The following is a 71,911-nucleotide window of genomic DNA, read 5'->3' as shown; positions in this document are numbered from 1 at the left end:
GATATGTTGATGTGGGAGAGAGAGAATGAGAGACAGAGAGAGAGGGGGCGGAGAGAGAGAGGGAGAGAGAGAGGGAGAGAGAAACATCAGTTTGAGAGAGTAACAGTGATCAGTTGCCTCTGGTATACGTCCAGCCAGGGATCAAACCAGCAACCTAGGTACATGCCCCAACCAGGGATCGAATCCACAGCCTTTTGGGGTAGAAGACAATGCTCCAATCAACTGTGCCACCTGGCCAGGGCGACACTTTATTTCATTTTGAAGTCAGCAACAGACTGGTGGTTGCCAGGGGCAGGGGATGGGGACAGGGCAAAAGGGTGAATGGGGTCAAAAGTTACAATCTTCCAGCTATGACATAAACAAGTTATGAGGATATAATGTACCGCACTGTGACTATAGTTAATAATACTGGGTCGCATATTCGAGAGTCCTCACCTTGAGAAAAAACATTCTGTAACCACGTACGGTGGTAGATGTTAAGTAGACTTACTGTGGGGATCATTCCCTGTACATACAAATATTGAGTCATTATGTTGTACACTGGAAGCCAATATAATGTCAATTCTATCTCAATGAACAAACAAGTGTTATTAAGTACTTAAGAGAATCCTTACGCATATCTTTGTGGCCCTGCTGAGTCTACATGGGTTGGCCATGGGAAAATGCCTCGTGGCAGGCACCAGAGGAGGAAGACTTCCTTCCTGCTTTGCTCACACGTGAAGCTGTGAACACAACAATATTAAAAGTGCTCCTCTGTGGGGGGAAATCAGTAGCAGGATAACGCATAAACAAATGGTAGCATATTCACAAGTGGAATACTATTCAGCAATGAAAAGGGGTCCATCAGATGGACCCCTGATGACATGATGTCACAGATGAGATTCGAAAACACTCTGCTGAGGGAAAGGGGCTTACGTGAGAGTGCAGACTACGCGGTTCCTGTACACGGCGTTCTGTAGTAGCAGGTGGGCTGGAGTGGGCGAGGGAGGGGTGTGAGGGAACGCGCTGGGGCGATGGGAATGTTCTGTGTCTCCCGATGGGGGTTTGAGTTACACAGGCGTTTGCATTTGTCCAAACTGAGCAGACTTACGCCAAAGATGGGCGCATTTTACTGTATTTAAGTTTCACATCAGATGCAAAAACTAAGGAAATATTGGACCCCAGTTAATGATATGCGTGCCAAAATGTTTAGGAGGAGGTGCTCTGGTGTCCACGGCTTACTCTGAAATGCATCACTAAAACAAAGCAGATTCGTGGATGGGTGAAGGGGTGGAGAGATGGACAGATGTGTGAGGAAAGCAGTTTTAGTGAGACATGCACGGTAGAATCTAGGTAGTGAGCAGACAGCTGTTTGTTGTAAAGTTCTTTCTACCTTGCTATGTGTTTGAAATGTTCACAATGAGCCGGAGGAAATGAGAGTGATGTGATGAAAATAAATAGCAGTCACTCACTGGGTGCCCATGTGATGAGTGCCGTCCGTGCAGTCCCCAGTCCTCACATGGCCCAGTTCTACAGACCAGGAGGTGATGGTCCCGGGAAGCCCAGCTTCTGGGTGGGCCGTGCCTCTGTGCCCCCCTTTCACGCACGCCCTCCAGGGACCGGATCTGCGGGGGCAGGACCGTGGCTCCGGGATCTGGGGTAACACAGGTTTTCGTCTGAAGCTGCTGCCTCACAGCCTTCCTTCTCCGTGCTGGTTTCCCCACCCGTCAACCAACAACATCACAGATATTCACTGAACACCTACTACGTACAGGGAATGCAAAGAAATGTAAAACACAGTCTCTGCCTTCAAGGAGGAATCAGAGGGGCATTGGAGATCTTGCTTCCCGACAATGTTGTCGGTTTGGGTCAGGTGCCGTCTCACAGAAAGCTGGGTCCCAGCAGCGCCCAGTGGTTTGGGGGGGAGATGCAAATGCCAGCCCTGGAGGGGGGCATGTGGGGACAGGAAGGAAGAGGTGGGACTGGGGGAGGAGGGAGGGAGGCAGTTAGTGTCCAGGAGCAGAGACAACACGCAGGGAAATTTCTGACTTTCACTCTGAGAAGCAGTATCCCAGCAGAGGTTTTAAGCACCGGAAGTGTGTGATGAGTTGGTATCTAAGGAAGATGATTTATTTGCAGCCGTGGAAGGAAACCGCAGCACAAATAATTACTAAGGGCACATTATTATAAAACGACGTGGCAGACTCTAGAATACCCCGGACCGGAGGTTTCCAAGCTCCGACATTGGAATATAGGGATCCTGGGAAGGGCCTCAGGGACACCAGCCCGAGGAAGCTGAGGGAGGCAGATTCCACCCCTCTCCTGGCCCCGCCCCATCTGCTGCCTTGCTGCTTTTGCAGGTTCAATGCCGGAGAGTGGCAGATCACAGTTATTTCAAAATGAGAATTCAATAGACCTCAATTGAACGACATCAGTTAATTACAGAAATCAGGGGCCAGACAAATGGTGTCAGGAGGGGCAGTTCGAGGATAAATAACTTGCTGGGTACGGGCCTCCTGCCACTAATGGAGATGACTGCACACGGGCACCTGCCAGGTGCCAGCTCTGACAAAGGCCAAGAGCCTCAGGGAGAGGGCGACGTGGAGGACGGTTGTGCCTCAGCTGCAGGAAATGACTGAAGTGGCCTCGTCCTAGAGCAACACGCATGTGCAATGGACTTTGAACTCCGGCCCGAGGCCCCGACTTGGCGGGTCGGGCTCTGTCCAGACCTGATTCCCTCCCAGGGCCACGCCCACTTGCCCCTGGCAAGCTGGCTCCAAGCAGCTTCAGAGTGGGATGCTCTCTCCCACCCACTCTTTGTTGTTTGGTGCCCTAAACATTCAAGAACTTTTCACTCTGAAACCAGACCAGGTCACAAAACAACAAACTTGGGAAAGTCGCACAGCTGCTGGGGATTCCTGCAGGTACAGGATTTGGGTTGAGTGACTGATAAATTCTGCCCTCCACATCTAATCTCAAATGGTCTCATCATGGGTGTCTTGTCCAGGCCTGACTCTTGCTGCCCTCAAGGCTCGGGAGGCTCAGCCCCACCCTCCCCTTGTCTCTTCCTGAGACTCTTGGCTTTTGTCAGGCCTGGCACCTCACCTGACCCCTGTCACAAGTGACAAGGCTCCCTTTGAGGACTTCCTCGTAGCTGTGTTTCACCCCACTGCTGCGTGCGTGACCCTGCACTATGCCTTCTGGTTACCTAGCACTGCCTGGTACATCCCCCAAAACCTCACGGCTTGAAAAAACAATCACTTATTACTCCCACACTTTCTGTTGGTCAGGAATTTGGGAAGGACTCAGCTGGGCACTTCCGGCCCAGGGTCCCTCATGGGGCTGCAGCCATTTGTCAGCTGGGGCTGGAATCATCAGACGGCTGGGCTCTGGGGACGCACTTCCAACAATGACTAGGACGGCGCGTCATCACTGACTCTCCACAGGGCGCTCCGTTCCTCTCCACGCGATCCTCTCCACGTGCCTGTCGCAGAGCAAGAAATCCAACAGACCGCGCCAGATGCTACGAGGCCTTTTAGGGCTCAGCCTCGGAGGTCATACACTGTGCCTCCTTCCTTATTTTACTGTCACACAGGGCCAGCCCGGATGCAGCGTGGAAGGGGACTACACAAGGATGCAAGGATCGCGGCACGTCGCCGTGGAAGGTGGCCCGCCACATTGCAAAGGGTCAGAGGAGAAGCACCAGGCTCAAGCTCTTAAGCTGTTTACAACTCAGCTGCAGGGAGAGATGTTGCGCACCTGTACCCACGATACAAAGAGGATGAATAATGATGATGGTGATGGTGACGACAACGACGACGAAGAAGAGACACAGTACGTGCCCTGGAATGAAAACTAGGTACTGAGTAAACAGGCAGACTTAGGCTCCGCTCTTTTGAAGCTTGTAATCTAGTGAGAATGACAGGTTCCATATAAATAATTGCACTTGGCATAAAATCCTGTCTCCTTAACCTCACCCTGCCCGTTCTTCTGCATTTCATCTCCTTTCTCACTGAGCTTCAACCACACTGGCCTTGTCTCCATCCCTCCAACAGACTCAGCCCCTACCTGCCTCAGGGCCTGTGCACTTGCTCTTTCCTAGAATGCCCTCCAGGTCTTCCCACCGCTGGCTGGTTTTCACCAGCCAGGTCTCTGCACTTAGCTGTCACCTGATCTTTTCTTGAGCGTTTGTCCTTCACTTCCCCCGACTAGAATGTAAAAAGCTGCAGGAGAGCAGAGACTGTTAAATCCCCGTCCCTGTGTGTCTCCAGGCCTGGACAGTGAGTGATGAATTTGATTGAATGAAACGCCCACTTTCTGACCAGTTTCTAAAACTGTATCAAATCTGCCCCCTAGGATATTGTAAAGGGAAGCTCCAGCCCTGTTGCTTCGCCACCTTGCAGTCCACACCACGGCTGGTGAGTTGCAGGCGTGGTCTGAGATCTCACCTCGCTGACTCTGTGACTCCGAGCAAAGAGCACACGTCTGCTGCTCCCTCCCCAGCTGACTGTGTCACTTGTATTTCTTCCTTGGGGTGGGGGGGGGACTGGTCCTCAATTCCCTCCTGCCTTGGCTTGGCTCCCCAACTTCCCTCTGTCCTCCTAGGGAAGGGCCACGCCGGCCTGTTTGGCTGCACTTGCGTTTTCAGCTTTCCTGGGCTGCAATGTTGAAAACAGTTGCTCGTTAACATCCCAGCTTTCCTGCTTTTCAGGAGAAACAACATGGCAAGCAGAGACCCCACGCATATTTATTTTGAAAATATGTTTTTTAATTCGAAAGCAAATGGACACTGCCAGTCGGCAGGTCATTTCACCTGCTGTGGCGTGTGATTAGTGAGGCCTTTTCTCTCCGGGCGGTGGTGTCAGCTAATGGACTCATGCTCCCCATGTATGTTTATCTTCAGTTAATTAAAATTTTGCCAAGTCTTCCTTCTGGCTCTTGTGCACAGCAAGGCGGAGCCCCGGCTCCTGGCACCGACCGGGGCTGGCAGGCTGGGCGGGGGCGGTCATCCTATTAAATGTCTGTCTAAGAGGGCCATCAGGCCTGTGGGCTGGCACCCCTGAGTCTCGCCCACTGGGAAGCCACAGATCAATGCCAGAGCGGCTCTCCCCGGCAGGTCTGAGTCAGCATCCGCACTGATTTTTCGGAACTGTTATTTGACAATAAATCTGAGCAGAATTCTGGGAGATGTCCCTTGAAAACTGGAATGAATTCCCTGCGCATCTAATCGGAAGGCGATGCTGACCAAATGCAAGTGAAATTGCATCTCGTAAGTGACGAACGGGCCAGTTGCCCGCATTTATTCTGAGGTTAGGGGCCAGGTTAAGACCAGCAAAGTATCCTGCACTTTAGAGGTTTGTTTTGAAAATCTGCCTCCGCCAGGGAGGGGGGAGGAGGTTAAGGACTGAGTTGGAACCGGGGAGTTGCTGCACACATATTCACCTTCCCACCCCCCTCTCCCTTCAGTCACTGTTGGTTGTGTCTCCGCTCCTGAATCGGTTCAACGGGTACCTTTGCTTGACAAGCTTGGAAGCTAGGAAAGAGCCCTCCCTTGTGGGTTGAATTGTGTACCCCAAAAAGGCAAGCCGAAGCCCCAACCCCTGGGGCCTGTGAAGGTGACCTTATTTGGAAACAGGGTCGTTGCCGATGTGATGGATTAAGATGAGGCCACACCGGATGGGGTGGGCCTGACCCAGTGACTGCTGTCCTTGTGAGATGCGACAACAGAGACGCAGACAGGCGGCGACAGGCAAGTGATGCGGAGGCAGAGGCTGGAGTGATGCGCCTACCAGCCAAGGAACACCGAGGCTTGCTGGCAACCCCCGAGCTAGGAGGAGGCGAGGAAGGATCCTCCTGAGAACTTCCAGAGAGAAGCCCTGCTGGCGCTTTCATTTTGGACCTCCAGCCTCCAGAGCTGAGCGGATGAGTTCCTATTGTTTGAAGGCACCCGGTTGCTGGTACTTTGCTATGGCAGCCCTAGGAAACGAGCACACTCCACTCCCGGCCCTTCTGCTGACCCTCTGGACAGGCTCGGCCACCCTGGTTCCTTTCCTCTTGGGGGGCAGGTCATGTACAGTGAAACTCCCAACTTGCAGAAGACTGGAAAAGTAGGAAGTCAGGGTAGGAAGAAAACTTCATCGTAAGTCGAGTCTTGTGTATGATTTTTGAAACACCTCAGTCCCTGCTCTTGCCGACGAGGAGGTCAGTGAACATAACAAGATGGCTCTTTGGTGACGGAGGACACCACTCTGCCTCCAGGGTCACTACTCCAAATTCACGTCCCCCTTGCTGGCATCGCAGGTACAGAGAGATCAGACGTTGCCGTGAGTTTGTACTGACCCCAGCAAACACCCTGGAAATTGAATTGTTATTTTCACATTCCTAACTCTCTAAAAGTTGAATGTGCCCAGAAATATATATGATGAAGTGAAATTGACAGTTCCAGCCAGGTGAGTCTCTCTTCATTAAGATTCTGCAATAGTCTGTTGTCTTCAGACAGCTGTGGGAAGAGATATTGAACCCCAGGGCAGAAAACTGGGACCTGAACCCCAACGCTGCTCATCCTCACCAAGGCCTGGAAGGTAAGTATTATTAACCTCTCACTGACACCTCATTTACACGTGGTAGGGGACTGAGCCCCCATCCCATGCCACCTCCCAAGAGACACACTCAGAAAACCAAAAGGGTGGCTTCCGGCTGGCCTTTGTTTTGCTGAGTGAGGCCCACCAGCTGAGGGTAGAAATGAGCTATTCTGGGCAACCTGGGGAGTTTTAAGTTGTAGAGGTAGAAAGGAGAGAGCAAGAAGGCGATTGGCAGGGAAGATGCCGGTGAGAGGGCAGGTGGGGGAGGAGGCAGGTGTCCCATGGAGAAGCTGATTTATTTTCTATGGTGCGGTGTGTGACCTGCATCTTCTTCCCCATTTCCGCGCCTGACAAGTGGACCCAAACATCCCTGCCTCCCGGGGCTGCTGGACGGATATGAATAAAGGTAAAACATCTGGCCCACCTGGCCTCACCCTTCCTTTCCTCGCTGAAGGAGAGCCTACAGCTTCTCCCATGCTTCTTTAAGAAGGCACTGAAAAGGAAAAGCAAACTCACAAATCTACACACTGTGGAACGATCAGCTTTGACCTAATTCTACTTCAAAGTGTTTGCTTCTCTCTCCTACCTCCCACTACCTCCCACCCAGCTGCCAAGTATAGAGAAACAGGAAAACTTAGGCCCAATGGAAACGTGGAATGTTAAAGCCTTTGAGAAAACAGCTGTTTGCTTGTTCGTGTACCATGTTTTTGCCCCGTCTCGTCTGATGACAAGAGCCTGTGGGGAAGAAGAATCTCCGCACTTTATATAACTGTCTACACAGGGTTCCTCCACCCTCATTTCGTGCCGCCACAACTCTGGGAAAAGCAAAACCGCGTTTCAGAGATGAAACGCTTTGGCAAAGAGGCACGTGGCAGAAATGCGTCGAGAACCCAGCTCCCCTCACCCATCGCCTTGCCTATCGCTGTCTGCAGTCGTTTTTCTCTGTAACCATCCACTCCTGCCTCCATTAGGGTGCATGTGGCTGCAAACAACAGAAAATCCAAGTCTCGCTGGCTGTGGCAGACGGAAACCCAGACGTTGGATGGCTTCAGAATCAGGGGAAGACGGTGGCTCCATGCTCTCTTTCTGCTCCGCCCTTGCTTTTTGCCTCCTCTGTGTGTGTTGACTTCATTTCTAACCTGGCTTGGCTCCTGCCAGAATGATTTATTGCACTCCAAACTCCACATCAACACATCCCATGTGCCAGGGGAGCAGTCTCTTCTTGCGTCTCTCTTGTGAATAAGGAAGAGTCTTTATAAGAAGTCCCCACAAACAACCCCTTGTGCCTCACTTTCTCAAACTGGAACAAATCTTGTGGTTGACATCTGTCATATTTGCGGTCACTCTGGCTCTTTCGAACATTCATCCTTTGTTAGGACAAGTTTGAAATTATAAGTTCCACCTCCCCAAGGCAGAAGCCAGATTTTGCTCTCCCTTTGTCAGGACAGGTTTGAAATGCTAAGTCCTACCTCCCCAAGGTAGAAGACAGACTTTCCCATCACAGACTTGGGGCTTTCACTCAAGGGCTGGTGACGCAAGAACAAAAGCAATGAGCATGCCTCCTCCTCACCCCTCCCTTCCCATCAGTGGCTGCAGTAAAGTCAGTCTCCCGGCACAGAGGCGACTGGGACATAGCCTGCAGCGCCTGCCTCAGAGCTTGGTGGCGGTGGCAGTTTTCTTGTCACCGCTGACCTGTGGAATGGTTTGGGCCAGCTTGACCGGGAGCCTCGCTCCCCAGCTCTCCCGTGATCCTCTGAATAAACTCCTGAAGGTCTGAATCACCCAGAGTCAGCTTCTGGTTTGCACACCCCCATTCCTGAGCACACGGCTGGCCTGTGTACACCTGAGTTCCCAAGCCAAGAGGTGGCAAGAGAGTTAGGGTTACACCAGTCAAGACCAGCCCTGAAGTTCAGGGTGAGGTCAGCTGCCCAGGGGGCCAGGGGGACATGTGGGAAAACCAAATAAAACTCAGGCTGGCCTGCAGGCAAGGGGCAGGATTCCCCACTGTGCGCAGCTGCCTGCACAGCAGGTGGAAGGAGGCTGGTAAGCCCTTCAAGCCACGTACCCAACGTGGACTGGCATGAATCCTGCATCCGTGGCCACCAGCAGGATGCTGCTGCCGCCGCTGCTGCCACCTGGGTCCCTCTGCAGAGATGTTTCCATCTTTCCAGTTAGGAGAGCCTGAGCAGAGTGGTGACGCATTTACCCCAGCCAACAAATAACAGTTGACAGCCAGCCCCATGCAAAGCCCCGTGCCGGGCACCACAGAGGAGAGGAATGTAACTCGGCCTTGCTTGGGCCCCACACAGGGCTCCTGAGCACACAGAGCCGGCAGCCTCGGGCTTCCTCATGCAGGGTCTTCCACAGCAGCGCTGCCGTCCGAAGCGATGGCCTGGATGCGGGCATCAGGAGCTTCATTCCAGCAGTGCACTCAGGGGCCTGCCACTGAGATTTCCATGTGAGGGGTCTGCTAGGTGCAGGCGCTTCCCGTGGTGGCTGGGTCAGTGTCCAGATGAGATGGAGCAGGGAGAGAGGGACCTGCTCCCAGAGTCCGGGACTGGGCAGGATGTGGGGTTAGTGCCTGGAAAGCCAGGAGCCTGCAGGCAGAGAGAGGTGGGCAGAGCAGGAAGCGCTCTGCTTGGGGCTTCAGTCACCTGGGGCTTATTGGCTGGCACTTGGGGTGGGACGGAGCACTCCTCCCTGACACAGCAGGCCCACAGGCTCTTTCCACAGCCCCCGCCCCTCTGTGGACCAGCAATAACAGTGGACGCGAAGGCTTTCTGCATTTTGCTCTCTGCCTTCAGCAATCTTTCCCCTCGAGGGTTTGGCCCTTCCGGCTCTGCTGGAGCACCAGGGTGTGGCCTCTGGTCCACAGCGCCCCTGCACGGAGTGTGCCTCTGGGGCCCAACCCTACGCCTTGTACAGACAGGTCAGGGATGGAGAGCCCGGCTACAGAGTATTGCGGGAGCCCCGGTGGATGACACAATGCTAGGCCCCACAGGACTCCCCACTCTGGGTAGTGCCGACATTTGGGAGCATCCTTTGTGGTGGGGGCTGCCCTGTGCATCGCAGGAGGCTCGGCAGTGTCCCAGGCCTCCACGCACTATGTAACAGAGCACAACTCCCCCATTGTGACAACCAAACACGTCTCCCAGCATTTCCTGTGTCCCCTGGTGGGTAAATCACCCCTTGCTGGGAACAACCGGTGAACCGGCTGCAGGTCTGAACCCTGGCTCTGCCATGCGTGAGCTGTGTGAGCACATGGACTCACACAGGTTATTTAACTGTCCTGTGCCTTGATCTCATCTGTAACATGGGCTCCTGAGATTGTTATGAGAAAGTTAATACATACAAAGAACGGCGGTTAGCCCATAAAAAGTGTTCGATAAGTGATAGCTGTTGTTCTGATCGCAGTAAGGAAACACGGAGCAAGAGGACGGCTGGAAAGACTGCCCCACGGATCCGCCCTGTAGGACAGAGACGAGGGGCTGGACTCAGTCATTCATTTTCTGCCCTGCTTGCTTCTGGGAACTATTTGAGGCAGCTTAAAATAAAAGCACACACACTGTTGAGAAATTTAAAAAAATTTTTACAACACAAGGGTAGATGATGTTAGTATCTAACGGACGCTACAGATCAGTAAGCACACCACTAACATCCCCTAGATTCCTGAAAACAGGATATGACCACATAAGCTAATAGGAGAAAATAACATGGGAAAATGCTCGACATAAAATTTAAATAGCAACCAAAAATCGCCTACTAAAAATGTCAGATTAGCAGGTAAGAGGACAGTGAAACTGATACTATCACATATTGTAGGTAGAATTATGGCCATTTTAAATGGAGTCAGAGATTAATAACCAGTAAAACTGGAGGAAAAACTAGAGAGGGGGAATTAATTTTACCAAGAACTGAAAATTAGATGAAGCGTTCACTTAATCAACACATAGGCCCCTGAGCTCCCTAGCAGCCACTGCAAAAATAAAAACACAGCTCAGAGAACTCACTGTCAGGGCCTCCAGGAGAAAGTTTGTTCCCCAGGCTAAGGGGAGCTTGCATCAGTGAGTCCTAATACAGGGCCTTGGGCAACAGATTTAAACAATGTTCCACCAGCGGTTCTCAGGCAAGGTAATATGTGCCTCAGCTACAATAAAAGGTTATTTAAAATACCACACACAGCCCTGGCTGGTGTGGTTCAGTGGACTGGGCAATGAACTGTGAACCAAAAGGTCACCGGTTTGATTCCCGGTCAGGGCACATGCCTGGGTTGCAGGCCAGGTCCCCGGCTGGGGGCGTGTGAGAGGCAACCAATCGAGATGTTTCTCTCCCTCTCTTTCTCCTTCCCTTTCTCTAAAAATGAATAAACAAAATCTTAAAAATATATATACCACACACATTGACACTTCTACTCTGACCAAGAACGTGCCCTCTCCCCCATACCAAAGAATAAATGCCCATCATTCCAGCAGCAGGCTGGGCCTGGCAGAAGCAGCCTCTGTCCCCCGCCTGCTCGGCTGACTGGCAGGGCTGGGGGCCAGCAGAGGTGCCAGACGCCTAAATGACCCTGATGTCTCTGCCAAATCCACCCCCCCATCCCTCAGTTCTGAAAGGCTGTCTCTCTCAGGGGAAGTAGGGAGTGTGGGATGAAGGAAGTGGAGGGCAGGTGCCCCAGGGCAAAGGGAAACAGGGGAAACAGGGCCTGGTGAAAGCAGCTCCTTGCCCTCTTAACCTCGTGCCTCAGTTTCCTCTTGGGTAGAATGGGGATAATACAGTAAGTCCTCACTTACCGTCATCCACAGGTTCTGTGACTTTAAGCGAAATAGTATAATGAAACCAATTTCGCCACAAGCTAATGCACGTAAAGACGAGGTAAGCTCCTGAAGCGTCTGTCAATGTAATAAGGACATGCTGAACGAGATGAAGCTACTCGAGGACCTGCTGTAGTGACCTCATGAGGTTATTGTGAGGACTGAAAGAGCTCCCATGTGAAGCGCTCTGAAACGCCCGCCACATGGGAGGTGGCAGCTGCCACTCTTGTGGTCATTTTGCCCTCAGCAGTCCTCTGTGTGCGTCCTAGACTCAAGCACCGCATCCCCAGGAGGCGCTCCCAGTGCAAGAGGGTTCTTGCCCTTTAATCGCTGTGTGAGCCTCTGCCCAGAGCCAAGCCAGGGGACCAAGAGTGGTTCCCTATATACTGGAGGAGCCCTAGGCATGGGGTGCCAGTCTCAGCCCTTGCGCAGGGGCCTTGGGCCTTGGGCAAGTCCTTGCTCCGATCTGAGCTTCCATTCATTCTCCTGTGCGATGGAGCGACGGGACTAAATAATTTCTCCGTTGGACTATACATGGGAGTCACTTCAGGACATCCTCACATGCAGAGTCCCAGGCTTGCCAACTGAATCCAAGTCGCTGGAAATGGAGACTGGAAATCTGCATTTCAATGGGCTCCTTAGGGATTCTTGATGTGCAGTAGGTTTGAAAGCACTGACTTGATAAGCTGTTGTAAGGCCCCCTCCCATATTCCCATGTGAAGGTTAATTGCAGACTGGGGAGCAGAAAGGGGCTTGGCCGTGGTCAGTGCCTTGGTGGCCAAGGACACAGGGTCGCTTGCCCCTGGGAGCTCCGGAAGAACCATGCTCATGCCCTTGCTGCCCTGCCAGGCCTTCGCCAGCCCTAGAGGTCGGCAGTGATACTTTCGGTCCAATCACACCCTCTGCCTCAGCAGCCTACCACCCACCCTGTAGGCTTTGTTCTTAGAGCTGCAGAGAAGGGCTGCTCGGTGCCCTTCAGCGTGGCCCTGCGTGAACTTGAGTGCCACTGGAAGGCAGCCCAGTCCTGACAATGCTACCAGTGACCTGGCTCTTGACTTCGGCCCTCTCTTTCCATTCCCATGGCTACTACCCTCATCAGGCCGTTCGTGCCTCTTGTTCGGGCCATGAAACAACTTTCCAGCTAATCTTGTGCCCTCTGGCCTCACAGGTCTTCGGGGCATCATCCGCTGTTTCCTGACCCCAGCTCTGACTGCATTACGTCTCCAGCCCCCAAGCCTCCAGCCTCTCTGTCAAAACTACCTCCTCCGCCTGATTCAAGGCCTCTCAGAGCCCACACCAGCCCACCTTTTTGCTTTCATAGCTTGTTACATTTCTCTTCCATACCCCCATTGGCAAAGAGCCCACCTTGGGCTGTTAACTTTTTTTTTCTTTTAAATTTTAAAAATTGACTTAGGAGAGGGAGAGGGAAAAAGAGAAACATCAGTTCGTTGTTCCACTTAGGTATGTATTCATTGGTTGATTCTTGTATGTGCCCTGACTGGGGATCAAACCCACAACCTTGGCATTATTAGGATAATGCCCTAACCAACTGAGCTACTCAGCCAGGGCTCTACCATTAACTTTCTTGCAGTTTTTGACTGGAGTTTCCCAAACTTGAATACCATAAAACTTCCTCTCCCCACCACTGCCTAGTTTTCATGGCAAAATAGCTGTAACATCTGACGGACACTAAGCGACTCGTGGAACCATGTGAGAAACACCCTCGATGCTCTTCCATCAACCTGCCAATGGCTTGACCATCCTGGGATCTGCCCGGGGCCTGAGCTGCAGCCCAGAGCCACCAGCTACGGCTCCCGAGCCAGCTCTCTTTCCAACTGACCAGGGAACTGGGGACTCCTGCAGAGACAAGGAACCAGAGCGCCACTCTGTCCCCGCCCTATTCCTCTTTGCCTTCCTCCCTGAGCCGGTGCGTTCTCCCCAAGAGGAGAATTGCTCAAGGTCCATCCCATTCAACCATCTTTGTTTCCCAACTGGCAGATAAATCACCTCTTCTCGTTAGCAACTCGCACAGGTAAATACCTACCTCTCCTGGGGCCACTTCCCTTTCCTGCACCTGTGACGGGCCCTGTGGACTGATCACAGCACGTGCTCCTAAGCCCCGGAGGTGACGATGTAGATCCAGAATCCTTCTCAACGCAATTCCCTAGGCAGGTATTATCCATCAATCAGAGCTGGCATGCCAGTTGAGACAGTCCTACTTACCATCAATGACCTAGTTGATTAAGTAGCTAATGTGTTTACTAGAAAAGCTCTGTTGAGTTTCAATTTCCACTCCCTTATGGAACCTTAAACTAGAGTAGTCTCTAGTTACATCCTATCGCCTCCAAGCTTTTCAGGGGGGAGAATCTGGGCTGTGGGCTAGGATCTATTAGAAGTCTCATTTGGCATCAGAATTGGAATAAGACTGCCAAGATCAGGAAAGCTTCTGCTAAGAACTGCCCCAGAGGATTGTCCACTTCCCCCCTCTGTCGCTGACCCAAACCCACAGGTGTAACCGGTGAGCTGGTCTGTCTTAGTCGTGAAGAAGAGCACCTGAGCAGCTCCCAGATGAACGACAAATTACCCTGAGGAAGATGAATCTCTGGGGCAGACAGCAACTGGAGATGCCTTCCATGTCCCCAAGCAGTGGTAGGGGTTTCAACTTGGCCTGAGCCAATGGAACCATGTGCAACGGAGAGACTGGTATCCTCGGTCGGGTAACAGGCCACTCCGGTTTCTTCCCTCCCTTCCTCCTTCTCCAAGCTGATCCCATTTCCTCGGTGATTTTCATGCTAGGTCTTAGGGGACAAGTGAATTCCATAGGGACCTTGACCATACTAACTGCTCCGTAGTAATGTTATCCTCTGTACAGTTATCTTCCTGCCTGCCTGCCTGCCATAAGCATTTATCAAGCACCTACGACGTGCTATGTGGTGAGCACTCCTGCAGAGAGGAAAGAAAGCCCTTGAACTCTGGAGCTGCCAAGGAAGGCTGTGCACTAATCAAAGAGGACGCCACGGCTCTGATCAGCAGGAAAATGCATCTGCAGGTGCTTTCTCTCTTCTTTGGGCCTTAAATGAACTGTAACTGAGTTTGGAGAAAACTAAGAGCCTGGGAGCTAAAATGCAGGCATTTCAGGGAATTCTGCAAAACTGTGAAAGGCCCCCACAGGGTGAACATAAACCAGTTCTCCGTCCAGGATACCAGAAAGAGGGATCAGCAGAACCCTTCCCAGTCTTTCCTAATTGCCAAGGACTGTTTTGTTTTTTATATATATTAATTCTCTAAATCCCCATGAAAATGCTAAGTTAACTAATTGTATTATCAACATTCAAAAGATGAGAAGCAGGGGCACAAAGGGGTTAAATGACTTGCCCACAGCCAGCAGCTAGGAAGTGGTGAAGGTGGGATTTGAACCTGTATAATCTCCTAGCCGAATCCTAAACTACCTGCAACATGTACAACGCAGTGCTCATCATGGACTGGAGTGGGGTGGGGTGAATAATATCTGGGTGTAGTCCCCCCACCAAGGACTTCTATCAGTCAAAGGAGAAGGGTGTCAATAAATGGGAGGCCCAGAGTACCCATCATCCCCCCTCATCGCCCAGCACTGATGCCCCAGCGCCTGACCCAGAGTGGTTTTCAGGTTCCTGAGTGCCAGATGTGCAGACAGATTTGCATGGGTCCCTCTGTGCACTAGAAAACTGTATTTTGACCGGAAAGCCACATGATGTCATTAGTACCCATTGTAGCACTGTAGCATTGTAGCACTGGAAGCCTGAAGCCCTAACTCCTAGACCAGACCTCTGTCCCTTGCTTTTTCACCTGTAAATATGTATTCATTCCATAAACAATTTTGAGCACCTAGTCCTGGCCAAGCACCAAGTTCTAAGCCCAGAAACCACTAAGTGGAATTCCACAGCTGCCCCCAAGGAGCTCCCTGTTTGCTGGTGGAGACGCAGACACAGATGGGGAAGGTGGGCCTCCTGATGCAGTGTCCTAGACGTGCTCCTGAGAGCCAGGGACAGCCCCAGCCTGTCCCCCCTCCCTACCATGCTCCCCCCCCCCCCCCCGGGGATTTATGAGCAGCAAATGAGCTCACACAGAGGAAAGCGCTTTGTAAACAGCAGAGGATGAGGTGGGGAGGAGGTGAGGACTTAAACTCAGGAGCTGGCCTCCAGGTCTGGAGGCCTTGTGCAGGCGGCTGCCCAAGCTCAGCGCCCAGTCTGGGGCTGTGAGCCCGGGCCAGGCCTCCTGGGTGCAAAGACAGAGCCTGAAGCGCTGGCTCACTCTCCTGGCAGGGCAAGCCCAAACCTGCTGCCCTGGCCAAGCGGCTCTGGGCTCTGTCGCCGCAGGAGCCTAAACCTGTGTTCTGTACTTTGGACTAAGTGCTTTTGCAGCCCTGCACCAACCCCTGACCTCTTCTGTGTCCCAGTTTGAAGTGACGAAGGCCAGGTTTTCTCTCCATTGAGAAGCCTGAGTTCCATGAATTCCCTTACATAATGATACACCTCAGGCATCGTGGCAGGCTGCCATTCTTTGTGCTGAAGCGCCACCTTGAGGCCAGTTCTAGCGCAACCGAATGTATAGGGATGTTCTCCAACTTGCCTTGGCAAGTGGAAACACTTGGGAAAAGAGGAGTTCAGAGAACCTAAAGGTAAGAAAATGGCAGAGGACCCCCAACGTCCCTTCACCAACCCTCGTGTTGTCTAGAGGTGAAATGTCTCAGCTTCTCAGGGGGACAGGATTCCTTCATGTCCAGGGACCAGTGTGTGAATGTCACTGTCTCACATACTGAAAACCTGGATCCCACCGGCAAACTTGCCAAGAAAACCGTCCGGTTTGCCGCGAAGCCCAGACCCCAGCCCCCTGCAGCTCGCCTCCCGCCCCAAAGTCAGACCCTGCGGCTGGCTGGGAAAGCGGTTTTCCAGTGGGCACGGCCTCCTTTGGGGGAGAGTGTGCTGACTCTGCTTACATTTCCGGAACCGGCTGCCCTACACTAAACATGAACACACATTTTTCATGGGCCGTTTGTTTAGAAGTAGCAGGGCGAGTCTGCAAAGATGCGCCAATAGTTCAAACTCAGCATGGAGTTGTTTTTGCCTGAAGAAACTCCAAGCCAGATGGTAGCAGAGTATCAAGAAAAGTAAGCCAAGCTCCTAACTGAGCAAGGAGTTTTTTCTAAACCCTCCTACTTCAGGTTTTCTCTGCTCAATCCTTTGCCAGGCCAGCAATTTAGCTTCCTACTACTAGGCTGACTGGATAGTTACGGTTACCTGGAAAACGAGACATCAAATATTCAAGCTCTCACTGTCTGCCCTAGCTCTCACCGCTCAGGGGAGCTGCTGTGGGCGGGAAGGGGGGGGGCGACAGAGGCGGCAACAGGTCTTTGCCTGCAAGCAGTTGCTGGACCCTCTTCAGACCAGCGACAAGTCGAACAAGGGGCTCCCTGTAGAGTAAGCCCCGAGGAGCCTTGGAAAAACTAAAAGGCTCTTTGAATTTATTGAAAAGCTACAGCTGTTCCTTATGCATAAAGTGCAGCCCACTGACTGGCCAAAGGGCCCAGACGAAGCGAAGCCCCCACTTCTTTCACCCACACTTCCACGTGGGTTAGACAGACAAACTGAAGTGCCCTCCCCAGCAGACAGTCCCACTCGGTGCTCAGCGCAATCCTGTCGTGAGATCTTGACGTGAGCATTACCATCACTGCTGTCCTGCAGAGAAGAAAACGGGGTCGAAAGAAATTGAGCAATTACTCTGTATGCAAAACAGCCGAGATACCAGCTCAGGGTTCTGGTTCGTTTCTCCAATGCTGCCCCTTTGCACGCAGCCACCACAGTAAGTGCGTGCTGAAAAAAATGTTCCGAAAAGCCATTCAGTTTGCTGTTGATGTTTGCAAGAGTTCTTACACACTCATTAGTTCTTGCACACTGCACGGAAGGTGGAGTGTGAGGAGCACAGACGACCGTCGTTCAGGAACGATGCTCACTGGAAGTCAGTTCACACAGCACCCTTTCTGGGAAGCTCAAGGCTTCTCAATTAAAGGGAAACATTGCTCCTGACTTGGTCTCTTCGTTCCTTTCATTTGAGCCCGGCAGGCTCTGTGCCCTATAAAATCCCGTGCAAGTGTTGGTAATCCTTCCGCTGACACGGTGCGCTCCCTCCTGGGAGAGTTAAGTGGCTCCCCTAAAATGGGAACAGACCGACCCAGTGGGGACGGCAGTGAGGACGGCCTGTGCCTGCAACCATCGCGGCGCTTCCGAGCTGGGGGGCCTGTGGGAGCACCTGATGACAGTCCAAACGCTCCAAGGCCCAGCAGTCAAGCAGCTTCCCAAGGTCACAGTCAGTGAGCTGCAGAGCTGGTCAGAATCCCAGTCCAACTGACTCTTGAGTTTAAAGGCGCTTTTTATTTAATCTTGGTTTCCAGAGATTGTATCTTGCTTCTAAATAAAACCCAGCTAGGAGCAAAAGTCTCCAGGGCTACTCCTAACATGACTTTGGGAAGCTGCTGACATTCCCCATCTCGAGCTGTTCTGCATAGGGATGGGGAGGGCAGGGGAGAGGTGGGGAGGGCCAGGGAGGGCAAGGGCAACACTCCATTCTGAGCGCCTGTAACAGCAGCCAATAGCAGCCCAGCATGTAGCACTGTGCTGTGAACTGTGCTTAGCACTTCCAGGCATGAGCTGGTCCAATCCTGTCAACAACCACACGAGGTAAGCATGAGTATTTCCACATTACAGATGAGGAAAGTGAGGAGCACAGCACCTATGGAACTGGCTGACGTTCCCACGACTGGTAAGAGGTGCAGGTAGGCCCTGGCTGGTGTGGCTCAGTGGTTTGGGAATCATCCTGCAAAGCAAAAGGTCCCGGGTTCAATTCCCTGTCAGTACACATGCCTGGATTTTGGGTTCGGTCCTGGTTGGTGCCTTAGCCAGAGGCAACCAATTGGTGTGTCTCACATTGATGTTTCTCTCTCTCTTCCTCCCTCCCTTCCCCTCTCTATAAAAATAAAGAACATTTTTTTTTTTTTTAAAGGTGGAGGTAGGAGTAGAGTCCAGCTGTTTCAAAGGTAGTACTCCGACCCACTGACCTTTAATAACCAGCCACGTGGTATGTGCAGGGCCTGGGGAAACTCCGAAGTAAATTTTGGCTGACCACAGGGAATCCTCACACACCAGCAGCCGACCCGGCAGCCCCGGCTAGCCGGAAGAGGGGAGTTCCACCACGGATGGCAGAGTGGGGGCCTGGGAGTTCAGTTTCTTGCTTCTCCTGCCCACACTCTCACTGGGGGTTGAGTAGGACAGCGATAAGGAAACATTTGGGGCTGGAGGTTTAGTGGGACGGAAAGAAAATAGCTTTGTCTTCTACACCTAGAAGTCACACTCTGGCCTTCTAGAGCTACAGAAAAAAATTCTATGCGTTCTTAAATTCTTCCACCACACGCAGTAACCATTTCACTACCAAGTCTTACATCTGCTAGAACTTCAATTAGATGCAAGACTTCTGGGCAAAATGAACCACTCATCCCTGTCAACTGTTATTTCTCTTTACAAAATCCCTTTTCCTGAAGTGAGGAAAGGAATAGCCTTCCTGAAATTTAGGTTGCCCGAAGAAACACTTTCAACAGGGAGAGACGAGACAGTTTGCAAACTTACTACCTTCCTAGGAAAGAAGTTTGAAAAGTCTTTTGCTCTCAAGGGCCCTTCAGGACCTGGCACACACTTGGCAGGTGAGACAGGAAAGGTGAGAAAGCTTGCTTGTGAGGACTGGGGTCCAGGAGGCAGAACTCCTGCCAACACGATGCATCGCCTTTTCCCCAAAACTGCCATTTGTTGTGATTTGTGCTTCTCTGCGCGTCAGAAGTTCCGGACATTGCACACTTGGCTGTAGGCTCCCTTCCGGCAAGAGCGTACCTGCTGCGGTCCCTGAAGCACACCCAGGTCGCGCGCACAAAGAACGAGGCCTGGAAGCAGCACGGACTGAGCCTGACGATGATTCTAGTCCTTCTCGGCCCCACTTCCCCTGGGATGGAATGGACACCCATGCTCTCTCTGGAGCTTACCCAGAATAAATAATTCAAGCTAGACTCCATCACGGCTGACTTACCACATGCCTATCGTTTTGAGATGGATGAATTCACATTGGCCTTGCTGGAGGATTTTAAAAGGACAGAAAATTAACTGCTTGATCCAAATAACTGGAGAACAGCCAGTTACTCCACATATGGGTTTCTACTTATTGACTTAAAAACTGGTTTCTCCTTGGGAGAGAAAAAAAATGGGAGCTTAAAAGCACTTACTCTTGAATGCTCCAAATACCTCACTTCTTTGTTCCCAGATGCACCCAACTTACACTCGCTTATGCTGCAAACCCATCAGCTTCTTGCTTTCTGGCAGCATCTTTCTGTGAGGCGGGGACGTGCCTTGTGCCAGAACTGCAAGCATGCCAGCCACGGTGTGGGCTGGTTTCGTTGCCAATTTCTCTAGTGCTTTTTGGTATACACGGCACCAACTGGACCCAGAGGACGGAATGGTACAGTACAAAGAGCATGAGCTTTGGAGCACATGACCTTAGGCAAATCACACAGTGACTTGTGAGAAAATTCCGTTGTACCAACCTGGCAGGGTTATTGGAAGATTGTATGAGCTTGGTCAGGCTGCCACGACAAACACCAGAGTCGGTAGCTTCGACAGCAGCTTGCTTTTTCACATTTCTGGACGCCAGAAGTCCAAGATCAATGCTGGCAGCAGGTGCTGGCCTGCCGCTGGCCACCTTCTCGCTGCCCCCACATGGTCCCTCCTCAGCACAATGCGCGTCTGGTGTCCACATTTCCTCTTCTCATTCGGGGGCACACAATTCGGGCTGTAACAAAGTCTAAATGACGAAGTAGAGGGGGAAAACGTGTGCTTTGGAATCATAAAGCAGAATTCCAACTCCCGGTTCTATTGCTTGCTGACTATGCGAATTTGGGCAAGTTGCTTAAGCTGTTTCTTCTGTAAAACGAGAAGAGTACCTCCCTGAAAGGCACTGTTGTGAGGAGAAAGCATTAAGTACGCGTAGCGCTTACCAGTACCTGGATGGGTGTATTCACTATTGTTGCATTGTATTTTCCTAGCAATGATCAGTACTTCCTATTTGCCTCTTTTTATCAAAGTGCTTCAGAACTAGCCTTGCTGATGGTCTGAGGACTACGTAAGGTGACCAATCTCTGTCCTAGAGACTGAGAACCATTTTTTGATTGGCTAAACAAAAGACAGCAGCTGAGGTGGTGGATGAGGGGCACCCAGCGAAGCCTTACTCCGGTGATGAGGCACCGACCACAACATCAGGCCCCAGGGCACCAGGCAGCTCCCTACCAGGGCGACGGCCTGGGTCCCTCCGCCTATCCCGTGACAGCATTTCTCTTACAGCAGAAGCCACAGGCAGCCCGTCCTGAGCGCACTGGCCAGAGTGACAGCGGAAATGGAGAATGGGCAGCCTGCTACACAGGACTCCACCAGGCAGGTGAGAACTTTGAAAGGGTGGGGTTTTCACTGGTGCTTCTAGTCGGGGACGCCTCCAGGCAGAAACCCTGCTCTCGGTTCCAACCTGTCTGAACAAGCAAAAAGAGCCTCCAGGAAGCAGTAAAGCCAACCCCCGTCGCGGTGGCACTACTCCGAAGTGGCCTGTGGATCTGTGCCCACCCATAAACTACGTGCCACTGGTGCGTGACAAAGCACAGAAATCAAGAGCGAGCGTGTAGAGACAGCAGTTTGACGGAGTAATTTTACACGTTCAATCTGTTATAAGAATTTTCCTATACTGTTTTTATTCCATGTTTCTAGATACTCGCTGCACTTTACAAAGTGTTGTTGGTCCATGGCGACTGGCCCTGCAGCAGTTTCAGCACGGGGTCACCTGGACTGTGGACAATCTTTCATAACCCAGCAGGATGCCACCACTCTACTAGTCTACTACTTGGGTCCTAATACGTGACACTCCAAAAAAAAATAAATAAATAAAAAAGCAAGCAAAATCACGGCAGTTTTCATTTCACCCTCAAAAGAAAACGGGAGTCTGTCTTCCTGTCTGGAATATAGTAAAAACCAGCCTCTAGGGTGCCTTCCAGCCCGGCCTTCCCCCACACTGGAAGCCCAGCGACCAATGCCGAGTGCCTCACACTCAAATGCGTTCGCGCACAGACCCAACACTGCAGCACTGTTCGGGACTGGGAGGCGTCCCAGGGGCAGAAGGCCTGCGTATGAGTCAGAAAACCTGGCTTCAAACCCTGGCTTCGCTGCCTAAAAGCTTTTGAACACTGTGTAAGTGATAGTGTCACGGAGCAGGTTTGCAACCACAAAAAGTGATTTCACCGATCTGCCCAATCTACATCTTCAGAGTGTTCTGAGATTTGATGAGATAACTCTCTGGAACTCGCCTCCCAGAATGCAGCAGACGTTCACGACAGGGTCGGTGCTGCGAGCCCAGCCTGCAGAGCTGGGTCTCAAAGGAAACAGCCCCAACGTGGCACAGTGAGAAAGCTGATCAGAATACTGCCTTCAAATATTTTCAGAGATTTATCCAATTAGAAAACGCTGCCTTCAAATGCTTCCCTGCAGAGAGTGCACTTTTTCCTGAAGAACTGTTAAGTCTGTTTGTTTCCCCCCGGCAGGCATCTAGAGCCAGGGTGGACACCCGGAGGAAGACCCAGGGCCAGCCCTTGGGCAGCTCGCAGCTGCGCCATGCTCCAGGCAGCACAGGACTCTCACCTACAGCGGGAACTACAGAAGGGGATGCCCTCTTCCCCATTTGAACTTGTACAGTTATTTGGAGACCCTCTGAAAAAAAAAACCCCACAAATTTAAAAACGCACCAATTCGCTCCTGTGCTTTACAAGAGACCAGAAAAATCATAATGTATTTTAGCTTTATTGAAGACGTATTACATGAGACAAACAAGTAGACAAACACATGCTCTATAAAATATACATTCTCATGTGTGAGAAAATATAAATAGATATGAGGAAAGGACCACACCGAATAACGTGGACTATAACTCTCCTCAGGGACAGCTAGTACCAGGGCTGCTCAGACCCCCATCGTCTGACGGGGGGGGGGGGGGGGGGGGGGGGGAGAAGGACAAGGGGAAAACAGCAGGTAGAAATAGTCTATGGACCAAGAGGCCACTTTAAGTAGCCAGGAAATATACTCAGAGCAGTTGACCAGTTGATTATCAGTTTCTCTTTCAAGACAGTTACAGCTGACAATATATTACATTTGCAGACAGGCTCAAATCTCACCTCCACCCCACCCACTGTGGAAGATTACTGGACTGATAAAAAACAACACACAACCTTGAGGGAACAGGTCCAAATACTACTCCACACACACACACACACACACACACACACACACACACCCCCTTTGTACCCACAAAACCTTCAGATGATTTATGGGCTTTCAGGTGTTTTGTTAAAAGCAGCTTGTAATAATATCTCTCTCAATTCAGAACTTGTTATTTTTGCAACAAACCAAGCAGTGCCAAAAAAGGAAAAAAATTAAGACTAACTGATGTTGGTTTAGATTGTACTCCAAACAAAAAAGTTAGAAGGAGCAAGAGCGGAAAATATCTGCCAAACTGCACTGTAAAGAGAAGCATGTGATAGAAAAATAAAATGTTACTTGCAGATTGCCAAAATAAATTTTAGCTCAACTATTTCACAATTACCTGTTATCCCAATGGAGAAGATAAGCAATGGAGGCATAGCGTAAAGTGACAGCAAATTTGCCTCTGTTGCTCCATTACCCTCTTGGCACTTCTGGGGATTTTTAAATAATTAGAAAAGGCCACAACACACTTAGGTGAAATACTGGGTATAAACCTGAACGTTTCCAACTCCATTCGAAACGGAGCCCACTGGTAAGAAGAAACAGGAATGAAAAGTAGAGGGTAAAAGGGAGGGTTATAATACATTACAGGTTTTCAAACTTTCTATTGTGGTGGTGCCATTTGTATTGTTAACTAGTAGTTATAGATTTCCTCAGAAGAATAAACAGACTTTCATGTTTTCAACCATTAACACAGAATAGGCCAAACCCCAAAATTCTTTTTAAAAAATTCTTAACTGCTCTACACGTACTTTACATAAAGGAATATGAAGGAGAAAGTGTTTCTGGAGATTCCCGACAACAGAATGAGAGAGACCTCAGTCATCTTGGCCATACTCCATCTCAATGCAGACACATCTTCAATGCTGTAACAGATGATTCCTCAGCTTCCGTCTGTACTTTTTCCACAAAAGGCTGATTATCCCAACTGTCAGGCAGCTCTAAATGTTACAGAGCGAGCTTATCTAAAATGACTGGCAAGTGTATTCCGCACCTGCTCGTAACCCGTGCCCCACTGAGCTGACCCACGTCCTCTGGAATAAAATGAGTGCATCTCATCCTCATTTCACATGACAATGCTTGAAGTAATTCAAGACTTTTATCATCTCTCCCTTTTCTCAGGAAAATGGCTGAGAGTCTAAGCAGCTTAACATCTTAATGTTTCTTTTACAACCTCCCAATGGGCAATGTGAAGGCAACTGTTTTTAAACATGGAAGTTACCTTACAGGAAAATACACATTTTAAGCGTTCTGAGATGGCACAGGGGAGGGAAGCGCACACTGGACGGGGTCTCTGCTGTCCTCTGTTCTATAGAGTAACTTGCGTGCTGGGGACAGCATTTTAGAAGCTGTTGAGTGACAGAAAGCCAATGAATGGCTCTGGGGCAGACCCTGTGCCAGTAAGGCCTAGAGGTCAAGGATGATGCTAGCTCTTCCAGGCAGACTCGAAGAACCAGTTTGAGGGGTGCAGACCTCAGTGGTAACTGAGTTGGGGGCAGAGAGCAATCCCCCCTGCAACACCCCTGGTTAACTGGCAACAGGCAGCCATGACACCGCTGGGAAGGAACACTGAGGAGCGACAGTCCTGATGATGGTGGACGGTCAAATCACTGCTTGGTCAGAAACACAGGCAATGAGGAGATGTTTCAGGACTTCCTCTTAAGATTAGAATTTATTAAATTTACTAGTACTTTTTAAGACCAGGGGTAGGCTCTTCACATTGAAACAAATTCCTGACTAGTTTTTTAGGCCAGTTTTTCAGTTACGTAGACAGGCTGGAAATCCCTGGGAGTACACCGCACCACCAGAGTTGCCCTAATGGAGACCCTGGCCATCGGAGCCTGGACTCGACACCACAGCAGAGTGGCCACGGCTGCACCGAGGCGGCACCTGTCCAGCCTGTTCTCGTCCCCGCATGCTTAACAGCCGATGTGCACCCGCAGCCTCGCTCTAACTCCACCTTCTCTCTCCAGGAAGTCTATCCGAATGTGAATGGGAGCACTACTACCTTATTGCGATAACCTTGAACACACGAGGAAGCTGAGCTGTGGCTCACCCCCAGCGGATTCTGATGCTCTGGAGGGCTGCAGCGAGACCTGCTGTTCTGGAGGGCAACCGGCACTTGTCGCTGGAGCCAAGCGTCCTTATTTACTGAGACTGTTTTGAGGCAGAATATTTCTTCTCATGAGTATTTCTTGTACCTCCCGCTGTAGAGGAAATAAATCTGGCTCAAGTCAAGGTAAGCAGCATCACTCCTGCTCTGCCCTAACAAACGTTTCATGAAAGCAGCTTTTTGTTAGAGTAGCAGAATCCTCCTTGGCTCCTGGAGGGATCACAGATTCATAGAACGTTACACCTGGAAAGGGCTTTAGAGCATCTGGGGAAACACCCTCATTTCATAGATGAGAAAACTGGGCTGAGATGTAAAGGGAATGGCCCTTGACTACCTAACCAGTAAGTAGCAGAGCTAGGAACGAAGTCAGCTCTCTTGATTCTAAGCACAAATTATACTACAACCTAGTACGTAAGAAGGATCGCAAATTGAAGGGTAGGGGGAAAAGATATTTAAGAAGTTCAAAGTGCCTACGTAAGGAGCCTGGAAGCACAAAGAACTTCGGTCCGTTACACTCCACCAGAGTGGCAAGTCCTTTGTTCACACAAAGCTTTTTGATGTAAGGAATGTGGAAACCCTTTTGGCTTAAATAATCACAAGGACCAGTCCAAAGCTTTACAGTGTAAACATTTCTGCACATTCTTCTACTTCCAAAAGCCCTCTTCCCTTAACAGACACTGTGCATTGGCAGAAGAGACATAATAAAACACACAGAAAAGAAGCAATCTTTGGTTTCCTCATCAACTAGGTGCTCTGTTGAAAGAAGGTATTCCCCAAACAAGTCCTCCTTTATCTGTGCGCACTTGGCGGCCACAAGACTGAGACTGCGGGTGTGTTGAGAGCGTCTTTTTATGCTAGAAGGGTGCGACTACCTGGCACTTGTCAACAGGCGGGAAATGAGACGTGCGACCTTTAGGTGTGAAGTGGTTAACTACACCAAGATTGTGTTCTGTGCACCCCATCACCAGGTACCTTGCCTCTACACATACACTTCTTAACAAATGACATTTTTAAAACTTTAAACAGTCTTTCAATTCACTAAACCAACATATACAAAATCGGTCTGTGGTCTGAGAAGCTGCTGTCAATACTGTAACTGGATATTATATATAATTTTGGCATATCAAAAATATTTACATTGCAGCCAACACAATGAATACAAAAATTATTTATAAATGCACATATATTTACAATGAGATCCCCGGGTGATAGGGAACACCCCCCACCAAAAAAAAAAATTCACAAGAATATAAAACTTCTTGACCTGGTAACAGCTGGTCAAGCCTGGGACTCTTGTTGAAGACCTTGAATATCAAAGCCCCACTCTCCACCATAGGCTAAAAGCCACTGACCAGTCCCGGAACACTCCAGCGGGCTCCAAAGTTATTTTTGTTCTTTAGGAGACAAAATAGAACAGGAAGGTTTTCTCAGAACCATTCTGTGGGCTGAGACAATCGGCAAGTTGAGCAGCAATGGGAGGCTCAGCCCTGGCACCGCCGGGAAGCACATCTGTCCACCTTCCTCTGTCCTCTGCACCACTTTTTATTACATGTACCGTTTCCGTCAGCCACTGCCCTTTCTCGGTCAGGTATAAGCCCAAACAAATGCCCGGCCCACTTGGTGTGGTCAGATGTAACTGTAGACAAAGAGTAACGCAAATGCTGACTTTGGGTTTCGTCTCAACTCTGAGGTAGCAAATACAAAATTAACTAATGCGGGCCTCTGCCCGGATTTCATCCCGAGTGTCTCATGTGCCCTCGCTACCATCGTGAATGTTCCGAGTCCTAGTGAAGTCAAAAGCACGGTCATACAGCCTATGACAGGGCACGGGGGAAGCGGAACAGTCCGTGTCACTCCCTGCCAGGCCCTCACTCTGATGAGGCTGTGGTGACTCAGGGACGGGCGGCCGGGGGAAAGGAGGACGAGGCGGGCCTAGTGCATCACTCACATTCCACAGGGGCCGCTGCGCTGTTTCTGAGAATCAAAGACAAGAAGTACCGGTGGTGAATACAAGTTTGAAATTAATTTTCTAAAGCTTAATTTTCTTTTACCCAAATCCTCAAAAAAATAAAGATACCCAATATTCCTGAATCAGGGTGCTGAGATCAAATATATACTTGCCACCTTCTTAGCAATAATTTAAAAAAGAAAACAAAACCAAATCTGAAACTACGGTCTTGCAAGCCCTTCTACTCAACAAACTGATCCAATTCTTTACTGAATCCATGCTATATGTCTTCTACTTTGCCTATTGTTAGTGGTTCTGCTGCTAAAGAATTTGAAAATAAAACTCTTTAGACGCATGGAAACAGACTAAGAGACTAACAGCATCCATCCACACTGTAATGAAAGTTGCATGATATATAGATAAAAACTGATTCAAAGCAGCCATTATATTTTTAAATAATAATTAAATGCCTATGTTAAAAAAAAAAACCTACCTTAAAAATAAACCTTTTCTCTCCAGCTCCTAGCATGCCAATAATTCTAACAATAAAATAATAACTAAAAGTAGTGAATCAGATTATCTGTACTTTGGGTTCAAAAGAGTCCATTTCTCATTCTCTTTATTTACTGCAGGGGTGAGCTCTCTCCACAGAGATCATTTACTGAAAGTTATATTAACTTCATGGGGATGCATTGTAGAAAAAGCGTAGTCAAACATTCTGCAAACAAATGTTTAAAAACCCCATGTGAATAACAGATAGCATGGTTCCTCGAGCTTTTACATACATACAAATAACCTGGGGATTTTGTTAAAATAAAGACCCCGGTTCACCAGGTCTGGGGTGGGGCCCAGGATCTGCAGTCCTAAGCAGCTTTTGCCGATAGACCACACAGCGAGTACCAAGGAGACACAGCTGCCTGGACAGGAAATGAGCAATGCACCAACACAGTCTCACTGCCAATTTCCTCACTTACAGACCAGATAGATTAACAACTACGATATCCCCTAAGTGAGGGAAAAGAGGCACTGCATTTATGGGTCTATTTAAAAGATTTGTGTGTGTGTGTCTTCTGGGACATGGGAAAACAGACTTAGTGTTGGTGCATTTCTTTCCTGGACACCGAGACTAATTTTAGTAACAGTATACTTTCCTCTGACCTGTACCCTCTTTAAAATCTTCAGAGAGTTGGTCTCTTAACTAAGAACAACAGAGCACATCTCAAGGGCCCACGTCAGACCTTCCCTCCTGCCAGAATGGCTCCTGGAAGCACAGTCTTCCTCGGCAAACCTGCGCGTCTCAGCCCACCCTGTTTCCAGTGCCCCTGGGTCTCAGACCCACAGAAGGGTGATAGCTGGTGAAAGCCTAGATGGACAAAAAGACATGTACAGTGCCCTTCTTAGTCTTGAAAGAGTTCTGTTTTGTTTTGCTTTGTTTTACTGACCAAGTTGTTAGTGAATGCTTCATCTGACCCGTTTAACACGTATTCCTTTTCCTGGGCCGTGTGGGGCCAAGGACACTACCCAGAACTGCTTTCCCCATTTGCCCTGATCACCATACCTCACAGACAAAAGCAAGCACCTGCCAGGTGATACTGACATTCAATGCTTATCTGATAGCACAGCAACCAAATAAAACACTTTAAAATACTCAGTAAAAACCTTCACCGAATTATATCCTCAGCATTTCAAATCTCCTTCATGTAAATAGAGATGAAAGTAATAGTAACACGTATATGAAACTTTTTAAAAGCTTTTTCTATGTGGCTTCTGAATTTTTAGAGTTGTGATCTTGTTATTCACACAAAAGCTGTTCTCATCCTATAGATGCAAACTTCTTTGTGACTCTAAGCTCTCAAAATCTCTTGCTCTAGTTAATACCAGTTAACAGTAGCTAATCACTCCATTGTACTGATTTGATTGCTTCCTGTCAAATAAGAGTGCTACCTAAGTGACAGAAAAAAAATCAAGTATGTGAAAGCGGAACCAAAATAAACGAAACACGCAGTGCCCTTTACCGCCGCTCATCCGTGCGGAGGACGGTTTCTCCTCACCGATCTTCTCCGGACTGGGGGCAAAGGCGGGCAGCGCTCCACCTGCTGGTAACACCAGGCTCTCCAGGGTAGCGGCATCTTGAGAAGGACGTGCCAGATACGTCTCTTTAGGCATCTGGACCATGAGGCTGGACAGTGTCTGATCTAGAACGTCCTCCTCGGCAATGTAGGTGTACGGGCAGTGTTCTCGCGTCCTGGAGTAGATGTTGGCATTGTCGTAACAATCCGAGCAGATGACCCGGGTAGCAGTGCCACCTAAGGACAGCATGGAAAGGAATCCCAACACCCTTCAGTTAAGGGACAAGCGTGACCAGTCATTAGTTTTCTTCAACACTTGCTATCATCATCATCATCAGAGCTGGCATTTATTCAACACTTACTGTACAAACCAGATGAAGCTTCAAGGTCTTTCTGTGAATTAACTACTTATTCTCACAATATCTCTGTAAGGTAGGAACTATTATTCTCCCCATCTCCCAGATGGGGTAACTACAACACAACAGAAGTTAAGTCACTTGCCCAAACACACTGCCTGAGTGAGGAGCTAAAGTCTGAACTCAGGCGCTCTGGCTCCAGAGCTCAGGCTCTTGACAGAACCAGCTTTGTCCAGCCTGGACGAGATCATGCTCAAATCGAGGGGGCCAAAGTGAGGTTGGCACTGTGCTATAGGACACATTTGGCTTAAGCAAACTACAGCAAAGAACAGGGAGTTATGATGACTTCACTTCACAAAAGCCCGTATTACTTTTGGGAGTCAAGAGGTTAAGCAACAGTAGTTACGGAAAGCAGCCCCCCAAAAGCCAGGAGTCCTGCCTGACAAATACGTGTTTGGCAGAAGTAACAGTTTAATAATGAGTTCCCTGGACTGTTCTGTGCTTTTGGAAACCGGATGACAAAAGAGAGGAAGGAGAGTGAGAAATAAAGAGTGAGTTACTTATTCACGATCAAGCAACAAAATGTTAGAACTAGAAGAGATCCGAACATAATTTAGTTTAACCCAGAAGGCAGTGTTATTTCCCACAAATTTCAAAGAGTAAAGGCTTTAAGTATTCTTTTAAAAGCTAGAAATGCTCCCTTTTCCATGGAGAGCCAAAATAAAATTCAACTTATCAATACATAAAGTTCTGTCAAAACCCAGGAAAAAAATCTCTAGAAATAGAACAGACCTTTACTTTGCATAGTACTTGAAGATTTGTTGAAAGAATCTGCTAGAATCTTGAGAAAAGTGCTTTATAAATATTGCTTCTTTACTTTAAAAATGAGGAAACTGAAGCTCAGATCCTAGCTTGTTCACGGCCACAGAGCAGGGAAGAGGAACTGGGAATAATGCGCAGTTCAATGTCTCGGCCTCCCCACCACCACCCTGCCTGTGTTCTGTCACTCCCTGTGGGAAGGGCGGAGTGGGAAGAAAAGCTGTGTTGAGAAGTCAGGTTCGTTTAATTAGGACTCGCTTCCTCTCTCTCTGATACATGCTGAGAAACATTCTCTCCCTTTGTATTTCAGTGACTACATACCTGTCAGCAGCAGAAACAAACCTCCCCCGGGTGTGCTCTGAAGGATGCTCCCGCCTGAGTCAGAGCAGAGACACCTGAAACAGGTCCCTGCGCTTCTCCTTCCCACAACAGCACTGATTTGGGAGGCTGCGCTGCCTCTTCCCAATCCCCGCAGCACATATTTCTCCCTGCTGTCAGGTGACGACCTCTCTGCTCATTTTCATCCTATTTGCGTGGCCCCAATGATTTGACCATCCCTTTAAAATACTGCCTCAGGTTGAAGTGGGAAACGACCACTGGAAACTCGACAGGGTAGGGCTAACATCATGAGCACATGTGACCACGGAGAGTCATTACCTTCAGGGCCTTTGTGTAAATACCCATTGGCCGGGGGCATCAGCTGCTGGTGACTGCCGGCCTCAGAGTTGCTGTAGCCCTCCTGTGGCTCCGACAGAGTTCCTTGGGAAGACAAGTAGCTGGGAATGTCTGCCGGCAGATTAAGCTCCTCTGTGAAAGAGAAATCTGTTCGTAACTCTCAAATAAAGTTAGGCAATTTAAGCCAACACTCAGAAGACTATCTTGCAAGTGTGTTCCACTGTGATACTATTGCCCAGGAAAATGTTATGTATACCGAGGAACTTAACAGCTCTTAGGGTTTTCCCCTAAAACTACTCCTTGCTATAATTCTTTTCCAAGCTTCACTGTGAAAGTATTACAAGAAACAAAACCTAAAGTCTGCAATCCCATCTACAGGCACGCTTTCACAGTCTACGGCTGAACCTCCTCTCGCGGGATTTCAGGCAGGGGAGTGGAAGACTGATGCCAGGCATAAGGGCTCCTCTCTTCCCACAGGGAAGTTGCGATGGAAATGAGCGGAGTTATTAGGAAAAGAAGAGCAGAGTTTTGAGGGAGTGCCCACAAATTCTTCAAATTACTCATCAGAGATTCTATTACATCAAGGAAACAGGACATTTTAACAGAAAAATTCTTCCTTCCACCACACGAAGTTATCAAAGCTCCTTAGTTTAGTTTTTATATTTTACAGTAAATCCTATACTCCATTTTAGCTTGAGTACAAGGTGCAGGTGTCAACGGGGCCACTCACCTGTGTTTGTGATACTGTAGTCTTCATTTTTCCTCCTCATGTGGTAAATGACAATGACCCAGATCAAAGAGGTGCCCACGACGCAGCAGACCACCACAATGATGACAATGCCGACGGTGGTCCAGCCGTCATCTTCCTGCCCAATGCCACTCTGGGCAGAGTCACAGTTAGGGGATGACATGACATTTAGGTAAATGTGACCACGTTCTGTGCCGAGAGTGTTAGACATGATGCAGGTGTATTTCCCAGCATCCTCTAGCCCGGCATCTACAATGATGAGAAGCTGGTTGGCTGCAGCAAAGAAGTGCCGCTCTGTCACCAGCAGCGGCCCGTCGTCTTTGGTCCAGTTGAGGCGAGGGGCTGGACTCCCTCCGGCTATGCACTGCAACACCGCAGTTTCACCCCGCGAGACGGTCTTGTCCTCCAGGGGTCTGATAAACGAGGGCGTCTCTAACAGAAAGATGTATAAAAAACCATATTCAGCAATTTTATTTCTTAAGTCCTACTGAATTCGACTAATGAGGTGAAAATGAAATAGGTACTTTCATATACTCACAGGACGATTAAAAGTTACTATTTCAAGAAAGCAAAAGCCTCAAAGAAACCTAAATCTTATCTCAGTAATTCCACCTGGGGCAAGCTATCCTAAGCTAGGAAATTCAAAAATTTCTATACAGAGATGTTTACTATAAAATTAGTTATAATTTTTAAAAACAAAGGAAAAAATCTAGCAGGAAGCTGATTAAGTAAATTACAGTACACAACCACGTGACATTTTATGAAGACCAATGACAGGGTAACCCTGTGATAATACTAAGTGGAAAAAATAGGTAAGCAAAACTACATAAAAATGAGTGTAAAAAAAGTCCAGAATATAACAAAATCTCTAACAAGTGTTTGAGTGACTTTGCCCCCTTTATTCTAATTTTGTGTGTAAAGTTTTTAAACAATAAACTTGGTTTTTGATTATACAAGTAACACAAACCAACAAAAGTTTAAAAACCTTAATATGTAGGGAAATAGAGAACTAAAAGTAGAATTTGCCTTGGATTTACGTCCCATGAAGAAAAACATTCTCATAAGAAAAAAACAGGCTTGTCAGGAGAAACCTTTAGGGAAAAGACATTTTACCAGAGCATAAAATTAAGAGGTGTGCACTGGAAGGAAAATAGGAAATCTTACTAGAAGACAGGTCATTTTGTCTGTATTAAAAGAATTTTTTAAATGGATCGGGGGGGGGGAGGGGACAGTTAAATTGTTTCAAGCTCTGTATGACGCAGTGGTATAAAACAACTGAAGCCCACTACCTTCCAGAGGGAGATGCAACAGGACAAAGGGACCTGAACTTCCCATTCACGGGATGCAGACCTCTAAATCCGCCCTCGGCACTCCCCAGACCTCAGCTATCAGACCCACCAACGTCCTAGGCTGACACAACCCTGCGTAAACTGGCAAAATAAGGTGATGAAGGTGTAAGGACCACAACTGAAATCTCAGACTTAGCCTTTTCTTGTCACTAAGGCCAAGTGCAGGTCCCTAAACAAACGGGCTCCTGCAAAAGCAGGGACCCGTGCAGCAGTAAACCTACCTAACACTGTGAGTGAGGCATTTGCTGAGAGGCCTCCGGCTATATTCTGTGCCATGCAGCTGTAGATTCCCATGTCTTCTATTTTCACATTTGCAATGAAGAAGACATCGTCCTCCGGCATGACATGCATTCGTCTTTCTCGGGCCGCAGGAAAGTCTGTGCCCCCATCCTTCTGCCAGGAAATCTGAGGTGCAGGGTGCCCCTCTGCAGCACATTCTAATCTGGCCATGGCACCGGTGCGAATCGTTAGATCCATCGGGGTTTTCAGAAAAGACGGCATCTCTGTTCCAAGGAAGATCGCGGAGAGAAAGTGGGTGGGGAGGAACACACACAAAACACAGAGGCCAAACGGCAAGTGCTGCAATGCTGTGACTGTAAAACACAACGTCAGGGGCCCCCCTCCCTGTCAGAGTACGTGGGGCACAGTGACGACTAGCTCTTCTGGACTGCATGACAACTTCCCGATCCCCCCACGGGACCGGGGACACAGATGGCCACGGACCTTTCTGAACTCCATTATTTTGGAACCTGGTATTTACTGGGGCTCCCTTACTTGGGAGACTGAGCGGTGCTTCTCAAACTAGCATCTATACAAAGCTGCCAAGGCAACTGTGTGGTACAAAAAAAGTATGCCTTCAAAAATCGCATAGAACAACACAGAAGCAAAACACAAGTCCATCTTTTGGGTGCACAAAGCCTACAATGTTGTAGTTATTCAATCTAACAGGCTGGAGGCTTTTTTTCTAGCCACAGTGAAGAGGAGCATTAATTTCAAAAACGGTTCGGTGTGACTACATTCAGACAATGAGGATGGCCGCTGGACCTAGCCACGTCCCAGCCACTCCCAGCTACTGGATGGCCTTGTGAGCAGGGTCAGGGATGCATTTCATAGTTTTCCGAACAGAATTATGGTTCTGGGGAGAAAATGCAGAGTTTCAAAAGAGTTTTTTCAGAAGCATACATAACGGTGAGAGCCTACCTCCTAGGGCCATGGAGTTCACACTTACCCCTCAACCAGTGACCAGTGAGGGACAGTAAGCAGGTAAACTGACAATGCAGTCTACACATGGTCACAACCCTAAAGACAAAAACAGTAAGGTGCCCCCTCAAATGTCAGGCTTAGCCTAATTTTCTTGAGTCAAGTGGCTCAGAGTTGAAAGTGGAAAAGCTTTCTAACTACAAAAACCGATTGTGGAGCATGATTCCTTACCATTCACAGTCAGTTTGGCTTTTTGAGAATAATTAGAACCGAAATGGTTAGTAACAATGCACTGATACTTTCCCTCGTCGGTGAAGTTCACATTGAAGAGATACAAGACGCTGGTGTATTCCAGAGCTTCTCCAGCTTGCTGCTGGTAACGAACAAAATTCTCAACGTCAGGGTCACACAGGACTTCACTGTCCTTGCGCCACACGGCAGACATGGGTGAGTCGCTGCTGCTCACTGCGGTGCACGTCAGCGTCACGTTCACGCCTCGGAGAGCAACCGTGTTTTCAGGGTGTGCTCTCATCTGAGGTTTGAGAAAATCGTCTAGGGAAAATCATGGGGCAGGAGCAGAGTCGGTGGTTTATTTTTGCTTCTACAGGTTCAATGATAAAACAGATCATGTAAAATTGTGTGTTCTGTTTACAACTGGCATATTAAGACTAAAAGAGACCACAGAGCTAGATTCCAATTCCCTCACTCAAAGACAAGAAAACCAGGCCCAGAAGGGTCACGTGACTTGTTCAAAGACCTGTAAGACAGCAGCAGAGCCTGCCCTGGAACTCAGGTTCCCAGACTTCAGGGGTTAGCACTTTTCCCACTATCCCTTACTTTCACTTAGGCTTAGAATGTACTTCTTAAGTATTAGCAGCTACTGGGAAAAAAAGAAAAACCTGTATTAACATTTCAAGACAAGTTCTAATCCTATTACCTCCTTTTTAAAAAATTCTGTTGTTCAGATAGAAGTGAGTCATATATAAAATTCAAAAAGATTAATACAAACCACAGACAAAATCTTTCAGGTCCACATGCAGGAGGCTCTGCCCGGCCAGCCAGTCAGGGTGTGCGCAGCTTGCATTCACGGAGTGCTGGAAGTTATTATCGACCAGCCACTGAAGCAACCACTTCAGATGGCAGTCACACAGCAGACTATTTGTGTTCAGAATTCTGCAGACAAAGGGAGAAGTACTTTGTATTTTATATTCCAAGTTCCTTCAAGCATTAAAAGGTCACTACACATCTATGCATTTTTCTTGCCGAAATGTTTAACCTGAATCTGACATGAGAAAACAAATTTAGCCTGTCAGCTTGAGTTCCTCAAATAGCGTTAGTGTCATGAAAGATACTAACGGCAAAGAGAGGGAGGGACCAGGCAAGGGACCCATTTTAGAGCAAAGGAGACTAAAGAACAGTTACAACCAAACGAAATGCTCTTAGGAAACGCAGGCTGAGCTACTTCAAAGTAAGCCGTCACGGTGTTTCCAACTTACTTTCAAACGGTTAAGCAAAATAAGAGTGTGTGTGCATATACACGTATCTGTGTGAGGCGACAGGGAGAGACACGGAGGGGTGGAGAGGGAGACAGGGAGGGAAGGAGAGAGAGAAACAGACAACAAATTTAACAAAACGTTAACAATTGGTGAATCTAAGTAAAGGGTATATGGACATTCCTTATACCTTCCTTTAAATCGTTGAGGTTTAAAATTTTTCCCAGAAAAGTTCAGGAAAAAGTTTACTATGTATACAGGAGCGTAATTTCTCCAATTGCTTCATCAAGATGGAAAACACTTCAGCCCATGGCAATGTGTACTACAACTTAAACAAAGACCCACTGAAAATTATTCGTGGTCTGTAACAGACCTATAAAACACAGGGGGGGGTAAAAAAGGGTTACAGCTCTGAGTATGCAAAACAGTTTATTCGTGTATTGCTATTTCCTAATTACGTATTATTTATTTGTATTACAACTGTAAACCTACTTTTGCCCCACCCTGTCTATTTAAAAAGTCATTGTTTTCTTTCAATGGCCCCGCATCTAGCATCTAGTTTTAAAGTTTGGTATGAAGTACCCAAGATCTGATTCCAAACACTGACTTCAAACAGTCTTTAAAGGTGTATCGAAAGCCGTGTTTTATCAAGGGTAATTTTGATTAAGCAGGCCAAAAGTTAGTTACCTTATGCATTTAAGAATTCTTATGTTATATTCATTCCTTCATTCATAGAGAAATATTTGCATCTACTATGTGCCATAAAGTGTTGTAGACTGGAATACAGCCTTCACGGAGTTTACGTATTTAGAACCAAGCAATAAACAAAAACATGCAAGTATGTCAGAAATAAGTGCTATCAAAACCTACATGTACACACAGCTGGGCAATGGCACTGAGTGAGCAGCTACCAGTTTAGATCAAGTGGTCAGGGAAAGATTCTTTAAAGACACATTTGGACAAAGACCTAAGAGCAAACCCCGGGAAGACCCGTGGCTAAGAGTATCACAGACTGAGGAACCTGAGGGCCAGTGACAGGAACGAGGTCAGAGAGCTGGGCAGGGAGGACCAGGCCGTGAAGGTGCTTTATAAACTAAGAACTTGGTTGTTTTTTTTTCTTTTGTGTGATGTCTCCAAAATCTGCTTCTATTTCTGGAAAATGGGACTGAAAATGCCTACCTCAAAAAAATCCAAGTAAAGTCTTTAGCACAGTGCCTGGCCACAGATACCGCGAGCTCACCCTTCACTTCTGCTTCCCGGAGCCTCCTGCCCTTTGCACGCTCTGCAGCCCTGTCCACGAGTGCCTGACAGAGCGCCCCACGGTCTCTCAGGTAGGAGGACAGGTGCCAAAAAACATCAACAGCTGTTGTCTTTGAGTAGTAGGGATTCGGGGTTTTTCTCTCCCTCCTGGTTTAACTATACTTTCTAATTTTTCTACCATGATTATATAATTGTAATGCAAAAATATCTTTTATTTTATAAGCAACTCTCCCACCTCCCCCAATATTTACACAAAGCATTATGAACAATACCAAAAAGAACAGAGATTTTAATAAGTGTTGATATAAAAAGTATTATAAATGTGACTTAAGATTTAAAGTAACTAAAAGCAGCCCTAGTTGGTGTGGCTCAGTAGATTGAATGCCAGTCTGCAAACCAAAGGGTCGCCGGTTCAATTCCCAGTCAGGGCACATGCCTGGGTTGCAGGCCAAATCAGGACCCCGGTAGGAAGCGTTTGAGAGACAACCACACACTGATGTTTCTCTCCCTCTATTCCCTCTATTTCTCCTTCCCTTCCCCTCTCTCTATAGATAAATAAAATATATTTTAAAAAATAAAGTAACTAAAAGCAACCAAACTTCTCAGTTAAAAAACACTGCACTAGAGTCTTGCATTAGCAGTTTGCTCAAACCAACTCCCAAATTACTAAATGACTCTCTGAAAAATGAAACTATAATATGTGCTTTTATCCACTATCTAAATTACATTTTGAACTAAGCTCATAACAAGAGTTAAACTTCCTTGCTGGCCCTCATGTTATCACAGGCAACAAAAAGGTTATACTGACATGCAGTAATTTGGACCCTTATGAGTTAACCTAAGCCTAGGAGAAAATTCTAAGTAACTCGACCAAAAAAAAAAAAAAGGCCACTTTAAAATTCTGTGGAAAATAACATGATAATTATCATACATTTTACTTTTGTTACTAATATTATTTATTCAACTTTTGCTATGTGTCAGGCTCTGTGCTGAACATCTCAAAACTCTCCAAAGTTTCCTAATGTATTGGGGTGGGGGGCTAACTCCTTATGACTCGCAAGACTCTCCACGATCTGGTTCTTGCTTAACTCCCTGACCTCACTGCTCCCACTGCTCCCCTGCTCTTGTCTTCCAGCCACAGCGGTTCAAGCATGAGAAGCAAGCTCCTATCTTAGGGCCTTTTCACTTGCTCTTTCCTGTGCCTGGAATGCCCTTCGTCCAGTGTTCAATGATTTGCCATCTCATTCACTGAGGTCCTGGTTCAAATGCTGTTGTCTTCAGAAAGCCCTTCCTCACAACTTCATCTAAAATCGCAATCCCTGTCACTCCCCACACCTTGACCCAGCTTCGTTTTTCACGGCAACATGTATCACCTGATGCGATGTTATATGTCCACATTGCCTGCCTTCTGTACTAGAACCTACTGTAATGTGCTAAGAGGCAGAGACTCGTCTTGTTCACTGCTATGAACGATACCTTACACAGAAGACGACAATGAATTTCTTGAATAAACAAATTCATCTCATTTTATCCTCACAAGCCCCAAGGAAGGTGCTGGTATCATTTTAACTAGGTAAGCAGTCTTAGGCGAATCAATATACCCGATGTCACACAGCTGTAGAGAATGGAACAAGAATTCGAACCCAAGCATTCTGAACTCGCACACCTCCTGGGCATCTCAAACTCTCCGGTGAAGAACCAACCCCTAAAGTTTCCCATCTGCTGTAGATCAGTACTTTTCTAAATTCAACAGCAGTGTCACAGCAATGTCAAACTCTTCTGAAAGTTTCAAATTCACTCTGAATTTCTAGCCCTGTCTTATCATGAACCACTTCTGAACCAGCCCACAGACCTTCCTTTAAGTAGCTTTCAGGTGAGCCGGATGAATCGTTGTTGTCCCTGGCTGGCCTGAACAGATCAGAGACAGCCTTTCTGAGCACTGTAACGGAAGTGCTCAACCATCCCCCAAAGAATTACGCAATACCTAACTGTAACACACCCCAAGAGGTAAGGATTGGAAGCACAATAGTCCAAAAAGGGGTGGGGGAACAGTTGGGGATACAGGAAGCACAGGGAGCAGCGCTAACTACAAGCACAGGCAAACAGGAGGCTGGGGTGCCACTGCTTTTCAACGTTGGGTTACTTGTAAATCGTATTGGCACTAAAATAACTGCATATTAACACTTTCTTTCTTCCTAAACTGTGTGCTTTTAAAAACATCTGGGTTACATTCATCACACTTTAAGCACAAGCATGGATAATGATCTAATTGGTGACCAAAAATACTTCAGTTACGTACAGTTCCTTCAGGCGAGTCTGAGAAAAAGCGTTTTCCTGGATAGACATTATAGCATTGTTGTTCAAATCTCTGCAACGAAGAGAAACCAAACATTACCAGTCAGCATTTCTACAATGAAGTTCTATAAACACTTTAAATGGTCATGAAAATTTCTGCTAATGGCGATCACATATATACTGAGAAAAATATATGCAAAATACTTACAGATGCTCAAGGGATTCAAGACCAGTGAATGCTTTCTTTGTAATTGATTTAATCTGATTTCCTTGTAAGATTCTGAAACAAGAACAGACCAATAAAGCTCTCCACTAAGCAAAATTAAATTCATTAAGTCAAACATTTACCTACAAAGGTGAGAATAAGCTCAATGTGCATTTAAGAAAGTTGCAAACATTTATGATTAACCAATGCAAAGCACAGAATAAAGGCTTGTATTAAGATGTTAGAGCTCATTGAGGTACCCGTGAGTAACCACCTGACCGCCAACACACTGGCAGTTTTCATCGAAGAAACTGGATTATATTCCCAGTTTCTCCCTTTTTAGCAAAAGATCGTTAGCAAAGAAATTCAGACAAGTGTGAAGGCTTAAAGAAATCCTCATGGAGGAAGATCCAAACTCTTACTTGAGAGAGCCCTCTCATGTTAGGTAAATTACCCACATCTCACATGATCACTGGTTCAACTCTGGTTTCTCAGTGCATTTTTTTTTACTTAAGTAGAAATTCAAGTTCCATAAACAACTTCCTTTTAAGTGCTCCTGGGAATGCTCTTTCAATAGAAAGTGTCCCACCACAAAAAACAAAATTTTAAAAAATGCACAAAAACAAAACACTTAAATCAACAGAGCCTCTTTTAGTGGATGAGTCAAAAGGCTTAGACTTTCCAGCCACCGCAAATAGACATAATCCAGTCACATTTACAATTGGTTCTTGAAAATATTTTAAATACCTACAATTTAGTGAGACTTGTGAGTCCAGCAAAGGCTTCACTAGCATCTTCTATAGCCCACGAAATTTCATTGTTTCTTAAGTTTCTACAAAAATGCCAGGAAAAGAAAGGTTACATTAGTCAACATGACCATTACACCATGGAGCAGCATTCTGGCACGGCCACGCTAAATGTGATCCTTATCTTATGAGCTAAGTTATGATGAAGACAACCCTTTTTTTAAGAAGAGTATCCGTGATAAGCATGTAAAAACTGATTCTCATTAGCTGAAAATTAAGCTGGCCTTGATAAATAAATCAAGCAATCTCATAAGAGTAGCAATTTTTCTGGCTAATAGCCCCTAACCGTGTTAGCATATTAACACTTAATAGTTAGGATCCTGAAAAAAGCAGAAGGACTTTAAGATACAGGAGATACAGCTTACAAATCTGATTCCGACTAATGGGATTTCTGGGCGAGCCAAGCCTTCCCCTGGGCGTTAACCTAAAAGGGCTGACAAGAAGCAAGGTCAACACAGTCTCGCAGCTCCACGGCAACCAAGCACGGCCCCTGGGAAACAAGAATGACTTGCCCCTGTGCTGGAGGGACCACTGTTTTCTTTGAAAGGAAAAGTATGGATCTTTTAAAACCCACTGCTCAGTTCTCAGAGGAAATGCAATTGCACCACACCATGTCCTGATGGAAGAAATGCCAGTTAAAGATAATCACTTTGGCCGCCTTAAGAGGTCATCATAAAGAACAAAGCTTTTTGCTTTGTAAGACAGACACACAGGTGAACCTGTTTGAGTAACACTAAGGAGGCAGGAGATCACTCCCCCCGCTCACTGTTTCTTACCTGAGGTGAAAGCTAAGGAGGCCTGCTTTACTTTGCTGAGCAGTAACAGGGCTCAGCTCTCCCGGACTGTCCCCTGCCTCCACAGCACAGCACAGGATGAATGTACTCCGCTCGCCAGAATACTAAGAATGGTGTATCTACTCTGGGAAGCCACCATTTCTCAGATCTGATCTTAATGCTGCCTTAAGGACCTATCTGCGGCCTTAGACAACGCTTCGCTTCTGCAGTCACTTTACTGGGCTTTAATATCACAAACAACGATCAGCGGTGTACTGAAAGAACCTGTTGGCCATCTCTTGATGGTCAAAAGGCAACCCAAATCTGATAACGAATCTAGTTTCACCTTGATAATGTAGAAGAGGAGGTGCGGGGAGGGTGATCGCTTTTACTTTTTCAAGGTCAAATCTGAAGGAAGACTACCTCGCTAAGCTAAAAAACCAAACGCCCACCCATCACACACACACCACCTTTAGAAATGACTGTGCTTTCTCCGTCATTGGCGGCCAGGCCCCAAAGTCAGGCAGCCTGTCTCTTTTCTCAGACCATTCGTCAAGTCTGAACCTGATGAGCACAAAGTCCCCTAACTCAGGAACCTTGAGACTACAAATTCTACTAATTACCATTTTCTCTTGTCCTGCTCTATGTCTGAGATTACTGTATTTCACTGAACTATCTCTTCATTCAATGATATACCATGATCGTGGTAATATCCAACTCACAGAATCACCCAACTTTCGAGGTGAAATTGCCTTCAGCAACCATCTAATCCTATGTCTATCTTCTCTGGATGAAGAGACAAATAAAATGATACCCAGGAAAGGTTAAGTGATTTTATTCATCTGGCCTCATGGTAAAAGCAGATGAGCTGTAATAGCAGAGACCTGGGTTATAATTCTGGTCCACACCTTCATAAACTATGTGACTTTAAATAAATCACTTTAATCTCTCTGAACCTCAGCTTCCTGCTATGGAAAAGAGCAGTAACATCGTAGTATTCTAACAGCAGCTGGCACATACAGGATCATTATTAAATGTTAATTTTTTCTGTCCAAAGTCATGCAGCAAATCAGTAGCAGTGAACAGCTCTGCTGACAGAGCTACACGTTCTACGTCCTTTCAAATAAGAAATTACAATTTGGTAGTTTCTGGTACACTACTGGGGGCTCCCGGTTAGAGGAACAAGAAAATGTGCATTCTTGACACTAGCAACTGTGCTTGTTCCACAGTAACTGGCACACAAGATGCTCTGTTGTTTAGCTGATTAATTCATAATTAAAGTACAAACAGAACTGGCTAGAGATAAGTAAGACTTAAATATGGGGAGAGAGACAAGTAAGATTGTCTTGCACCGAGGTATAGGACAAAAAGAACCACAAAATATCAACATGTAAAAATGTACAGATCGTTTAGTGTATTATTTGCTTTACTGCTTTTTAAAAAAAATAGCACACACACACAAAAAAGACAGGTGTACTTACAGTATCTGAAGATTGGAAAGAAAGCGAAATACACCATCAGCAATGTGAGTGACCCTGTTGTCCCCCAAATTCAGTCTCTCCAGTAAGCTCAGACCCACAAAGGCAGATTCATCCAGGCGAGTCAACTGGTTATAGGACAAATCACTGAAGACAGGAAACATAAGAGGTGAGGAATTCAACTTCCTTATCCTTATTCTATTTACATGATAAATTTAGAGCTTTCAACAAGTTTCTAATAAGGAGGGAGGTTCGATTCTATTACTGGCCATGGGCTGATTTACTCCAACCTGCTCCAGTCTCAGAACCTCCACTGAGCTGCCAACCGACACTCACAGTTCAGACAGCCTTTGGCAGAACTCCCATGCGTCAGGGCTGATCCTTTCCACGGCGTTCTGGCTCACGTAGAGCTGCTGTAACATTCGCAAGCCATACAACCACCCCTTGTTCACCTCTGTAAGGTTATTATGCTCCAGTTCTCTGCAGAATTAAGAGAAAAAAAGAAGAAAATACGTTTCACAAGGAGCAGTGCAATTAGCCCTGACTGCTGTGGTTCAGTGGGCCAGGCAAACCTGAAAGGTCCCCGGCTCAATTCCTGGTCAGGGCACACGCCTGGGCTGTGGGTCCCCAGTTGGGGGTGTGCTACAGGCAGTCAATCGATGTTTCTCTCACACACGGATATTTCTTTCCCTCTCTTTCTCCCTCCCTTCCCCTTTCTCAAAAAGTAAATACATACATACATACATAAAATCTTTAAAAAATAAGCAGCAGCAGTACAATGAGAAGATTCCAAAAATCTCCATTAAGTCTGACTCAGAGAAACATACAGCTTTGTTTAATCCAAGTGAGCCAATGAGTTCTATTCAATAAATATTTATATCTTACTTAAGGTTTAGCATTAGAAAGTAGTAAGACTGTCTACAATCAGATCTAAGGGGAGGGGAAGGGGGATAACAGGAGAAAGAAAGGGAAGGGTCAAGTCAAGGAACATCTATAAAGGACCCATGGACAAAGACAACAGGGGCGAGGACTGAATGTGGGAGGTGGGAGTTGGGTAGGGCAGGGGAGAGTAATGGGGGGAAATGGGGACAACTGTAATTAAACAATAAAAAAAGGCAAAAAAATAAAATAAAATAATCAGGTATAAAGTCAAAACACCAAGAGGTATATAGCATACTTGTTCTGGATAAATTCTGATAATTTTCACCAACCAAAACATTAAGAAAGCAAATTATTTAAATAAAATGTTTATAAGAACAATGACAAAAATGCCAGTTAGATAACAACACTTAAAGGGCTTTGTGCACACTTATTCCGCAGAAGGGAAAAGGAGCTAATGTACCTTGGTATATTTATAATTAACAGCTATTTTAACTGTGTGGCACTAAAAAGTCCCAGTCATTCCCCTTTCCCAACAAACTCCTATTCTACCTAGTTCATAGTACTTACAATTCTTCCATGTTATCCAAGCCAAAGAAAGCTCCATCTTTAAGTTTGCTAATTCCATTCCGTTGCATTTTCAAAGATTTTAAGGAGTCCAGCCCTTGAAATGTTAGGCCTTCCACAACTTTAATTCTGTTTCTTTTAAGTTCCCTTTAACACAAGTAGTTTTACAGTCAGAAAAATTGGCTTTCTAATTTGCTCTAATAATAATTAAAAAGGAAAAGACACTAAAAAAATCCATCTATTGAGTTACTCACAAGAATTGGAGGTGAGGCAGCTTAAAGATCTTGGGTGGAATCATGCTAATTCTATTACGGTTTAACTTTACCACTAATAAGGAACTTGATAAATTATCAAAGCAACCAGCCTCCAAGATGGTTATCCTATTATTACTCAAATTCCTGCAATGAACAAGATAACAACAAAAAATTAGTGTAACAAAAACTTTACTACAGGAAAGCTGCCCCAAGGCCAGGACTGAGCCCCAGCTCTACCACTGGCAACTCTGCACAACTTTACTGATCATTTATTTAACTGCTTTGTTTCCTCAACTACAAAATAAGGATAAAACCTACCTCCACTGGGTTGACACAGTACCTGTGAATGTACTTGTAACTCTAAGACACTAAACACATGCTAATTATTATCAAAGGCTAAGCCACAGTTTAACAAACCACTCTGTCTACTTTTTACAAAACTGTTAGTGAAACGCAATCCAGAATTAAACCTCAAAAATTACCCTGGATATGTAACAATATTTTCTGATAACAGTGCACTCTTTTAAGGGGAGGAAAAAAGCCAACAACCCCAAGACCCCAAAGAAACTGACCACAGGTTTGTTTCACATAAGCATATCAAAATCACAACAACAGATATTTCTGGAAAGATAAGTGTCAATAAACAATAAACATGCACTTTAAAGTAAATCTAGTTTAAACTATTTAACTTACAGGTATTTAAGCTGCATTCGAGGAAATGAAGATGTCTTGATTTCTGATATTATATTTGAGCTGAGATCTAAACTCTCGAGAGCAGGGTAAAACTGGAACACCTCTGCATTTATTTCTGCGATTGTATTATGAACTCTGCAAAACAAAGATTTTATTGAAGCTACTGCCAGTGATCCACCCCAGGCCACAAGAACGTTAAATAATTAGCCCTGGCTGGTGTGGCTCAGCGGACTGAGCACTGGCCTGCAAACCAAAAGGTTGCCAGTTTGATCCCCAGTAAGGGCACATGCGTGGGTTGCATGCCAGGTCCCCAGCAGGGGGCACGCGAGAGGTAATCACACATCAATGATTCTCCCTCCCTTCTCCTCTAAAAATAAATAAATAAAATAGTCTAAAAATTAGTTTTAAAAAAATGTTAAATAATTGGGATCAACAGTAATGGTACCTAAAACAAACAAACCAAAAAATTTTGTACTCTTTATAATTTAAGTGAAAGATCCAAAATCTTATTTACTTACAATGACAGTACAGTGATATTAGAGGTTGGTTCTCCAAAATACGGGATTTCTGTCAGTTCATTATAATTCATTTTCCTAGGCACAGGAGGAAAATAAGATTTCAAAGTTTAGTGAGAGAAATGTTACTTCTTGAGTTCTGGTTGACTAGCTAATTTATATTCTTTAGGACAGGTACCACATTTGGAAAAAAGCCTATGACTCAGAATGAGTTAGACTAACTGTATCATAATGAGAAATTAGAGGTTTTACTAAGAAATGCTTTTTCAAGGTACAGATCTATGATTGATCTCAGTATTTAAAAGGTTAGGAAATACTATGCACATTTAATACTTTAAATGCCACTAAAGTTCTTTGAATAGTTACTTTAAGACAGCTAATTCACGTCCTTCTTAAACAAAGAATAAACATCCATATCTCTTCCATGTAGTTATGATGAAATTATAAATTATATAAAGTTAAAATATACACACAAATATGAAAAAACACATGTATGATTTAAAGTTATTCAAAGCGAGGGAGGACTGCTTGAGAGCACGGATGAAACTCACCAAGCCAGAGATGGAGACTGTGGTGACATTTTACAGATGACATGGCACCACGTGACCCCAGAGCTCTTTATACAGATTGTCTCAAACGTTTTAGTAGCGAACCTAACATCATCACATTTCATTAACCTGGTTTTCAATCAAAGAACCTCAACAATTTAAAGTACAGAAAAAAACCTAAGTAAAAGGCCTCCAAGGAACCAAACGAAGCTACAAAGTCCATGTAATAAAGCAGTTCGTACACCTCCCACGGGAGCGCTTTCACACCTTTCTGCAGCGCCCATGCTTTCAGCTGTGCGCTTGCCAGCTGTCTACCCATTCCACCTCGAATGGGAAGCAGGCAGTCTGGGGCCAGGAAGAACAGAACACGGGAACAGTGAGAGCTCGAGCTACCTTGTTGGCAAGAACCTAAGAAGAAAACGAACTCCGAGGGTGCTGAGGGCCTTTAGGGTAAAGGCACAACAGGCTCAACAGCTGTTCCTCTGGGAACGTCACCATGCAGAACTGACAGCACTGACACAGGTGGGGCAGCAGCAGATCTACTGTTGTTCGTATAGAAAATAATACAGTGCCTCTAAATAACAATGTAAGAACAAAGTCCATGTTTCACATACTCACAACTGTAAGCCTACTTTGCGCCACCCTGTATTTGAGAAACTTTCCTCCAAAGAATACATAATACATCTCGGTATTAAAGGAAAAACTTCAGTAAAGTGGAAAACTGAATTATATTAATCACCATATTCAAAATGATACCAAAAGTGCTGTATTTCATATAAATCTACTATACACATGATGCTTCCATTTTAGATGAGTTAAGACATTGAAAAAAAGTTTACACAACAGAGAGTTTCACTGGCTTAAACTTTGGCAAAAACCAAACAAAACATATTTACTCTTGAAAGAAAAAAATCTTACTTTTGGCCCGTTTCCTTAGTTTGCAACTTACAATCACCAACCCAAACAACAATGCCCGGAGTTTGTGACAATAAAGCCAAAGATGATAGTTTAAGTTTTTAAACAATGTCTTTTAATTAAAATTAAACATCCTCAAATTCATAGGTCATTAAATCACCTTGAATTTAATGTAAATTTAAGTAAAATAACTTACACTTCTTGTAATGTCTGAGATTCCAAGCTGATGTTCCAGTTAGACAGCCGATTATGACTCAAATCCCTAGTGGAGGACAAACGAGCATTCTTAGTTCAGTGTTGGAAAGCAGACTTAAAAAAAAAAAAAACTATACTAAAATAGGAATCTTTAAAAAAAAATTTTTTTAAGTAAACTAAAATGGGAATCTAAAAGCCCTATCAAATATGAATCGGAGTAGAACAGACAAAAAGAATGTTTATAAAAAATGAATAAAAATTTACCTAGATTCCAAAATAGGTATTTTACTTTTTCATTTTTACATATTTTTTAGTACCTAAGAAATATACTCACAAGATTCAACAATTAAGAATAATAAAAGAACATACAGTAAAAAGTCTCCCACCCTTGACTCCAGCCATCCGGTTCCCCTTCCCGACAGCAACAAATGCAATACCCCCTCCCGTGCAGACTGCCAGGTTTTTACGCACGCACCCGCAAATTCCTACCCCGTCACACCTTACTTCGCCCTTGTTTTTTTCACTCAACACTCGATCTTGCAGACCGTTTCATAGCATCTTTATCCACTTTAGTGATATTATACTTTATTATAATGTATTACATTTTATATACTTTTGAAATATATACTTTAAGCAATATAATATAAATATGTATTTATTTTTTAAAGATTTTACTTATTTTTAGAGAAAGGGAAAGGGAGGGAAAAGAGAGGGTGAAAAACATTGATGTGAGAGAGAAACATCGACTGGTTGCCTCTCATATGGGTCCTGACAGGACCAAACCTGCAACCTGGGCACATGCCCTGACCAGGAATCGAACCAGTGATCCTTTAGCTTTGTGGAATGACACCCCAACCAACTTGAGCCACACCAGTCAGGGCTAAATATGTCCCTTTTAAAGTAACATATACTTTACATAATATATAGTATGATATATAATGATGTAAATTACACTTTAGCTGAAGACAAACTTGTAGATTTCATAGGTCAAGACAATGAGCTTCTATATTAGAATTGGGGTTGATTACATCCTTGATAAGAAACATGGTCTTCCTTCAAAAAAAAAGAGCAAAAAGCAAGCAGCCTTGGTTAGTGGACTGAGTGCTGGTCTGCAGAACCAAAGGGTTGCCAGTTCAGTTGCCAGTTCAATTCCCAGTCAAGGAACATGACTGGGTTGCAGGCCAGGTCTCCAGTAGGGGGTGTGCAAGAGGCAACCACACATTGATGTTTCTCTCCCTCCCATCCCCTCTCTAAAAATGAATAAACATTAAAAAATATATAAATAAAAAATAAAAGCAATCTAGCTTCAGGGAAAGGAAAATCATCTTACTCCAAACGATGATGGTGGTGGTGGTGGCAGCTAACATTTCAATGACAGACACTCTCCCATACACTTTGAACACATGAACTCCTAAATCCACACAACCACCTTATGAGGCAAATACTCTTACAATCCTACTTTCCTGATACAATAATGGACAAAGAGTAATAATTTGTCAACCCAAGGTCGCATAACTAATAAGTGAGGAAGCCATAAACTTGAAATTCCAACTCACCTCTACCAAAAAGTTTATTAAATGTAGCAGAGATTTCTCTAAAATTAGCCTTTAAGCCTGAATATTTAAATAGGCTTTAAAAAAAAGTTCACCCTGATGCTTCCGGGCATCTTTACAAGCCTGAGGTGGAACTGAGCCCACACAAGCTGTCAGCCCAAGAGATGTACTATATGTTACAATATGGCTAGTAATGGGGACACACTAGAGAAACGTCGCAGATCACTTTATCTCACAGTGCCACCGCAGGCAGCTGACAGATGCACGCAGGGCTGAGCGATGTCTCCATCACAGAACCATTTGTTCTCGGCTAGAGTCGTGTCTATCTATAAAACCCAGCCACTCTCATTTAAGAGCTTAACTTACACTATAACATAACCAGGACTGGATCAAACCGTTAATTTTTCACAAGTTCTAAAACCTTTATTCCAAGATATCTGGCACCAGGTATCAGCTCAGGGACACTCATGAATGGAGAGGTATTGAAAAATACAAAATATATGAATTCACTCCATATAAAATCTTATATTCAGAAACTTTATACCAATTCACACTTGCTACTAAACAACACACAGAATTCCATACAACTGATAAGGTGTTTACTGTATTTCGCTGTGTATAATGAGCATTGTTTTGCCCAAATTTGGGGGGGGGGGGGACTAAGGCTGCACATTATACATGGGTATGAGGACTGCACACCATGGGTACGAAAATGGGCATAATAATCCCATGCAGAGTGCGCACAAAACCATGGGAGCGCATTACACACAGGAAAATACGGTATTTACTGTGGTGTTTCAGCTGAAGGAGAAATACAGCCGTTCTAAGTTAGATACATTCCATATTCTGCTCCAAGGTGGCCTGTCTGGCAAATAGACGACTAATATCATTTCTACGGCAGACTAGCGTACAATGATTTAATTCCACATCCCATGCTTGCTGAAATTTAATTTTTTTTCTTTTACAGATTGAGGGCTTTCACTTTAGTAACAGTGCTTCTAATACCTTTCCAAACCCTACCCTAACCTCCCTGGCCAGGTAACTCTTGACTATACTCATCCCTTACAGTTCTCTCATAAATGTCAATGATAACCAAATAAATCCGTTTTAAAGAAAACCATTATTACAGAAATAGAAAGCAATCAATTCAAACTCGACTTTGTATAAACTTGGTAAACTCAACATGGTATAAACCACTGAATTTAGTGTCAGTAAAAAAACGGTCCAGTGTCTCTATTGGGGGAAAGAGGAACTTTCTCAGTGTCTTTAAAGAACCTCTAAGGTGTTTCAATGGCACCCAAAGGATACCTGAAATGCTTTGGGGCCTCTCTACAGAGCAATGTTGTCTTAAGAATATAGGCCTCACAGGTCAGAATCCCATGTAATGAGGCTCTCTGGATTCTTCTGCAACAAATCCACATTGAATGAATTAAAAAACACCAACGGTGAACTGGAATACACTCCCAAAGCAGTACTATCATAGAAAGCAGCTAGTATAAATTGGTATAGTTGTTTAACTTATCAAAACACGAAGTATCTAACCAGAATTATATGGATTGATCTGAACATCAGCTGTTCACGCAAACATTTACTGAACCACACGCCAGGCACTGTGCTAATGCTAGGACTACAACACTGTCAACATCAGTAATCTTCATGGCTTTTTTTTTTAGATTTTATTTATTTAGTTTGAGAGAGAGGGGCAGGAAGGGAGAAAGAGATGGAGAGAAACACTGATTGGTTGCCTCTCGTGCACCCCGCCAATTGAGGACCTGGCCTGCAACCCAGGCATGTGCCCTGAACTGGAAATTGAACTGATGATACCCTTTTGGTTCTCAGGCTAGCACTCAGCCCACTGAGCCACACCAGCCAGGGCCCTTTTTATGACATTTTCAAAAGATACATTTATAGTACAAGGAAGTGGAATTACTCCCAAACTGTAAACGTAAACTCAACATCAACTCCACTATATGCCCCTTCACTGGAAATGCATAAATTAACTTTCTTTTAGTACTCCCAAGCCCTGATGGGTGTGGCTCAGTTGGCTGGGAGTCATCAGGCAAAGTAAAATGTCCCAGTTAGATTCTTGGTCAGGGCACCTGCCTGGGTTGCAGGTTCCATCCTGGTCAGGGTTCATGCAAGAGGCAACTGACCAATGTTCCTCTCTCACACGTCAATGTTTCTCTCCCTTTCTCCCTCCCTCCCCATCTCTCTCAAAATAAAACGTACACCCAAAAGGCTGAAGAAGACTGATTTTAAGACTGCAAATATTAGATGTAAAACTCTTAAATTAAGAATTTGGATAATTTAAAAATTAAAGTCTCTCACTATTCTTCTCAGTGGCTAATCATTAATCCCACTTACTTTGTATAAGCTAATGCTAGTTTGCCGGTTTTTTTAAAGCCAGAGTCCCAAAGCAGAACTGTCTTTCAAAGATTCTCCCCTTGACATATCCCCTATAGTTAAAAACTTAAGTAAAGTAATGCTTGATCACCATCACCTAAAGAGTCTAACGCTTTGTAACAGTCAATAATCTTTCCTTTATTTTCTATCACCACTAACATCTATTTATGGATACGATGTTTCAAGAGTGAAGGTCTCAAAGAAGGCCTTATCTCAGTGTTGTAAACTCAGCTCTCACTAATACTAATCTGCAGGGATGTATCTGTAATAAACGATGAATTATTAATTCTTGGTATCGTGTGGAGCCAGAGGTGCCATTAATGTAGTCATTTAGTGCCATCGGGGTATAAATAATTTATAAGGTGTACAGAGCAAGCCCCACAGGCTGAGGAGGAGAATCAGTTCTGCAAGCTAACTGCGAAGTCCCGCAGCAACAGAGATGCAGGGGTTTTCTTCTGCCCAGTCACATGCGCACATTTTTGAGTCATCTGCAGCACAGCACTGACAAGCAAAACTGTGAGCTTCAACAATAACTAAGCTTTTTTAAAGGCATCCTTTGCAAAAGTTGAAAGAACATATTATATCCAATAGTTTGGGTATGACAATGCTTCGCATATTTATCCAAAATTATTTTCCCTTTCTTTTGTAAATGGAAATTCATTTTATTAGAGTATAGCTAGCCTACTTTACTTTTAAAAGACAAGGATTCCAAAGCAACTCTTAAAATCGTATGCTTTTAAGGTTCCTTTTTCTTTACCACTAAGAGCTTTACACCGAAAGTCAGCCTTCCAGTCTGTAGGGGAGCTGTTTGAAATGTCTCTAAATTTATTCCTGCTCATCCTTGTCACAGGCCAGGAACAGGAGCAAATGAGCTCTGAGAGTCTGAGAGGCTCCTTCAGGAATAAATGCTTCCTGGAAACTTTTAAATCATGAAACATAATGCTACTCCAGATTAAACTTTCTACCCCTCATCTGTTACTTATTTGTAACGCACTGTACACTTCTGTGAATCCAAAAAGTTGAAGGTCGTGAGATGAGAGCATTTACTTCAAGAATAAGAGGCACGTTTTATTTTCTTCCATTACCTTTCCCTGGGTTAATGAATGAAATACTGCTTCATTAAGGGGGAATACAACCATCTCGAAAGAGGGGATGTAAATCTGCAGTTAGATTTAAAATAGAGGTTTTGCAGGCCCAGTTCTGGGACCCTGGGCCTGTTATTGCACCATTCTAAACTTCAGCTCCTCTACTGTTAAGCGAGAACAGTAGGGCCGACCTCACTAGGTTGCTCGGAAAACTGAAAGGCTATATAGATAAAATGCTTAGCACACAAGTCAGTGTGTAAACAGTAGTCTATTAGAGAATACTAGGCCTGGAACAGGATGGTGGCCCAGTCCTGTCACCTTTTCAGAGTGCTTCCCTATTTACATGCAGCTATGATCCACTTCCAAAGGAAAACCGTACTTGCCTGGAACTGCTCCTCTACAATAAACTGAAGTAGTAAACTAAATATTGCCTGTGGACTCCAATTTCATGGGCTCACATCTTCTGTTTACCACATCCCCAAACAGACCAGGGTACAGAAGAACTATGTTAAAATCCTTAACGCCATGAAAGAAAGGCATATTGTACGTGCTTTGACATGACTGTTGGGAGTGAAACGGTTCATTAGAACAGTGTGCAAGCCACGAAAGACACCAGATTCTCAGAACATGATGGCAGTGCACTCCCCGCCCCAAATGTGCCTTAGGGATTCGCCAGGCGTTCTGCACATTTTAAAGAATAAAACTGGTGTTTCTGCCAGCACCTAAAAAGACAGGGTCTGTGAAAGCCATCCACAACGCCTTTGAAGTATCCCAACTTTAGAAATGCGTGGCTGGCATTTCTAAATTCAAGGTCCCAATGAAGTTGTAGACTTATTAAAAACTCAAATTACAGCTGCAAGCCATTAAGGGCACTCTGGATTCAACTGATCGTTCAGTAATATTTAGTAACTATCTAATAGATGTTGCAGAGCCCTATTAAAGAAAAAGATTATCAGAATAAATGAAAGATTATTTGTGCATGCAAAAATTTTTGTGAATTTTGGTACAATTAGACAAAACATCCCAGACAGTATGAGATGGGGGTTAGAATTAGTAATGTAATGTCCTTATACTTCATATTTTCCCTTTTTTAAAAGATGATTTTAAAATACAAATAATTAGCTAAAACTCTAATTCGTTCACTTGCTTACTATGGAGAATGAAGTACCTTAAAAATAAATCATTTAATAAGATATTAGAGAAGCAAATGAGAGAGAACTGTTTAATTTGAGAGTTTCTCCTAATCTCCCTCAAAAGGCACAGCCACACAGGTTCTGTAACTCATCTACCGCATTCCCTCAACAAATGTTTCTGAGTACCCACTGCAGGTCACCGTTCATCTATAGCAGCGATCTTCCACCTCTTCCATCCCGCGGCCCACATAAATTACTGAAATTCTGTGGCACATGAAAAAACCTATTTTTTGCCATTCACACCAGACAGTTATTGTTGTGTTAGCTGTTTTTTTTTTTTTTAATTTGACAACCTAAGGGAAAAGAGGTCAGTGCCCCTGACTAAACAGTCATGTACTGCCTGTTTTAAAAGTTCTTATGGCGACTGGGTGAAAAATTGCTGATCTACAGCAATGAATAAGCAGACAAAAGCCACGCCTTGAAGATACGTATATTCTACTGCAAAGAAGACAAAGTAAAACGTGTGGCCTATCAGAAGATGATGGCTGCTAAAGATAAAAATAAAGCCAAGGATTGGGCCAGGGTGTCTCTGGGAGAGGGGAGAGCGCCTGCAAGCCCCGAGATCCTCATGGAGACTGGTAAAGAAGAACAAAGGGAGTGGTAGACCGGTGCTGACGGTCTCATGGCAGATCCGGTGGGTGCTGAGGATCTGAGGGCTGAGGGGACAAGAGGGGCAGGGGACCTTTCCAGGAACAAGCACAGCTCTTTACTCTGGAGGGCAGACTTGGAACAGCAAGTCTACACTCCAGAGCAAGAAAAGTTTCCCACTGATTCCTGCCTACGGAGGCCTAGAGGCTAATGGAGAAGAACACTGCCTGCAGTGACCAGAACGAAACAGGCTTCTGGCGCACTGTGTGCTCATCCCCACAGCTAGTCTCATTTCTCTGGGAGAAGTGGTAAAAATATGGACACTAATGGAAGGAGGACATGGAAAATAAAGGTAGACAGTAACAACCGAGGAAAACATGAGGGCCCTTAAATGGAAGGAAAATCTAATCTGTACCTTTTTAAAAAGGATTCGTTTTCAGTTCACTACTTTGTGGTTTGAAGCAATTAAAGAAAAATTTCAAAGACTAAATATTAGAACAAAAGAAGCTCCTATAAGTGATCTTATCACTTAGGAAATTACAAGGGTTTCAGGAGCTCTGTGCCAGGAACCAGGGGCAGAGACCAGTATGTATTTTTCCTATTATTCCACAGCCCGCCCTCTTAGTGTCTGGCCACAGAACCCCTAACAGAAAAACACTGTACGTGAAAAACGTCTTCCAGGCAAGGCCGCTCGGGTCCGCGGGCTTCCATTCAGTCTTGTCAGCTTCCCAGGCAGGAGGGGTCTGGGCAAACACAGGGTTCCCCCCTTTTAGTTGACTGGTACACCTGAGCTAACGCACAACACCGTCCCCTGAGGTATTAAATTGGGTTCCCCCCACTCCGCAACCACTTACTTGTTCCTTTACCCTCATCTACTATTGCTCCTTCTCTCCATTTATACCCCAACCCTCCCACCCTTGGAAGGGACATCAGGTTCCGCCACTGTGCTGGTCTAGGCTGCAAACAGCAATACTAGTCCGGCAAGTGCCTCCCCGCAGCTCACTCCATTCGGTTAGGGTAAAGTCTCACAGGTGCAAGAACTACTGAGCTATTTTCTACCTCCAGCCAATACACTGGCATCCACTGTTAACCTCAATTTTGCTAGATGGCATGAAGGCACAATGTACCGCATCAGGCCCTCAGGAATTCTGACCCAAAATTTAAAAATATAATTTCTCGCTTTGGCATCATCCCTGTTTCCAGCACCTGCATTTTGCAGCCCTGGTCCTATGGCCACTCTTCAAGCAGGAAAAAAAGTTGAGGTGCATGGAGAAGAAAAAAGTACAGCACACTCCTCCGTTAGTGAGAACTGCATCATCCTCCAGCATCCTGCCCCACCCCCTCTCCTTCGCATCCACAGAAAAAGAGGACTAACTCTGTCTACTGGGGCCACCAGACGCTGGGTGTGAGCACACTCTCAGGACGGTGTGCAAGCCAGTCCCTCCCACCTTTACCTCCCCCCTTTGAAGACTGCCAGGGCTTTCACTGCCCATTCTAACTCTCCACGCCACTACTAAAGCCTGTCCTCAAAAACATCACTCCCTTGTAACAGTGATGAGATGCTGCAGAATGTGTTTGTATCCATTAGCCCACAGTAAAAGACAGGGTCAGGTTCATCACACATTAACTCACCACAGTTCCAAGAACCTGTCGGTGACGTTAAGGGAGGACTTACTGTACTCTAAGGAGGGCATCTCCCTGCCCAATGTTGGGCATTGTGGGCCGTGAAGTGTATCCCCTGCTCTCCAGAAATCACGGCCGGCCATCCAAACTGGTACACTTACCTGCCATCGGATTCTCTTATAGCACCCCGAGCATTTACATCTGCCGTCAGATAAAGCACCTTCCTGTCGGGCCCCATTTGTAGCCCCAAGGGCTGTATCAGCATCAGTTATCACTTGCCAGCTCCACTCAGGGCCTTCCCACTGGAGAATGTGCCACACAGCCACCTGTAGTCTGCCTCTTTTCCTGGCAGTCGGGACAGAGCTTACCGGCATTCTGAGCCTCAGAGGGTGCAAGAGGAGCCCACGGAGCTCCTGTCCATCTCTGCACTGCTGCAGCCCCCATGTCCATCCACTTCATGGAGCCACAGGGGTATCTGCCTGTTGATTCCAATCACCTGCTAAGCCTAGAAGGGGTCCTTCTGATGGTAATCAACATATCCTATTTTAATGCACCCCTCAAAGTCTCAGAGTGATTTCCACAGGACAATCTGCACCCCATATGGGCATCCCTTTAACAGGCCAGGTTTCCACTGCTCTTCTGCCGGACCTATGGCTAGGCCCCGGCCATTGCCCATGAGTTAGTACTACTGTAAAAGCCCAAACACAGGGGCTTTTTACCATTGTCATTCTTCCACTACTGCTAGGAAAGTAGCATGGGAATTCAGCCCACTGAGCTGATTTGTCTTTACCTTCCTCAGAGTGGTAGCCTTCCAAATAGAGTGTTAGCCATTCATCCTGGAACTGCATCCACAGACCAAGCAGCTCCTGGTCAGTCAGGTAGGAGCTGTCTATAGGGGGCAGTGCCTAAGAGAAGCTAGCACAGTTCCAAGTCAGTCAGGGGGAACGGCTCTCTGCTCTTCAGTACCTCTTCCTTGCATTCCCCAGGTAGCACAATGACCCACCTAAACCATTTCCATTTTATCACCAACTCTTCTGAGCACTACTGGAGTCTTTATCTGACATTATGCAAGACATCACGGGTATGTCAGGTTTCACGATTATTTTATGACTTTTAGTCATCATGGCAGTTTCAATTAATGTCCAACAGCAGGCAAATAATTGCCGTTTAAATGGAAATGCTCCAGTCCAAAGTCTCCGGAGTCACTGCTGGGAGAGAGTCAGAGGCTTGTGACCTAAGCCCCTCTGCCACTCTCACACAGGGCCGTCACACAGGGAACGTGCCCAAGTCAGCGCTCCACCTTCCACTCGGCACCACGTGGGGCGAGCGATCTCACTGGTCCCCACTCAGACTGTCCAATTAACACTGCCGGAAGGGTGGGTTTACATGCCTTCGGTTTTACAGTATTAGGTAGAAGACACACTCCCCAGACAGACACAACGTCCACCTCCATAACACAATCAGGTGCAGCCTCTGCAAACACGCCCTCCTACAAACTTTGACCTCACACTCCTCACTGTAACCGCCATTAGGACTTTACGAATAGGTTTGGTTTTACAATACCACACAGGGGTAGTGTTCCCCAGCCAGATATAACATCATTTCCATAATATAGTCACATAAAGGAGACACAATTTCTTTACATACAGCCTATTTAACATTCCAACTTTCATCTCTCTCAATTATGTCATCGCTTCACCGATGGGTTTGGTACCACCGTGTAAGAGGTTCCCATATCAAGGAATCCTGAAAACTTCTCCAACTCCTGACCATTTTACCCATCCTTATGCAAGAGGCTTTAGATACCCACCCCCTCCCAGCATGAGTTCAGCCCAGCTACTCTGGCCCTTATGTCAATTTTCATCTAATTTAATCTGCCCAGCCAAAGTCTCAAGTAATTGCTGGTCAGATTTCTCACTGTAACGTCTGCTTTGGACTTTTAACTTTCACTCAAACTGAAGTAAATAGAGCAGACTTGTTTGGAGTTCTCTGAAGTTGGAAGACCAGGAGAGCGTTCTGGCCCACCCAAACCTAGGTAGTCCTGAGTTAAAACTTTTGTTTTTACCCCATCGATGTCTGTTTGATTCACCCCATTTCTTAACCCTCTAAAGCTTTCTATTCTGCCGGCGGGGGGGAGGGGGGGGGGGAGTCCAGTGATTTTTCCCTTTCTTTTTCCTTTATTTGCCCCTAACATATTCACTATATTCACTTTTTTAAGACCAGTTCATTGACTCTTGCTTCTGCTTTTCCTCATTCACCTGTTTAATTAACCTAATGTTTTTATTAGCATCTGAGACCCGGTCGCAAAGCTGAGACGGCAAATACAGAAGGCTTCCCCGACTACCCCTTGGTTATGCAGCAATAAGGTTACACAGGGTGTCCATGAAAAAGAGTCCCCCTCACCTACAGTATTTACTATGAACTCAGTAACAGGCATATTCAGCAGGTGAACATTCCTGTATCATAAAGATAATACCACAAGGCTAACATAGAAAACTTACCATTCCTTCATCAAGAGGTATCCCACGTGGCATTTATGGGGCAAATGGGCAGTCAGTCCCCTTTGTCAGGGTAAAGAGATCTTACAGGGGCTTTGAGGCAGTCCACCAGCCTGGATATTCCCCTGGGAATAACCTTTGTGTCTGGACCACATAGAGCCCCCTGTGACTGCTCCATAATGAGCTATAAATCCTGCATCAACCCAAACATGCTCCTCCTCCACTGCAGTATTTAAAACCAGATTCGGCTCCTAAATCAATTACTCTCACAGCACATTTTAGTAAAGGTTCTTCTGGAAGCTGTTACCCATCCAAAAAATGAAGCCACTCCTTCACACTATACTCCCTGGTTTCATACAGTTTCTTGGTTTCACCCTTCCCACACACCAACTTTCTTGGTGACCAGAGGTCTAGAGGTCCTTTCTGTTGTCCTTGCCTAATTTTTCCTTTGGAGGTCAGCTTTGAGGAAAGTGGCCAAAGCTTAGACTCTCTGAAATCTGAGCTTGTTCTAGCATCAAGGCCTGACCCAGCACTCTCTTTTAATTTCATCTTAGCTATTACAAATAACCAAGGGACTGAACCAATGCGCTGGTTATTGGGTCCATCTCTAAATTCCCTGATAAATTCTATCTTTAGTAACTGAGAGCCACACAGCCTACTGCTCCATGCCATGGACGACCACATGACCTCTGAGGAATCGAAGGTTCCACATCCCCCACTCCTTTATCCTCTTTCTTCCCAAACCACATTTCCATGAGCCAGAGCCATCCTAGCAAATCTCATTTCAGTGACACCAAATGTCCAGGAAAAACTCCCTGTCAAAAGAAGAACATATTCAATGACATTTGTTAAAACCCAGTAAGAAGACCTTATTCAAGGTGGTACAGGTTATCTCTATTGGTATAGGGACCACTGTGATAAAATTTTTCTATGGAGGAAGAGATAGGGCTCAATTCCAAATACTGCATGGTGAAGCGGGAACTTATAGCCGAGGGGAAGGGTGGTCAGCCAAGGCCAGTGGATGGAAAATTACTAAGAGGCAACTCCTGGGGGGAGGGAGGGTTCTGGCTAACAGACCTAATGGAATTCTTACAGAAGAAAGGCAAAAGGTGAGGGCGATCAAACATCACCTGGGGGATGGTGGAAGATAAGAAATTCAATCAGATATCAAAGGTATCAGGGATCAAGGGTGGGGGCTTACAGCTAAAATAACTTAGCAGAGTTCTTGCTAAAACTGCACTTTACAAGGAAGTACACAGATGGGCCTAGGAGAAAAACTTTCAGGAGTCTAAAATTTGGTCAAGCAAAGAATCTTTGTCAGTACCCTCTCTTGTTACAGGAAAGAACATTTTTCTTTCCTCTGAACAGTATCAATCTATTTTCTCATTCAGCAGCCTTCGTTCACCAAGGACCAGGTGAGCTTCTGCTGGGACTTGGTGCTGGAGGGTATGTGCTCGGTGGTGCTAGCAGTGAGGCATTTAATGAGGACAGTTTCTATGGAAGTAAGAGAAAAATAAACATTAATAGCCAGAAACTCAGTTCCTGAGTCCAGAGGACAGCAAGCTGAGATTTTTTAGACTTGAATTTGCAGCGTCTTTGAATGACAAAGTCAGAATGACAAGCAGCTGTCTGCAGCATGTCCCAGCCTACAGTCTGAACGCCTCTGGTGACGCTGGACTCTAAGTGGCCCATTAGGCAGCAGGCACACAGGCTGCCCACACATAATCTGCTGTGGTCATTATTTTCTGAGTCTATATCAAGTCATTCAGCTTCAGCTTGCAGGGTTTCGGGAGAGGGGCAGTTTTAGTTCTCAGTGATGCCAAGACAGGAGGGCAGGAAAACAGTTGGAAACATTAGTTCAGTGAGTTACAGCAGATACTAGAGGACACAGTGAATTGGGAATTTGGTATAACCTGGCAAAATGTGTAAGATGGACTCCACAACAGTACACTATAGTTCTGCACTGAAACGAAAATTTTTTTTTTTTCCTCTACAAACTTTTAATTCTTTGTGTACAAAATAACTGTGGTCTCATTAGATTTGTCCTGATTACTTACATTAAGTATAGCAAGGGTACCGATTAACCATATAGGCTCTTTGTTAGTTTACTTTTGCTGGAACTCTTCATAAGAAATCTCAGATTAGACTTTTAAAAGCCTCTCAAGGCTAGGAAGTCAATCCAGGAATTAGTCACCAGACCTCCCCCCCTAACACATCCTGAGGTTCCTAGGCCTATCAGAAAGTGACCTTCTGCCCTGGCTGGTGTGGCTCAGTGGATTGAATGCCGGCCTGCAAACCAAAAGGTCACTGGTTCAATTCCCAGTCAGGGCACATGCTGGGTTGCAGGCCAGGTCCCCCAGTTGGGGGTGTGAGAGAGGCAACCGATCCATGTCTCTCTCCCACATCAATGTTTCTCTCTCTCTCTCTTTTTCCCTCCCTTCCCCTCTCTAAAAATACATACATAAAATCTTTAAAAAAAAAAAAAAAAAAGTGACCTTCCTCCCTCACATATAGGGCTGGGAACCCTCTAAGCCAGACACCGGACCAGTTTTTCCAAAAGCATTGGCTCCATGAGGTCAACCTTACCCTCTTAAATGGGGTTCTATGTACACCACTCACAAATACAACATTGCAGTAAAAGCCCTGGTAGTATAACCAATGTTTCCAATTGTATCCCGTTACAAGAACAAATTCTTATTAAACTCATGCAAATAACTATATTGTTGTGAAAATAAGAATGAATTACTTACTAAGAGTTTCTGAATTCTGAAAGGATCAGTTAGGGAGAAAAAGTAATTATTTCGTATTTGTTCACAAAGGTATCATCACTACACAGCTTAAGAGGAAAGTAAAAGATTTCTGGATTCTTTACATCCAGAAATCAAAATGTTAAAGAACCAGCAATATTTCAAAGAACCATAAAAAAATTATAATTATCCTCAATCAGTTCCATGTAATTAACTCTTGTTCTGCTTGTTCTTGGGTTGACAGTTTTATGAATTCATCAACCTCCGCGTTAGTTCTGGAGATTCTCAGTCCAGTGGCAGAGTGAAAAGTTACTCAGCTGATGCCATCGTGGAACATTCTGGCCTATAGCTGATTGTAAATGTTTTCAGAGAAGAATGAGAGTAAAACAACTAACTTGTCTGTGAATGAAAAAAGATTTTTTAAATGGCTATGGTTGAAGTTCTAATGAGAGTTCATTTGGTAAGGAAAATGAGGTCTTCCTGTGGCATACAATACTTCGACATGACAAGCAGACAACAACCATACTAACAAACCTCTATGAACTCCATATATTTCTGAAATACTTACATTAGTAACACATATCCATACATATGTAACCTAAGAAGGTCTGTCGTCATCTCTTATGTCAATGCTTCCCATGGAATTTAACACACCAAATAAACCTGATTAGTGTAACATATCTCTTTTACAATGTAAGAGACAGATCCTTTGAGATTTTGCTAGGGGCTCTCCAGAAAATCTCTAGTTAGTTTGAGGTCAAAAAGACTTCATTTCGAGTTTGGTTTTGGAAAATTGTCGAAAACGTTAAAAGGTTCTAAACGCTTGACTGACTACAATCACAGGTCGCTGTGAAACAACACTTAGTTATTCATTTAAACAAAGCAACAAACTACTTCAAAGGCAAAAGCAGAAAATACATGGTTGTAAAAAAAAGAAAGCTCTGAATATTGAGAAGACTCAGGTTTTCTTTCTTTTTTCTTTTTTTTAAATACCATCTCATAAAGAAACACAAAGCACAATAAATTATTTTTATGGCACAAATCTATGTTTCCCGGGCAGATTTAAAAGGTAAAGCTTTTTACAATTTTTTTAAAAGATTTTATTTATTTAATTTTAGAGGGAAGGGAAGAGAGGGAGAAAGAGAGGTAAAGAAACATCAATGTGTGAGAGAAACGTCAATGTGTGGCTGCCTCTCGCGCGCCCCCAACTGGGGACCAGTCCCCAACACAGGCCTGTGCCCTGACTGGGAATCAAAGCCACGACCTTTGGTTTACAGGCAGGTGCTCAATCCACCGAGCCACAGCAGCCAGGGCTACAATTTCCTAATAAGAGTAGACCAATATTTCAAGAAAACTTCAGCATTCTACTTTTGTAACAGTACACTTACAATAATTAAGTTCAATTTTTTCAACTTATAAATAAATCCATTCAGTCCTAGCAACTTGACCACACATAAAACTCCTTTTCTACAAATCTTCTACAACTATTTTTCTCATATCCATTCAGTCTTTGTCCTATACTTCTCCCTTTCTCATTCTGGAAAAACCAGTCACTCTATCTTAAAATAAAATTACTTCCCCCCCCTGAACAAAATACATACACCTTGCATACTTTGCAAACATAGTTGTTTCTCTTCATTTGGATGGTTTCTAATAGTTTCATTCACATCTAATAATTACAATTTTTAACTATTAGTAACCTTTCTTCTACAGGGAAAAACCAGGAAGTAGACGATTGTGGTCTGCCATACATCCATATTCTGTAGACCAGTCAATTTATGAATATTCAATTTTGCAATTTCTAGAGGCATATGATTCCTCACAGTACAATTTGACAATGTGGCAAAGGACATGTTTACTAATAGATCCAAATATCTTTAGCTTCTCTACACTGTGTAAAAACAAAATGCCAAAAATATATAAACTTATACTTAGGTTCAGTAATGAATACTTCAGTAGTTTATCTTACTTAAAAAAGACCAAAATTTTTATTTTAGGCAGACATAACACCAAACAAAGCTAGCCATCATCTCAAGTTATTTACCTATTACCTATTTTTACAACATATGCATGTTAAGCAGACATCAAAAAAACAAATACCTAAAAAGGTTAAATATACACGGTCTTTCTCACTTATTTCTTTTTGTAGTGATGTGCTTAACATACATCAAGCAATTTATTGTTACTGTATATTTTATTCTTAGTTTGGATTTATAGTTTTATAATCCTAAACAGTCTACCTTAAATACCTATCTGTATTGAATGCAGATAACAACCGTGTTGGACTAGCAAACCTAGATAGAAATGGTATGTCTGCGTTATACTTAATGCTGACAATTCTAAAGACATGCCTGTCCTTATTTTACCAACAACTTTCAAATTAGCTTCGTTCATGAAAAATTCTCCCAGATCACGTGAAGTTGAAACGTTGGCTGAGTTTCTCTATTTCTGAGAGCTTCAAGAACACTTGATTTACGTTAAGTGCTCATTTATCTCTAAGCCAATTTGAATAGAACTCCTTCAAGGCATTTTTTAAATTAATTGGGTAATACCATTTAGAGACAGAAAAACATCACACATGTATAATGTAAGTACACAAATAGAAATCTTATGGTTTACATTCTAATATTTTAGCCATCGGTACAAACTCACTGATTTATAAATCATTAGCTCCTGTCTTTTCTCGACTCTGTACTTTTATGCAAACTGTTTCTGGCAAAAGGGGCAAGTTAGGTTATCTGCTACCAGTTTTGTAGAGGCTACCTGCAAGACCTCCCCTTGCCCTGGTATGCGATCTTCTGGAGGCTGTGAAACTAACTGTGGGTGTCCAAGGAGACATCTAGCAACTGTCTGGATGTTTCCAAACTCATCCCACTAACCAAAACATCCAGTCTATTTCCAAATAGCCTTTTTCTTTTTCAGCCTCAAGTAGCTGCTTTTGGGGGTTCCTAAGTCCCGTGACAGCCCCCAGTGGAGGGCAGGGAGCCCAAAGTTCAAGTGACTACAGAGATGAGCAGGGAAAAAGGTCAGAGGGATGAAAGAGGAGAGGTTTGGAGGGAGACATACCAAAGGACTCAGGGAACTGGAGGGAAGACTGCAGGTGCTAAGAGGAAAAAACAGCAGCAGAAGGAATGTAAAAGGAGACGTCTTAGGGGAGCCGGTTTGAGGAGACGTCAAGTTTCCCAAAGGGGCCAACGAAGTACTCGCAGCAAGAGCACGCCAATGCAAACGGAAGTTTGCAGAATTGGTGGAGAGGATAGCTAGCAGGGGTTCAACAAGGGAGTTTGTTTCAACTGAAAGTTCAAGGATCCAGTAGAGAAAGCAGAGAGGTGTCACAGAGAGACAGGAAGAAAGACTGCCAGTGCCAGGAGTCAGGAAATAATCAAAAAGAAAGCCAGAAGAGACTTCCAGCCCAGTAGGTACTTTTCAAACAAAGAAGCTTAGGGCTCTAACCCAGCTTCTTATGAACAGCTGCTTGCCTGGGACTCTAAAGGACCGTCTTACCAACAGGAATACCTGGGACCCTAACCCAGTCCGTGTTTATCTGGGGCTCTATCCCCTCTTCCGGGTGTACACTCCGACTCTCAAGAGTCAAAATCTGTCCTTACCAGCTTCCACAGACATTTGTCCGGAGCAATGGTTCAGGAGTCGGACTCACCAATGGATCCCCGATCCATCAGTCAGGAGGAAGATAAAGGCTTCAAAGGTATGCACTTAGGGTCCTGGGTGAGAGGTCCGGGGGTCCAATGATGAATCTGATCCTATCGGAGTTGTGGCACCATAACTGTTAAAAGGAAAAAAAGATTCAATGATACTTGTTAAAGCATGGTAAGGAAGACTTTGGGGAATGGAAAGCTAGACACAGGGACCACTGCAATGAAATTTTTTAACGTAAGTGAGAGAGTGGGCTCAACTCCAAATACTGCCTGTGTATATGGGAATTGAAAGCTAAGGAGCAGGGTGGGGTCAGTGGATGAAAAATACTAAGAGAAAACATCAGAGGTAAGAGGGTTCTGACTAACCAGACCTAATGGGATTCTGGCTGAGAGCAGGTCAGGGTGATCAGACACCATCTGGGACATTGTATAGGGCACAGGAGGCACACACAAGGCCTACGGGACAAATCCAGCCCTCCACCTTGTTTTATGCAGCCCGAGGCGGCATGGAGCTCTCGCTTAACTGTTAAGGAGTAGTTACATTTCCACAGTCCTAAAATTATATTCGGCCCTTTGAAGGCAATCCGAGGCTGATGTGGCCCCCTGTGAAAATGAGTCTGACACCCCTGGCCTAGGGGAAGAACCCAATCAGATTATCGAGGGTAGCGGCTTCTTGCTAAACTGATAGAGCAGGGTTCTTGCTAAAATTGCGTTTTACAAGGATGAGCACAGATGGCCTAGGAGAAGGTTCAGGAGCCTGAATAAACTTTGATGAAGCAAAGAATTTTTGTCACACTTCTTCCTTTACTCACACACATAATACTTCTGACACCAATGGTGTTTTTCTTCCCCACACCAAACATTTCTCTGACACCGGCCAGGTGTCCTGCAATTCAATTCAGACACTAACTGGAGTTAGTGCAGATCTCACAGGGTAAGGGCTCAATTCCACAAGACTGCACCCCTACTTCAGCCACCAACCACAAGCAACAGGACCCCATGTTACCCACAACTTCTGTCCAACTTGGCTACAAATTGGGGGTTCCCATGCCCTGTCATTAGATTCAATCACCTGCTAGAACAGCTCACAGAACTCAGAGAAACACTCATTACATTTACTGGTTTATTATATAGTAAAAGCCACTATAAAGGACACAAACAGCTAAATGAAGAAATACACAGGGTGAGGTCTAAACGGGTCCAGCAAAGGAGCTTCTGTCCCTGTGGAGTTGGGGTGTGCCATCTTCACAGCACATAAATGTGTTCACCAACCCAGAAGCTTTCTAAACCTGAGATTTTGGGATTTTTATTTGGACTTCCTCATAGACTTAATTAACTATTAACCCAATCTGTAGCCCCTCCCCCTTCCAGGATGAAAAGGACTGCGGCTGAGAGTCCGAAACTTCCAGCGACAGACTGGTCTTTGCAGTGACCAGGCCCCACCCTGAAGCCATCCAGGAGCCCACCAAGAATTGCCTCATTAGATCAAACACACTTCAATCACCCAGAATTCCAAGGGATTTAGGAGCCCTGTGTCAAGAAACAAGGTCAAAGACCAAATATTAGAAAGAAAGATCCTCCTAGGGAAATTACCATTTGGGAAATTACAAGAGTTTCAGGAGCTCTGTGCCAGGAACAGGGGGCAGATCTATTTCAAAAACCTGTATTAACAGATTTTGTCTACAATCTTTCTGGAGATGGCCACAAATTTGAGCATTTGAGTTTGAATCCAATACACTTAAGCATTGCACGTGTTTTAAAAATTCAAAATTACATACAGAAACCCATGTGCACCAGGTGGTTTTATTGCTGAAGACTGTTACATTTCTCAGTTTCAAACTGCACAATCCCATCTTTTAATATTCTAGCAGTTCTTCTGCTAATGTAAGACTTCCATCCAATTACATTTCTACGACAGAATTGCTCTCCAAGGCATTTCACTTAAACTGAAAATGCCAATTTCATTCTAAAACATTTAAAAACTTTGAATGTCATTTGGCTTCAGGAAATTTATCTTCATTAAACAAAAATCAAACCTAGACACAAAACACATATATCTTATATAAAACTATTTCTAATTACTGTTTACCTACCAATGGAGGATCTAAAAAGTAGGCCACATTTATTTCAATGACAGCTAAATGAAGCTGTGTTGTTTTTCAACTTGCACCAGATTTATTCTGTCATAATCAGGTAGCTGTTCCAAGAATTTCTTAGAAAATAGGCACGTGCCACATTACAAAGATGCCACGCTAGGTTTAATTCAGACTATGTTGCCCATTGATATGAACTTCTAAATTTTATTTGCATCAACAACAGAACCAGAAGGGTGTCACATCTTAAAACAACAGAAAGCATCTTATGATATGACAGATCTATGCTACTACAGCATTTTGCTATTTAAGTTACGTTCATTTTCTTACGGAATTTGAGGTAGCTTTCTTTCCTATCTATCCTAATCCATTTGCAAACGCATAAAATAACCTCTGCAGCAGAGAGGAACCTTGCATTTGTACACTAGTTTCCACTGAAAACCCTAACACACCCTCCTATTTTAATTGCACCTCAAGCTAGTCTTTTCTGTGACAACTCTGTTTTGGAGTCGACTGTAGTAGAAGGCTGTCAATTAATAAATGAATTGCTCAGTTAGTGGCAGAGAAACAACTATGTTAGTGGTTAAGAAGCCCCGTAATTGCAGCATTTATTACCTACTGTTGCTCCCCATGCCACCAGGCTGACTCAGACCAGCGAGCTCTCCGGGTGCCACTAACACAGGCCTGTCAGAAAGAGCACTCAGCAGTGGAGTCTCCAGAAGAATTCAACCAATCACTGCACTCGCTTCTCATACATAAACAAAGAGGGTTGATTTGTAGGTTCTTTGCTACAACAAATGCACTGAAAACAACTAGAGCATCACATGATTTTGGAAAGAATGCACCTTTCCTTTTATTAGATGCTACTTATAAAAGATATTTGTTCCGGGCAGTACTGGCTCTCCTAACACATTTAGTTTGAAACCTTGTTACGTATCAAAACTGCAACATAAAAGGAGCCAAAATGCGAACTAGGAACAAAAGGCAGTCCATGTGTCTTTGGCGGTCGTGATTGTAAAATCACACGCCTGTGGACCATTCAAGCCGACGTACACCCTGGACTGCATGATACAGCCCCAAGTGGGCGAGGAGCCCCAACCATCCCGAGTCAGTGCGGGTGCCCAAGACAACTGACGCCTTAACAACATCCCCGCTCACGCTCCTCCCCAGCCCAGGACTCATAGCCTCGGTGGCCTCACGAATTTTAACTCCAGAACCTCAACCCCCCCCCCCCCCCCGCAAAGTTCACAACATTGTAATAATGGCCTTTCTCTTAACAGCTTAGGCTCCCGACCGCACCCTCCGACCAGGCTTCTCTCCCCCCTGGTCCCTTTGGAAGGGAGCTGCCCTTTCCTCAGAACCCTCTACCCCGCCCGGCAACTCCACTCACAGGCTGGCGGCGTCGGGGGGCAGCGGGCTCGACAGCACCCTCCAGCTCGGCGCTGGCAGTTTCCTGCGACTGCAGTCCAACAGAGATGAGCGGCAGGTGCAGGGCGCGGGGCAGACGCCCGCACGGGAGGCCGGCAGCAGGAGGACGAAAGCCTGGGCGAAGAAAAGGAGCCGGGAAAGAGGTCGGGACCCACACTGCAGCAGCAGCTCCTCCCGGACGCCTCGGGGTGCCGACGCCATTTTCCTCCCCGACCTGGACCGTGCCGACGAGAGCAGCCAGCTGGAAGGGGCGGCTCCGCCGACGTTTGGCGGCTGCACGGCCACCCGAAGCCCTGGCTGTCGTCTGTAACCTCTAAAGACAGTTGAGGGGCGGACACAGCAAAGCACTGGGGGCGGCGACCCGAGACACACAGCTGAGGCCTAAACCACGAAGCTCCTCCGCCCCGCCCCACAGCGCAACGTCTCGCGCACAGGAGCCAACCAATCGGTGCCACAGGACAAGATCGCGTCGAAGGCGGGACTCCGCCTAGGGGGGCGGGGCCCGAGACAACGGGTTCCTAAGGATGACTGCTGGTGTTGGGCACTTTGGGGCGATCCTCTGGGGTTTGGCGGTCCTTGCTCCGCTGGGGGGCGCAGTGGCTCCTTAAGAGGGGCGTGAAGCGCTGGGAGTCCGAAGTCCCAACTCGGAGTGTATCTGCTGAAGCAGCAGTTTTCAACTGGTGTGCTGCAGGAATTTTTAAAACATGCAACACCTGACTGTTTAATCAGGGGCACTGGCCTATTTTTCCCTTGGACTGTCAAATAAGAAAATGACAATAGCCAACACAACACTAGCCCTCTGGTGTGAATATCCTGTCTTGAACCATAAGTATATAGGTCATATAATGGAGTTGCATTTTACTGGTCACGATGCATAATAAGGTTGCATCTGATTGGTTAATTCTTGGTATCAGAAATTCCTATATACAAGTATAGGCACCTGATATTTTAAAATGTCACTTTGTACCAAACAAGGTAGGTAATTATGGGGGGGGGGGGTAAATCAATCAAACTTATGCCTATCTTTTGTCAGATTGGCAAAACTATATATATTTTTTTTTCTTGGTGTGCCCCAGAATTTTAGTAGTGTATGTATGCCATGAGACGACAAAAGGTTGAGAACGACTGTGCTATAGTAATAGAAAGGATCTTGTATCCTCTCCCGGCTTGGAGAAAGTGGGGTGGCAGGGGGGCTGCCTTCCATGTCGAAGACATGAAAGTGGCCTGGGATCCTCCATCTGGCCCACCGCCTCCGGAGCCCAGCTAGAGCTTCCTCTGCCCCCTTCTGCTTGTCTGCAGCTGGTGCAGTCCTGCAAGCGGGCAGCAACTTCCATTGTCCTAACAGCACTATGGGTGGATGGACCTGTAAACTCCTGAAGGCAGAGGCCTGTTTATTCATCTTTCTACCTCTACTTTCTATTCTACCTCAGAATTCAATAAATGATGGGACAGCATCCGCAAGGCACGTCTCTAAGGAAAATACTCTTCTTTCCTCTGTTTTGGAGAATGCTGCCCTATATACACACAGCAAAGCAAACAAAACATGTAGAAAAAGAGAGTGTTGAAGTCCTAACTGGTGTGGTTCAGTGGATTGAGCGCCGGCCTGTGAACCAAAAGGTCACCGGTTCAGGATGTATGCCTGGGTTGCAGGCCTGGTCCCCAGTTGGGGGCGCATGAGAGGCAACGGGTCAAAGTATATCTTGCACCTTGACGTTTCTCTCCCTCTCTTTCTCCCTCCCTCCCTCTGTGTCTCTAAAAATCAATAAATAAAATCTTTTTTTAAAATACTCATTTTACATTAGGATTGAGAAAATGAGGCCTAGCACTGCTTCTGCACAACTCTGTGATAGAGCCCCACCCCCACCCCCAGGCTGCAAAGGACCCTCCCTAGTGCAAGCAAGACATCAAAGGCATAAGGGTCTTAAAGGAGGAACTAAAACTACCCTTACTCATGTGGGATATGATTATCTGAAGAAAAAAAATGCAAAAGAGTCTTTAGGTAAATGATTAGAAGTAGTCAAAAGTTTCAACAAGGTTGTGACTACAAGATCAATATACTAAAATCAATATTATTCCAATAAATCAGCAATTATAAAATACAATTTTTTTAAGTTAGCACTTGCAAAGCAATAAAATCTAAAAGATATCTAAATCAAACAAAGACAAAAGAAAAAGTATATGGAGAACGCTTATAAACGTTATTAAAAAGTGTTTTTAAAAGAGCTCAGTAGATGGAGAGTTGTACCATGCTTTTAGGCTGAAAATATCATTACAAAGGTGTCAATTCTCCCAGGATGGTTTGTAGATTTGATACAATCCCAATAAAAATCCCAAATGGAGATGGTAGTGAAGCAGGGTGCAGCCAAGAGGAGGGCCCCAAGAAGGGATTTGTAATGGGGTCCAGGACTCAGGGTGTCCAGGAAATATTAGAAAAATGTATGTAGGATGTCCTCACCCCCACAGGCCTGAGCCAGGGGGGATGGGACACATGGAACAGGGCCATTCAGAGCTGTTTTGGGTAGCAAGAGCTTTGCAGCTAACCCCTGGCACAGTCATTTAACATATCTATAACCTTTAACTGGTTTCATGGATGTGTTAAGTAGCTGTGGCCATGCTTTGAGCCAGGGGGATGGGACCAAATTCCACCCAGGATGGGACTGGGAAGTAACTCCCCCTGGTTACAGGGCCTGCGTGAGAGCTTGGAGATGATTGGCTCCATGCCATGGGGCCACACCTGCCCAGACTTACTATGGCAGCTCAGAAAAGCTGGAAGAATACGGGGATGCTGGCAGGTGTAACTGACTGTAGGAGGAGTCGGAAATGGGGCCGCAAAGGAAGATGGGCGCTGGGATTTAAACCTAGGCCTGGCAGCCATAGAAAGAAGAGACCACGCGGCTCCAAAGTAAATGGGGAGGACCACAAGGTTTTGGGGAAGGAAAGAAGAGACCACGCGGCTCCAAAGTAGTAGGGAGGACCACAAGGTTTTGGGGGAGAAAGGAGTAGACCACGCGGCTCTGAAGTAAATGGGAGAACCACGAGGTTCTGGAGCAAGTAGATAGATAGAGGTCCATGTGGTTCTGAAGTAAAAGAGGAGAGTACCACGAGGTTCTGAGGGGAAAGAAAGAGGGCCAGGATCAGGCAGCTTTGGTGAAGTAAGGAGAGGACCATGCGGTTCTGAAGGGAAAGGAAGAGGACCACGAGGTTTTGGGGTGCTTCTTTTTGCCACACGGCTTAGGCAGCAGGAGAGACTTTGCCGGGAAGAAAAGGGGAGAAAGGACTCTTGCTGGTGGGCTGTGAGAAGGTGCCTCATGGCTTTGGATTAACTGGAGATTGCAGCAGCCACACAGTTGATGGTGCTGGGAGCCTGAATCATGGACTTCTACTTCTTTTCCTGAGACACGGTACCCCGGACTGGGCACAGGGAGAGGGAAGGACTGTGCATCTGTGGGTATTCTAAAGGACTTTAGTATCTTATTGAAGACATTAAGTCATTACTCTAAGTCTGTGTAACTTTTAAATAAACAATTCCTTTCCTTTTCACCAGTCTCTGGCATTGAGAGACGTCTTTCCTCTGGCGGCGGGCATTTCGAAAGTAGGAGGTGGGCGTGGGGGAAGGAACCTCCAGAGACAGAAAGGGGGAATCCTTTCTGTAATAATTTATCGTGAACCACCCCCTGCCTTGCTCTGTAACAGTAGTACAAGGACAGAATAATAGCAAAGACACTTGGGGGAAAAAGATGTAGAAGAACTTGCTTTACCAGATAGCAAGATGGGTTTTTGAAGCTATAGTAATTAGAAAGTGTAGGATCGCCGCAGGGAAAATGAAGTAGACTGGTTTTTGGTGCCTGTCAGAGGCTTCATGGGACATTTGATTTACGACACAGGTAGAAGTTCAGATGGGAGGCAGGGAGGACAGGCTTTTCAACAACTGGGGCTGAGATCACTAAGTAGTCCTATGGAAAAAAATGAAACTGGATCCTTTCTCATACCACATTCAAAAGTCAATTCAAGGCTATCTTTTTCACTTTAGAGAAGCAAAGGCTATATGAAAATGGAAAAACTCGTTAAGTCATTAACTGTAAAATAAAAGAACAATAAATTTGAATATACTAAAATAAATTTTCGGATGGCAGGGCAGGGAGGGAGGGAAGGAA

The 71,911-nt window shown here is 45.6% G+C and overlaps 1 protein-coding gene across 4 annotated transcripts; it reads right to left on the bottom strand.

Moving 5' to 3' along the window:
- Positions 1–21,936: 21,936 nt before the first annotated feature.
- Positions 21,937–68,159, bottom strand: LRIG2 (leucine rich repeats and immunoglobulin like domains 2). Of its 4 annotated transcripts, none has more exons than XM_045203518.3 (19): positions 67,720–67,860; positions 64,189–64,364; positions 46,892–46,957; positions 45,236–45,310; positions 44,718–44,852; positions 44,025–44,168; positions 43,774–43,917; positions 42,661–42,804; positions 42,328–42,471; positions 40,019–40,099; positions 39,271–39,342; positions 39,067–39,135; positions 35,024–35,187; positions 34,246–34,566; positions 33,036–33,317; positions 31,448–31,897; positions 30,700–30,849; positions 28,814–29,104; positions 21,937–26,824 (listed from the first exon to the last, which is right to left on the bottom strand). In XM_045203518.3, the coding sequence occupies exons 4-19, from the start codon at positions 45,304–45,306 to the stop codon at positions 26,598–26,600; spliced, it is 2,889 nt and encodes a 962-aa protein (XP_045059453.2). In that variant the 5' UTR covers positions 45,307–45,310; positions 46,892–46,957; positions 64,189–64,364; positions 67,720–67,860; the 3' UTR covers positions 21,937–26,597. The 4 variants fall into 4 exon arrangements, with proteins under 4 accessions (XP_045059453.2, XP_045059452.2, XP_045059451.2 ...); XM_045203517.3 differs by having other exon boundaries at positions 64,239–64,364; XM_045203516.3 differs by lacking the exon at positions 64,189–64,364 and having other exon boundaries at positions 67,720–68,159.
- Positions 68,160–71,911: the final 3,752 nt, after the last annotated feature.

Source organism: Desmodus rotundus, chromosome 12 (genome assembly GCF_022682495.2).
Source record: "Desmodus rotundus isolate HL8 chromosome 12, HLdesRot8A.1, whole genome shotgun sequence".
NCBI lineage: Eukaryota > Metazoa > Chordata > Mammalia > Chiroptera > Phyllostomidae > Desmodus > Desmodus rotundus.
The sequence above is the reverse complement of the archived record's forward strand: the minus strand, read 5'-3'. Positions and strand labels throughout refer to the sequence as shown.

What these genes read in the sequence shown, in the direction of transcription:
- LRIG2 (XM_045203516.3), bottom strand. Translation starts at nt 67,958, where the DNA reads ATGGCGTCGGCACCCCGAGGCGTCCGGGAGGAGCTGCTGCTGCAGTGT. An exon ending in CAGACTCGCCTGAAGGAACT is followed by an intron (nt 35,188 to 39,066) that starts GTACGTAACTGA and finishes CTTTGTCTGCAG; the next exon opens with AATTCTGAACACAAATAGTC. An exon ending in CCTGAAAGATTTTGTCTGTG is followed by an intron (nt 34,567 to 35,023) that starts GTTTGTATTAAT and finishes GATTTTCCCTAG; the next exon opens with ACGATTTTCTCAAACCTCAG.